Genomic DNA, 72089 nt, shown 5'->3' with positions numbered 1-72089 from the left:
ATTTAAATTAGTTGGAGAAGAATTTTAATTATTTGAAATGAATTTGATGTTTAATTTGTGAGCAAAAATAAAAACATGATTATTCAAATTTTTCTACAATTATAAATTTTTCTTATTTAATTAAATTAATTTTTTATTTAGCATTCTAAAAAATGACTTGGAATTTAATGTAATACTTTTTTAAAAAAAAAATTTAAATGACGTGACAGATGACGTGGTAGATGAGGCAGACGTGACAGCTGACGTGGTAGCTGACGTGGGGAGAGTGTGTTACACTCACCAAAAATGGGTTTAAAATGTTGCTTTTTAGTGGATTCAGGGATCCAGATGACAAACATGTAAGTAGAAGTATCCAACTTATAAAATCGACATAGTACAAGGGTCCAAAAGGTCATTTTGCCAACTATATTTGTCAACTTTTTCATAACCAAATTTTTAGTTGGTTTTAAAGTCCTATATATTATGAGAACATAACAGAAAACTAATCTATTAAGAAAGTCTTTTCATTTATTTTTTTCATAAATTTATTGTAATTAATGTTCAATATTAAAAAGATAATGATATAATAATTGGAGGAAGAATAGTAAAGAGCCAATTTTATCTATAGCAGAAACTATTAATGAAGAATAAAAAGTTCAAACAACATTTATAAGGACTTTCACACTTTTAATATAATTTGTTTAATATACGTGCATTGCATGTGTATTTTTGCGTATTCAATTATATTTGAATGAAAATCTTAAGCTGTGGTGAACCAGAATTCTCAGCCCGTGAATGCACACTTCAATATAAAATTTACTTCAAACCACATAATATGAGTTCACAACTATTAAAAAATAACAAATTTGAAAGTTAATGAGAAATTACGATTAATATTACCATTATAAATAAATAAATAAATAAATAAAAAGGGCTTTTCACTTTTTGATGGGAAAAAAAGAATTAGCTTGAAGGATATTTGGCTAAATTGCCCATAGTAAAAAAAATCAAGAAAATTACAGATGTGACTGGACGTTGACTTTTGCCTCTTTCTAATAACTTTACTTTCCTTTTCTAATATTTTAGTTTAATTTGGGCAACTTTTGTAATTCTCCATATACTAAACAACCAAACTTCCAAGCTCTCTATTTTAACTTGCACTAATCCTTAAGTATCTTTTTTCAATAGACAATACTTAGCAATGCAGAAATTTACACATTATAATGTTCATAAATTAAAGTGAGTCAAAAATTATATCTAAAGTATATACCTACAAAAGAAAAAGGAAGAAATGTAGCTTAGAGGACAGCAGCAGTGTGGTTTTGAGGTGAGTATCTAGAGTTGTCATCTTCTTTCGTACTCATTGACAGGGGTGGCAATGGGATGGGTTGTGTGAGTGTGATGCGGGTTAACGTTAAAAGGAAATTAAAACTGAAAAATTAAGAAAACAAAAATTATTTAAAAAGAATATGTGAAGACTATACAACAACAACATACCCAGTATATTTCCACATAGTAGGGTTCGGAGAGAGTAATATGTACGCAGATCATACCACTACCTCAGATGAAGTAGAGAGGTTATTTTCGATAGACCCCCGGCCTAGGACAGATAACAGTATAACAAACACAAAATATAAAAGCATAAAACCAAATGGGATAACAAACTGCTAGCTAATAGATGAAACAAGATAACCACGAGATAATACTATAAACTATCTATTTGAAATTATAGACATCACCAAAACACCACGAACCAGAAACACCAGACACCAACAAAGCACTCTCCCCTACTGTTACATATGAACTCCTATCCACTAACTCTCAACCCTAATCTGCTTCCTACACACCTTCTTATCAAGGGTCATGTCCTCCGTAAGCTTTAACTGGTCCATATCATGCCTAATCACCTTCCTTCAATATTTTTTCGGCCTACGTCTACCCTACCTAAAATCATTCATAGTCAGCCTCTTACACTTCCGTACTAGAGCATCCGAGCACCTCCTCATCACATATCTGAACCAACGTAACCTCATTTCTCGTATCTTGTCCTCCACCGAAGCCACTTCCACCTTCTCTCGATTAATCTCATCTCTAACCCTATCTTTTCTAGTAAGGCTATACATCCATCACAATATTCTCATGTCTGTCACCTTCAACTTTTGAATGTGGGAGATTTTAACTGGCCAACACTAATGTTGGAACCCTTGGGGATAGCACCACACAGTGAAGGACCAGGTCCCCCAGAGTCAACCACAAGCAATAGAATAGCAAAGCAACTATGAGGTGATAGAAAAACAAAGGTAGTGCAGGAAAGTAAAAATGCAAGATTTTAATGTGGAAATCCATGAAGGGAAAAACCACGGCTTTCCCTCGTAAGCACCTCAATAAATCTATTATAATCAACCTCTTGATTACAATCTAGATTTTAGCCTACCTCTTAGCTCTTTTCGCTTGTAATAACTCTACTACAAGCTCCTATTGGCAACTCTATCAAGGACCTTATCTACACTGATTAACTATAATCAGTCTCACACTTAGGTAACTCTACCTAAGCAATTTACTTAACAAACTGAAACACTACTCTTATAACATGAGTACTTCAATTACAAATCAACACTCAAGAACACGCATTCACTCTTTAAGCATACTATAATGATCATAACAAGACCAGTGCTTGAGCAGTCTTGAAATAGAGTTTTTGTTGCTATCTCTCTTTCGCTCTTGAATTTGTGCTAAAAAAAACTCATTTGATGAAGAGGGATCTCTTTTATTTTATAGTTGTGTGATGATTAGGGCTGAAAGATCATTAAACCAGCTGTCCCAATCAGTATAAAATAGCACCTATAAGTTTGTTACACAGGAGGACAAAATTGTGCAGACAATGCATGCCATTTATACTATACCTTGCACATCAAGGGACCTAGTCCCTTGTAGTTAGCTGTTTATCATCAAAATAACAAATAATAATTTTTTCCCTTTTTGATGATGACAAACCAACTATGCAATTTTGAATATCAATGAACATTCATCATATTTAATCAATGTGATTACCACCTGAAGATGAATGTTCCCCTTATCATCATGTTTTCTCTTATCATCATGCAACACAGGGACCTGGTCCTTTATTGTCGTTTACAGCAAAAACTCTGAGCACAATGTGCCTTACCATACTTCCCCTGCACTTGCATACTTCATTCATCTATTTATCATATCATTTATCATTTACAGTAAAAACTCTAAGCATTGTGCCTTACCATACTTCCCTGTACTTGCACACTTCATTCATCTATTCAACACATCACTTACTTACCCCTATCAGTATGCCATCCAATTCTGCAACATAAATTACCTGGTACTTAGTCCCTACTACATGAATTCAGTATTCCCCCTTTTGTCATCATTGAAAAGGAATACAGTAAACCAAGAGTATTGATAAGTACAGGCTAATTCACTTATGGACACTAGGGCAACACAATAATGAAGAACAAATTAAGCACATAAATCAGAATTCATTCATTGTTAAGCAATTAAGTACCAATTCAGTTTACTAAAAACAATCAACAAAAATAATTGTCCTTAAAAGCCACATGATAACAAGGAGTGGAACTAACATAGGATTTGGTAAGAGAATATAGATAGTAAGACTCAGAAAGAAGGAGGCTTGGGGGAAGGGACTTAATCAACATTTCTATTCTAACATTTTCTACAGCATAGGTATACAGTAACTTCTTAGAGAGTTTCATATCTTCTGCATTTAATTCATTAACTCACCAAACAGTTTTGCCACTTTCACATGGAGTTCTGTATTTTCTGATATCAGTATTTCAGAAGCACTTGGCCCCTCAGAATTTACCTGCTGATTTTTTAACCTTAAATGCATTATATCTGCATCCTTTTCATCTAAGATCCTCAATTCCTTTATTTCTTTGCTTAAGCTTTCATGAGCAGCCAAAAGTTTAGATACTTGGGACACAATTCTAATTTTGCTTTCTATGTACTCATTTTCTACCAAAGTAGATAGAGTGAACTTTTGTTTGGCTATTCCAGGAATTCCTCTAGTCCCAATTACTCCAAATAATCCAAGACCTTATTCAGCAAGAACCCATAGGGCATTCCGTATCTCCCTTCTTTCTCAAGAATTACTTTTTTCATGTGGTCAATCATAAAAGCAGGCAGGCTAATCAATTCAAAATTACTTAGACATTCTATCAAGAATAGGTCAACCCCAGATATAATGATATTTTTCTCTTATCTTGGCAATAGGACTTTGTTGATGAATTCAAATACCAGCAAAAACTCATATTTCAGGAATTTTTTTTAACAATTATTATAGATGTTCCTCTCATCTTAGAGGCATTGATCATAAACTCAGCTATGGGTTGTTTCTTTACAATAATCCTAACTCTAATAACTGGTATATCCAAGATTTTTTCCAGTGTTTCTTCATCCAAATAGATAGACATTCATTGCACCTGTGCAGACAAGCTTAACCTATCTTCTGAGAATTCCATAGTGTAGTAAAATTCTCTTATCTCTTATCAAAGACCATGGGGTATAATTCCTCAAACAAGTGTAACCAGCCTTAATTCCGGACATATTCAAAAAATTCAATCATCCCAGGTCTCTCATACATTTTGGGATCAACTACTCTTCCTGATAGGACTCTTTATGTTCTTAATATTTTATTTCTTTATTTTTTAGCCACATCCTTTTCTCTTTTCTCATGTTTGCTTCTCTTAGGACTAATACATACTTCTCCTATAGTAGTTCTTTTTCTATTGGGACCAGGTCCCTCATAAATTTTCTTTCTTTTTACTATTATATGTTTTTGCCTCATCTCAGCAGGACTGCCAGATTTTAAACTAGAGGACCTGGTCCTTCCAGCAATATAAACTTCTATCTTTCTTTTCTCAGCAACCTCTACAGCAATATCTTTATCCTCAATGGAATTAGCTTTCCTGGGTCTTCTTTGTTTAGAGGTATACAACGATTTTACCATTTTTACCATAAAGTTTACCATATTTTTCTTTCCTCTACTTCCCCTCTATTTTTTTCCAGTCCATTTCAAGAGTAGTTTATCCTCAAACTCCTCATCCTCATCATTTAGAGATGATGACACTTTATTTCATTTATCAACTTCATTTATTTCTCCCGTTACCTATTCTTCTCTACTAACTGAGGTGTCATGTGCAAGCAGAAGTAGATTCTCAGTCACCCAGTTTTCATTCCAAGAAGGTTCAACCCTTTTAACTGGTATTTCTTCACCAAATAATTTAGAAAAAATTGGGTTTAAATCTGAGGAAGTAGGAGAACCAGGTTCTAGAGGGATTTTAAAAAATTCATATTTGTCGGGTTCATCATTCAAAATAGGATTTTGAGATTTTATAGAAGGTTTGGGGGCTTTTAAGAAAAAAGAAATTTTGGTTGAGAACATTTTTGGTCAATGTGATACCTAAGACTTTGACTTGAATTCTCCATCATGAATGGTTGTCCATAAATTTCTAAAGCGGAAGAGAATTCTGTGGGGACTAATATTTTTAGAGATTTTTGATTTTCTGAGAAAGAAAAGGTTAGCTTAGGTTCTTGTTGGATCTCAAGAAAGTGTTTGCTTTGGTTAATGATAGATCAGAGTATTCAATATTAGAATGTTCAGGTTGATCAATTGGACTTTTATCTACTTTGAAGTGTTTAGCTGGAATCGTGAAAGTAGGAATATCAACCATTTTGATTTTGAAAAAAAAAGTAAGGATAAGGGACCAATTTGGTTCATAGTAGATGATTAATTTTGAAAGATAAACTAAATTAATTGAAGAATAATGTGAAAGAGTCTGATTTAGTAAGTTTAGAGAAGAGACCATTGTCTTTGAAAGATGTTTCTTCATTTTTCACAGAAGTTGACAGCTTATACACAAAGATGAGAAAACGCATGGCCTTCAGACAATATTTTAAGATTATTGAAGCATTCTATAATGGTACTAACCTGAGATATAGGACTAGTTCCTTCTCATTCTTGAGTGAATTCTCATCTTATGTTTATTTCAACTGAATTTTACCAAAATTGTCCCTATAGGTGTATACCTACAAGGGTATGATTCTGAGTTAGACCAAACTGCACTTACCTTATCAAGGATACCTGTCTCCTAAACATAGCCAATGGAAAGAGAAACTAATTCACATGATAGATCAGGTTAATTTTATCATTTCTTTCTTTAGTCTTTTGCCTTTGTACACCCTTGTTTCTTCAATCCAAAAGGATTCCTCCATTTTCAATTTATTCTTCAGAGCATCCTCACTCGGATAAGCTAAGGAACAGGTACTTGAGATCAATTTTCACAATAAGACACCTTTGCTTGAAGTATCTTGAGAGAGAGAGAGCACATAGTCAGACCTTGCATCATTGAGCTTTGAACCCTTTCAATCAGTGAGCTATTCCTAACTGCAATCCCGTTCCCATGCCTGGAATCATGATCACAAGTTAAATTTGAGAACCCACTTAAGTTTGAGTTCCCAGTAGAAGGATAATGGTGTGATCAAATTCTTCTTAGCCCATCTAGAAAGTGATAGCTTCCTCTTTACCCTTTTTAGATACTTGAAGCCCTTTGGATGTGCATTCTTCCACTGAATGTATTCAATATTTCTTAATATTTCCTTAAGCCAGTGCTGACATTTTTCTTTCAAATGTCCATCTATTCCACAGTGAGTGCACAATAGTTTGTTCCCTTTCTTCTATCAGCATGAATAGCCTTTTCATTAGACTCAACAGATTGGATTTTTCTTGATAGCCCAGACCTCTACCATCATTAACACCTTGACTAGTCAAGTCAGAAAGAATTAGTGAGGAATTAGTCCACTTAAGTGACTTGTTCAACTCTTATTTCAAGTGGATCGGGTCCCTCTCTAACTCTTTATTCCTGTGAAGTGTAGACATAAGGTATTTTTGAGAATCCCTCAGCTTTTCTTCAAGATCAATTGGAAGCCATGAAGCTTTTTTCTTCCCTTTTTCATCTACCTTATTTACCTTCTTCAGACTACACATCAAACTCATATTTTTAGATTTTATCTCTGTGAACAACACTTCATTTTTAGAAATTTTGAAAGTCAAAGCAATCAACTCATGTTCTTGATTCTCTACCTTCACTTCTAATGCATTTTTCTCAGTAGTTAGTTCACATACAGAGTCTACCAACACACTAGAAAGCCTTTTTATCCTTTTGGCAGAGTAGTTATTTGTATTATCCTTAATTTCAAAAAAAGTTGCCTCATTTTCTTTTTCATATTTTGAGTTTGCCATTAATGTAAACAGAAAATTATAGATAACCGGACTGGCTTCCACTGCTAGCATATAAATATTTCTAGACTTCTCATCTTCATCAGGTTCAATTAAAGAATCTCCATGCTGTCAAAGTTTTCTTTATTGCATACTCAGCTGGATTTTTTCTTTTTGGCTTTTCAGGGACCTCATCATTCTTTTGCATTTGGTAGTTTCACATGAATGCTTTAGAGCTACCACTTTTGTGACAACCTTTAATCTTACCATTTGTTTTGCTAAGATGACCACCCCTTTTTATAGCTCTAAAAATTCTTACTGCCAAAAGTGCAACATCAATGTCTTCTTCACCTGGGTTAGACTCTAAATCCTTCAAGGCTAGGAATCTTTCCCGTTTTGCTTTCTTTCTTTCCACCCCTAGTTAAGTTGTAGCAGCCATAATGACCAGAATACTCTAGGTATGACCTTTTAGAGTGAAGCTGCTCTGATATCAATTGTTGGAATCCTTGGAGGTTATGCCACACAGTGGGGACCAGGTCCCTCAGAGTCAATGACAAGCAATGAACAATAAAGCAACTATGAGGTTCTAGAAAAACAAAGACAGTACAAAAAATTAAAAATACAAGATTTTAATGTGGAAACTCAAGAAGAGAAAAATCACGGCTTACCCTCACAAGCACCTTAAGAAATCCACTATAATCAACCTTCTAATTATAGTCTAGATTTTAGCCTACCTCTAGGCCATTTTCGCTTGTAATAACTCTATTACAAGCTTATCTTGACAACTCTACAAAGGACCTTCTTTACGCTGATTAACTCTAATCGGTCTCACACTTAGGCAACTCTATCTAAGCACTTCACTCAGCAAACTAAAATACTACTCTTATAACATGAGTAGTTCAATTACGAATCAGCACTCAAGAACACTTAATCACTCCTTAAGCATACTACAATGATCAAAACATGAGCAGTGCTTGAGCAGTTTTAAAATAGAGTTTTTGTTTCTATCTCTCTTTCGCTCTTGAATTTGTACAATAAAAACTCATTTGATGAAGAGGTATCTCTTTTATTTTATAGCTGAGTAATGATTAGGGTTGAAAGATCATTGGACCATCTATCCTAATCAGTACAAAATATCACCTGTAAGTTTGTTACACAAGAGGACAAAACTGTGCAGACAACGCATACCAGTTGTACTGTACCTTGCACATCTAGGGACGTGGTCCCTTGTAGTTAGCTGCTCATCATCAAAACTACATATAGAAACTTTGTTCCTTACAAAATAACTGGTCAAAAAATCACTCTGCAGAACTTACCTTTAAGCTTTAGCAGCACCTTCTTATCACACAAGACTCTCGAAGTGAGCCTTCATTTCAACCACTCTATGCCAGTGTGGTTCGTGAATACGTGAAGACTATATTTTAAAAATAAAAAAGAAGGTAAATAGGAAATATCGGATATTTATATCTCAAGCTCATAAAACAAATCCATCAGCTAAGATTCAAATCTTTACACTTTGTCAAAATTCTAAGCCTTCAAACAGCAAGCTGACCAAGGAACCAAATAGGTTTTTTTTGTTATCTCTGGTGCTATTGAATTAACTTATCTATTATTTGAATAATTTCTCTATAAATATAGATAATTTATGTCGGGGTTAATAAGTTAAACGTGGATCCGCCCCTGACCTTAGATACAGGGATGGCTCAGCCATATTAGTGGTCTAAGGCGGAAAATCAAACAGAGGACTTAAGTTTTTTTTTTTTTTTTGAAAACTTAATTTTTTATAAAGTCTGTCTTTTAAATTCTTGATATGCAATGACGTTGTTAATAATTTATTTAATTAATAAAATAATTAATGTATTTCATCTTTTTTGAGACATAGTATTTCATATATACAAAATTTCTTCTAATAATTCTTTTCTCTTATATAAAAACTTTATTTTTTCTACAAGTGTTCAATAATTTCTCTTTTAAAAAAATTATAATTTATTATTTATAATAAAATGAGTCCCCTCAAATTTGGGGACCTAAGGTTATGCCTGTTGTTTAAAGTTGTAGAGCCAACACTGCGTAAACAGAGTCGTTATCATTGTCCTAAAAGATTTGGAATTGACATTTACATGAAGTATATGAATACAACCTATCACTTCATAAGCTCATACACATTTTATTGTATTATTAGAATGTGAAAAAACTAATATATATGCATAATTCTCGTATATTATTAAACTAATATATATGCCTATTTGGGGGGATTGACACCTTCTTGTAGTAAGGATTTACATGATTTTGTATTTAACTAAAAACTAAGATTATTTTATTCGTCTTTGATTGAAAATATAGAAACTATTATTTTCGGTGAATGTATGTTGGCTAAACCTACTTTGTAACTCTAGAATATTCATACAAAATCAGATCACAACTTCACAGTCCTACTTAATTCCTAGATTCATCCATTGCATTTGCTCTAATTTCTTTTTATCTTTTCTTTTAATATCTTGAAAAGAAATAAAAAATTATACAAAACTATAATTCAAAAGTAGCAGAGCTGATAATTGACAGATTCAAATGAATTCAGTACACGTAATATACATGTGTGTGTAAAAAATCAAGTATACATTGAAATTTAACTTATGAACTTGGGGTTATAGTATTGAGCTCATAAAGCTTAAATCTAAGATTTACATCGACTATAACAAGAACAGTTTCCTAATCATCTTTTATTGGACGAGAGGAATTTACAATCAAGTCTTTTTTCGACTATCAAGAAATGTATTTTTGATACTACTACTACTACTACTACAACAATAACAAAAACAACAACAACATACCCAGTGTAGACCTAGAAAGTGGATTTTGTTGAGGGTAGAATGTACACATACCTTACCGCTCTACCTTTTCTTTAAGGTAAAGAGACTGTTTTGATAGAAATTTCATTCTTGACACAGAATCTTTAAAAATAAGAAGAAGAAACATAACAATCTCTCAACAAATGCATATATCAATCAACTTTGAATTTAAGTATAAAGCTGTCAATTACAATGTAATCACAATATGGTACCTGCAGATAATTGGATTGAAAAAGCACAAGCATTACCAAGCATTGCAGCAACATGAAAATCTACAACAACCCCATCTGAATCAAATTACAAAACAATTTATTGATCTATAGAGCAAGAATTTCGACCTAGAAAATGAAATCTTTCCAAATATAATTATAGGATGTCTTATGCACATCGCACGCACACGCATTATACACAAAAGGTGAACAATATTTTTTTTTAAATTCGAATAATATTTATATATAGTTTACTTAGATTTATCTTTTATAATTTCTAATAAATGTTTATTTACATGTTAGGAAAATTTCCATCTTAATGCGATAAAAAATAATATATAATAGTCTTACATGAGTTGAATAACACAGACCATCATTCTTCAAGTTTGCTACTCTATTTAAGTGTAGTTTATTTGTAGATATTTTTAATATCAATAAATTATTTACATCAGTATCAAATAAAAGATCTAATCCAAAAGTAAGAACTGAGTAAGTACATTTAGCTTCCAAACATAAGACATCAAACTAATACTAAGAGTAGACACATCCAAAATAATGTAAAACAAAGGAAGCAATTATATAACTCAATAACATCTTACACGATGACTTTTGATAGCTAAAGTGACTAATAGAAAAAAAACATTTATTGAAGTGTCTGATTGAATTATGTGACAATTATAAGGGTTCATTGAAGTGTCTAAATGAATTATGTGACAACTTTAAGGATCCGTTGAAGTGTCTAATTAAATTTTGTGGACAACTTTAAGGAACCGTCTATAACTGAAACCTATTAAATATGTACCTTTTGAGTAATTTTCAATATCGCATGCAAAATACAAAAAGCCGATTCAAATTTTACTCCAAAGATAGCCAATTCAGTGAGGCCTTGTACTGTTATGTAGTGAAATTCCATTAGGAACACAACAGAAATGGAATCCACCGAATAAATCATTATTCAGGCTCATTAACAACCAACTAATTCTATGAAGAAAATTGTTAAGATTGAAATAACTCAAACAACAGATGCAACGTAATAATTATGTACTTAAAAAAAAATTTTCACTTCAAAGAAAAATTAATTATTCTTCTGATATTAAAATATATCTCTAATTATTTTTTTCTTATTTATTTATTGAGTAAAATAGTGAAAAGAAGATTTTATCTAAAGAAGACATTTTTAATGAAAGGCATAAAGTTCAAATAACATTTATAACACCCTTTGCACTTTTAATATAGTATGATATATATATATATATATATACACACACACACACACTTTATATAATTTTTTTAATTTAAAAATTAAATTATTACTATATTTTAACAAAATTGCTACAACTTGTAATTAATTATAAGTTCAATAATCATACAAAATTATGATTACAAATTACAATAAAAAATCTAGAAAATAAATATAAGATAATTTGAACTTATAAAACAATGAACCTTAGGTTGTTATAACAAAAACAGGCCCAATTATTGCATTATTACTAGATAGAGCAATATAGGGAAAAATACATTGAGAGGTCCCTGAACTTTTTTACTTTTTTCGTATTGGCACCTCAATTAGGTCATGTACCTATTGAACCCTTTATTCACTCACAAATGATTTCAATTAAGCATAAACGTCCGGCATGGCTCTTTGTGTGTTCTCACGTCTGTGAAACTCGTGAAATCTATCAAGAGCAACTTATGTGGCACTCCCAACGATGTTATTATCCATTTTTTTTATTTATACCTAATTTCTTTCCTCTTATCCTATTTTTTTCTCTTTCTTTCTCTCTTCTTCATATCCACTATTTTTTGTTAGAGGCCATCAGATTTTTATCCTTCTCCTCTTAAATTCTCATTCTCTTCTTAATTTCTTTCTCTTTGTCATTTTTAATAGTAATTGCTAATTCATATTTCTCATTGTTTTCACCTTTTTCAATTGTAAAAGGGGTATGTTTATTTGGGGTTAAAGATAAAATTAAGACCTCATGGACATTACTCAACACCGGATGCAGATTCTTTTACTGTAAAACTTTAAAGGTATTCATCTTACATTTTCTTCAAATGACCACAACTAAATTTTTTAGTTTAATTTTTTCTTTAAACTTGTAGGTGAGAGGTGGATGCAATTACTTCAGTTGGTATGATGACGAAATGCCTTCTCAAGTAAAAAAGGTGATGTGAGATTTATTAAACAAGGTCCAATTATTTGAAGAAGAGAAGAATAGATCAAGAAAATTAATAATGATATGTATTGGTGCAATTGTGATTTTGGCTACAAGGAATTTCTTCAAGAAATATTTTTAAATTTTGGCTAATTTTGGATTAGGTTACTTGTATATGAGATTGTTTTAGTTTTGCTTGGATTTTAACTAATTCTGGATTACGTTACTTGTATGGGACTGTTTTAGTTAAGCTTTCTTGTTGTAATTGAATTGTTTTGTGACTTAAATTGTGTATGAAGTAATGAAGAAGGAATGAAGACAAGTCGTTCAATGCTACTCTACTCTATTTTGGTTTCGCTTTCCTGTTGTAATTGGTGTGGTTAGGTTACTCTATTTTACCATTTTAATTGTCAAATGATTCATTTAAATGATTCACACAAGGAATGATTCACACTGTGAAATGATTCACATTGTGAAATGATTCACACAAAATAAAGTATCATTCAATAATAATGTAAAGCACAAGAGCACAAGTGCAAGTGATCAACACATCTTACGCAAAATAATCTACCATTCAACTGCTCAAATGAGCTCTGACCATACCTAACTATTCATCAGAATAAACTTAAAATAGACCATAAATAATAGTTCAAAATCTTTAAATACCTCAACAAATATGAAATTAGTCACATAACTAATTTCCAAAATACAGATAGTACTTAAAACATAATTTAATTCAACAAGTTCATATGCCTCCTAGTGCACTAGAACTTTCAAGTTGAATTTTCTTTGACTGACTCATACTCAGTAACTATAAAATTATGACAACATTCTTTTTCTTCCACTTTATTCCTCAAAGCTTATAACTAATATCAATATTTATTTGAGTGGTGTCTTTGTAAACACCTGAAATGACAACTCTTTTACCTCTAGTTCCAGGCTGCATAAAATGAAGTAAAATGAGATTTGTCAAAAAATAATTAAGAATTACATGAAGTTGTAATTAATACTTACATTTAACGTTTAACTGTCACTCATTTGATCAACGTAGACTCCAAATCCTACAGCCTTAGGCCTCTTTTGTTCTACTGTTGATCTTGATGCTCCAATGGTTCTTTATTCCCCAGGTTGCTAATCAGATACAACTTTATTTTCTCTATCTGTATGTCTACCGGTGCCTCTTCTAGTGCCCTTGCCTCTGCCAGCTCCCCTACCCCTGTCAGTGCCTCTACCTCTACCTGTTCCAGCTAGATGCACACTTATAACTGCTGAAGTATTAACACACATAGAACTGCCTTGCTGGCTAAACATTTATAGCTGGTTGAAGCTTGGTAGTTGGCTATAGATTGGTGGCCTACTAGAACTTGCTACCTGCTTAGAGCTTTCAGGTGTCCCATCCATCCTATCAGTAAAGCATATTAAATATTTAGTATAAATATCATTTTGTAATTATTAAACTAAAAGAGATGAGTGTATTACTTGAGCTTTACAAACTGTTCTGTTATGGCCAACGTAATGATACTTGGAGCAAGTAATTTTTAGTCTTTTCCTGAATAACTTTTCATACTTCTTCTTAGGCTCACTCTTCTTTTTTTTTCTACACTTTGATGGTTTGTCAGACATTGATCTAGGCTTAGGAGACTCAATCACTACACCACTTGTGTTAGGCCATATTTTCATTGGATGAAGAAAGTAGTCATATGTCTTCAAGAATGTATCTTTCTTATACCACTCTTCCAGATAAACTTCAAGATCTATACCTTTATGTTGATAAGAAAATACAACATGTTGACATCGAATGCCTGTCAATTTTCAACTTTTAATAGTGCAAGTCCTTGTCCTAATATCAACTATATGCCTATAAGGACCATTAAAAATTTCATACCTTATCTAAGCATTGAATCTCACTGTGTAATTTCTAGCCATGTCTTTGTTCTCTTCAGGTCTAGCAAAGCCATAAGTGAGAAATCTAAAATTCGGTGTCAGCAAACTTTCTTATTTCAACATTCCTATCCTTTATCTTGTGTCTAATCTCCTCTAACATAGTGATTATAGATTTATGTTTAGCAGCCAAAATCTATGAATTAAATGTCTCAGACATATTATTCTCAACAATGTCGCATTTAGAATGCTCCCTAAAATATGCTCTATACCATAATTTTTTATCATAATGTAATAAATCCTCACAGATATTCTTACTAAATTCACTGAGTTTGCCTATCTCATCTTGAAACTAAACTGACTTTAGCACATCTCCAAAATTATTTTCTTTTTTCTTCTCCTCTCCAGACCTGATGCCAATTGGATCAGATATGTCTAATACACCACCTCATTTCACAATTTGATAGCAACTCAAATATAGTTGACACAAGATTCTACATAAACGTAAAAACAAAATCAAAACAAAAAAATATGAACATGAACTATATAGTAGAAAAATAAGAGATCAAAATAAAAGTATAAAAATTAGACTAACCTTTTGCATATATGACATGATAGTTGGTCCATGTTTGATGCCTAAGTTCAAATCTTGACTCAAGTAGTTAATGAAGAAACTCCAATTATGGTTTATCTCTTGATCAACCACTGCCCAGGCTATTTAAAATATTTTGTTATTTTCATTTCTCCCAACTACAACTAACAATTCATCCTTTCAAGCACCTTTCAGAAAACAATCATCTAAACTAATAATTTTTCTGTACCTTGCCAGCCAGTCTTTTTTTAATGCCTTAAAGCACACATAGAAGTAAATAATTCTTTTTCCTGGTTAAGACTCATTATCTATCCTCACCCAATAAAAACTGTCAGGATTAGTATATTTTATCATGTCAGCATAGTCACACAATCTTGCAAATTTCATTATTCAATCACCCAAGAGTTCTTTAATGACTCTATACTTTGTCCAAGAACAAACAGTTTTTTCCACACAAACTCAATTTTTTCTCACCAATTTTTGAATTTTCTACAGTTTTATATAAGGTTGACAAGTTATTTCATCCTTGAACTTACTTGCAATAAACTTAAATGTTCACAACTTATTTTTTGTTGTAGTAGTGCATACATGTACAAAATAGTAATGATTGACAACAAAGTCACGAGAATGCTTATATATGATAGCAAATAACAATCATTTATATTTCTTGTCCTTTCACCTAACTCTAACTCTATGATTCTCATTAGGCTTAAGCTTTAATCGAACTTTGTATTCAACAACATACTAAATTTATCTGTATTTTTAAATATCATACCAAGCTCAATATAGCCACAACACAATCATAATAAAATATTACTTTTTTTTCCTTTTTGCTGATAAATTAACACCTCTGACAGCTTCAGGATCCAATCATCCCTACTGTCATCACTATCAAGATCATACCTATCCATATACTCCTCATCTCCCTCTAGTATTTTACTGTATCTAGAAACCTTATTCCTTTTAATATCTTCAAATCCCTTATCAGCACCTATTGTTTCAAGTTTAATTTCCATATTTTGGACCAAAAAAATTTCACACAATTTCTCCTTTCATTTATAAGGGTTCTTAACTCTTTATCAACCTCCGAATCATCATCTTCTAGAATATTAAACTCTTGAGAGTTAGAACTACTAGCCAAAATTATTTCAGCCTCTTCTAGATCTAAGAGTCTATCTACACCAACTTTTACACTATGTTATCGATTTGGGCAGGTCTCTCAAGTAATCCTTCAACATTAATATCCTGAAATGCTGAGTTGTTCTCACCCGCATTACTATTTTCACCAACCACATTACTACTGCCATCAACTACTGGCTACAAAGGTAATCAGATGAGACTCCATCTTCCACGATTTCTAACTCATTTACAATATGGTTCACATACAAGTCTAAAATGTCTCTATTTTTATAGGTCTTGAACAAGCCTTAGTAAACTCAAGTCATTTTCTACTTCAATAAAGGCTTTCTTTTCAGGGTATTTAAAGTATAACTCACTAACAGTCAAATACCCAAATTTCTTTAGTATAATAAAGCAACTCAATTAAAGAGAAGTGGTCCTTGTCGATACTTACATATTCCGCCTCACTTTCTCCTATATAACGTGGACCAGATTCTTTAGAGATAAACTTGCCACAATAATAAAAATAATTTATAATAATGATATTATTCATCAGATTTTTTTAAATAAAATAAAGTCCCAAAAATACCTGACAAGTTATGAACAATAAAAATCTTTAAAATACTAGCTTTTTAAATAAAATTTTAAACTATCATTACTAATGTAATATACTAAAAAGACACTAAGAAAGTCTTTACAATAGAAAAATGTGCAAAATAGTGAAATTATTGACATTTGAAATATATCTGAGTGTGATTGAACCCCAAATCAACAACAAATCTTCAAATTGAACTCCAAAACAGTAGTGATCTTTTAGCAAATATTGAGATTAGTATCGACCTATAACTAATCACTCAAAAATACTACGATATTTTAGAATTACAACATAAGAAGCATAAATTAGTAGCCTAGATAAAATTAAAGTCGCACAATTAGGATTTGTTAAGAGAGATTTGGGGGTGGGTATGGAAGGGTCAGATTATTTTGGGAGAAAATGAAGTGAAAACTATTTATTTTGGGTATTAATGTTAAAGAAAGCAATGTGTATAATTTAAGTAGCTGTAATTGGTCATGCTTTACACGTAGAGGTGATTACCTTCACACACCCAACACTAAAGAAATGCAAGCTTTAAAAAAGCATCACGCTTGATATTTGTACTTAATTGACATCGTTTGTAAATGACTAAAGGGTTCAATAGGTACAAGGCCTAATTGAAGTGTCAATACGAAAAAAAATAAAAAGTTTAGGGGTCTGTCTATGTATTTTATAACAGTATAGCCTTATGTTCCTTCTTATTTTCTGCTCATCTTCCTCTGTTTTCTGACTTTTCCTTCATTTTTATTCATTCTTTGTTTCCCTTATTTTCCTCCACTTTCTATTATTTAAAGTGAAACAGTGGGAATTTCATCATAAACTTGTGACGTAACAATACTTACAACAAAACAAGAAAAATTAAAAAGAATCAATTTTGAACAAAAATCACATTACCATTCTTCGCCAGCAGTGTCTCAAATTTTAAAATTCGACTTACCGCAAATTTAAATTATTTCGAATGAATAATGTATCAAAAAAGTCAAAATATTGAGAGGAGCTCATAGCTAAAACTTGAACTATTTAGAAGAAGATTTGAGCTAATGTTCATTGAAATTCACCACCGACGAGCTTTGAAACTCAAATTTTAAAATTTGACGTACCACAAATGTGAATTATTTTGTATGAATATGTCAAAAGACTTGATACATCGAGCTAAACTTACATCTAAAGTTTGAAACAACTTAAAGGAGATTTGAGCTATTAAACAAAACTCAGTTCAATGAACTGCTGTAATGTATGAATATTATATAACAATGTATATAATTATATATACATCTATATACGTAGTACATCATATATGCACGGTTATAAATTATTCATATAATATTGATAAATTATGCATAAGGCCATTTAGTTGAAAACCTATAATACAATATTGATAAATTACATATATGTACTGCCATGGCAATTTAGTTGAAAATATTGTTGACCAATGGTACATTTGCGTACTGCCCTAGGGAAAATAATAAACTAACCCTTAAGTCGTTTCTATAAAAAAAAAAATATGGCCTAATTATTTTTTTATTATTCGATATAGTTATATAGTCTTATTTTCTGCTTCACCCTTTATTTTTCGACTTTCTCCTTTATTTTTCTGATGTTTAAAACAAAACTGTGGCAATCTCATCATAAAGTTGTGGCTTTAACAATACTTAAAGGAATACAAAAAGAACTAAAAAGAATTAATTTTGAGCAACCTCCTCCCCCCACCACAAACCCCCATTTGCCATTCTTGGCCAGTAGTGTTCCACACTAAATTAATAACCAAATCAATGAAGTATTTGTTATCAGTTTTGGTCCTTAACAATTCGATTTAACCGATAAAACAATGTTCCTTTTATTTTTCACCTTCTCTTTTTTTTTTTTCACATGTTCATATATATATATATATATACACACTACTTTTATGCATAAAAGCCTACACAAGTACAAGTAAAAGCAAATTCAAATATATTATTACTAATAAAAATTTATTTATTTTTTGATTAAGTAACTTACTTCAATGCAGTAACAATCAATACCCATCTCTTAAAAAAAATCATTGTAAGTTTATAGTTTATATTAGTGGGTGGAAACCCAATAAACCAATAAGTTTTTAAAGAAAAGAACAACAATAAGACAACAACTATAAAATGCGAAAAACAATAGTGTATGTATTTAAAATATAAGGCCAATATTATATAACTAGAGATAAAAATATAATTTTAATTTAATCTTATGGGTTATCAATTTAATTGTTAACTAAAACCTTAAAATCGAAAACCGAATCAATATTCCATTAAAAAAATTTCTCAAATCGTTTTAAAATCGTTAACCCAATAACCCGATCTCGATAAATCAATAACGATTTTTTATTTAATTTATGGGTTAATTCAGTTTTTGCACATCCTAATCCCAAATTTTAACATTTAACATGCCATAAATATAAATCGTTTTGTGTGAGTAATGTATCAAAATAATAGCTAAAATTTGAGTTGTTTAGACGAAGATTTGAGTTAAGGTTCACTGAATTTCATCATTGAAGAACTTCAAAGATCAAATTATAAAATTAGACATGTTGTATACGTGAATCATTTCTAGTAAATAATATATCAAAAGTTTGAAAATATCAAGAGAAACTCATATTTAAAATTTGGGGTTGTTTTGGGGATATTTGAGCTATCGGGATAGAAAAAATTCAGTTCGTTGAAAAATATGAACTAGTAAAATATATAAAATATTGTATAATAATGTATATAAATGCATATACATATACATCTCTTATAAGTAGTTATACATTATACATATACTATTTAACAATACCAATAAACTACATATCAATGTGGCCATTTAGTTTTTTAAAAAAGAGTAAAGGTTACATACGTTTCAACTTTTTGGATCTAATTACTCCCTATTCTATTTTTTTTTTTCAAAATTAATAAATATTCCTAATTTAGTCTACGCGGATACATCATATTCTTTCGTATATATCCCTTAAATTTGCATGGATACATCACATTTTTATGGATACATCACTTAATTTTACATGCATACATCATATTACATATGGATATATCATATTCTTTCGGATACATCACTTAATTTTATATGAATGCATCATATTTTTTTGGATACAATTATCACTTAATTTTACATGGGTACATCATATTCTTCAGTGATGTAAACAAGCTTTTAAGTAAAACTCGAAATTTAAGTAATTATTTAAAAGGGTTAAAATTATAAGTAGTTATGATAAATTAAATTGTGAACTTACATAAAATCCCAACAAGTTTATACCTAATTACTCTCTATCCTTATTTTTTTTTTTCTAAATTTTAAATAATCCTTTATTTTTGCAATTTTCAGATAAATAATTAGCACCCGGAATACATAATTTTAAAGTTTGAGATACATAATTTTGATTAATGAAATTTATCCACTTCTGAAACTATTTGGTCGAGATACATAATACATTAACTAGACCAAGGAGAGATACATAATTAAAATTATGTATTAAAAAATTTATGTATTTGTGTATATATCTGACTATTTTTTTTTTTTTAAAGAGATTTAGATAATTGATAAAAAATATAGAAATTTTGTGTAATCTAATAAAAATAAGTTGTGGTGTTAGTAATTTTTTAAAAAAAAATTGACCGATGGTACATTTACGTAATTGGAGCCTTAATTTTCCCAAAGATTTTTAGCCTACAGCCTATCCCTGGTTAAGCAGGCGCTCTCCATTTTGGGCTTCCAAGTTAACCCTTAATCCACTTCCCATCACTAGTCCTTCCATTTGACCAAAATTTTGTGGAGTTTTTTCTTTCTTTCTTTTTTTTTTTTTTTAAAAAATAACATAAATATAGATAGTTTGAAGTTTAACTATAAATTTTTTTAAAATTTTACATAATAATTAAAAATTTTAATTTTGAATCTGTCACGATACATAATTAGCTCCCGATACATCCAAGAAGAAAGATAATTAGTTAAAATTTTTGTAGTTACTTTGTAAGGATGGAGATTTATGTAATTATGATAATTTAAGGCATATGCTTATGTTATTTTTCTTGTTTTTTGAGATTTTTATGTAGCTATATAATCTTAAAAAATATATTGTAGAATTTAGCATTATTCTCGAAATTATAGTAATAGTCAGAATTATTATAGATTAGCCAAATGGAAAACAACTTTCATTAGTTAGGGAATTAAGTAGATAGGCAACTGTCTGTTTCTTACTTCATTTCCATTTTTATTACCGTTTTTATTTTATTTTTTATTGAGAACACAACACACCTTTGTGGTGGGGTTCTTTCTCGAACTCTGCGAATAATGGGAACTTTAGTGCATGAGCTGCTCTTTTTTCTTTCTTTTTTTGCATTGACAAAATAATTACATTATTATTTTTACAATTCAAATTTGAATAATTGTTTCAATTTTAAATATATGTGATAATTGTATATTCCCAATATATCTTAAATATTGTATGCATGTAAATTTTATATTTGAAACATAATTGCAAATATAACATATATATATATTAATAACATATAAGTAGTATTTTATTTATTTGCATGTCTGCTTTTATTTAATTGCAAGCTTATGATACAGGACATTTTTGTAATTTACTAACAAGAAAAAACCCCCAAACACCCAATAACACTTTTAATAACAAAAATAAACTAAAATCAGAATAGTGATGAATTAAATTACCAGAAAAATATACAAAAACTGATGACATATTTTTTGTTTTAATTTAATTATTTTATTTTTATTTTTAATCTGATATATATTTAAAAATTACATAAAAAGTATTATATAAGAGAAATAATTAATAATTTCAATTATTTGGAGACACAAAAAAAATGTGAGGACTCAAAATTTTATCAGTGCAACATAAGTTCAGATATATAAATTTAAATTTTTTGTGAAAGTAATATAAATCACAATAATAGTTAAATTAAAATATATTTGAAAGATGTATAAAAGAAAAATTATTTAACTTTCCAAATTCTATCAGTGTCATATAAATAAGAGTAGACGAAGTAACGTATATTACTTGAAAATTATGTAGAAAGTCATATAAATAACAACAACAACAACAAACCCAGTATATTCCCACAAAGTGGGGTTTGGGGAGAGTAGAGTGTACGCAGTCCATACCACTACCTCTAAAGAGGTAGAGAGGTTGTTTTCAATAGACCCCTGGTGATAAAATAACATAGGTACGACATCCACAGAAGATTGTACATTGCCAAACAAAGAACACCAAAGTCCACCTAATTACTGGCTACGACTCATCCATACCCTTAGCCCTTTATCCTAATGTTTTTCCTCCATACCTTCCTATCCAGGGTCATGTCCTTAGTCAACTGTAACTACTCCATGACACGCTTGATCACTTCTCTCCAACATTTCTTCGGTCTACCCCTTCCCCGCTTGAAACCTTCCTAGGCCAACCTCTCACACCTACGAACTGGGGCATCTGTACCTCTCCTCATCACATGACCAAACCATCTCAACCTCACTTCTCGCATTTTTTCCTCTACAGATACCACTCCCACCTTCTCCTGAATAATATCATTCTTAACCCTGTCAGCCCTTGTGAAACCACACATCCAACGCAATATCCTCATTTCCGCCACTTTCAACTTTTGGATATGAGAACTTTTAATCGGCCAACACTCCGCTTCATACAACATAGAAGGTCGGATTACAATTCTATAGAATTTGCCTTTTAACTTGTGAGGCACCTTCTTATCGCATAAAATACCTGAAGCGAGCCTCCATTTCATCCAACTAGCCCCAATACGGTGAGAGACACCCTTATCTATCACTCCATTCCCCTGAATCATAGACCCGAGATACTTAAAATTATCCCTCTTGCAAACCACCTGAGAATCCAACTTCATTACCACCTCCTCCTCGTGCCTCGAGTCACTAAACTTGCATTCCAAGTACTCCGTTTTGCTCCTGCTCAACCGGAAACCTTTAGACTCCAGGGTTTGTCTCCAAACCTCCAGCTTATCATTAATCCCTCATCGCGACTCATCAATCAAAACTATATCATCTGCGAAAAGCATACACCAAGGCACCTCGCCTTGTATATTCCGCATCAACACATCCATCACCAAAGCGAATAAAAACGGACTAAGAGTTGATCCCTGGTGCAACCCTGTTAAGACCGAAAAATGTTCAGAATCTCCTCCCACAGTCCTTACCCGAGTCTTCGCCCCTTCATACAAATCATAATAGTTAATATCTAAAACTCTATAACAAATTTGATTGACTTTCCCAAACATTCCATTAGTGCAACATAAATTGAGAAGAAAAAAATAATTTGTAGTATCTAAAAATTATGTAAAAGTACAATAAATCAACCATTAACACTTGAGGTATTTAAAAATCATAAAAAAATTATTTAACCTTCCAAATTTTATCTGCACCATATAAATTAAGATAAAAAAAAAAACATAAATTGAGCCCGTGCCAATATCTAGTATTTATACAATTCTATCTTGTTAATGTGTATGTTTACCTTGTATGATAATTGGGAAAAATTGATTGAATGAGAAAAAAATTCATATAAATATAGTGTGAAGAATTAAATTTCAGCTACTAAAAGTAAATATTTATATTATATCAAAGTATATAGTATTAAAAGTTATATTTGGCAGACTTAGATAAGATATTTATATTATATCAAATATTTATTATTTAAAAATATATTTGACATATAATATAAAAATATATTTTTATCATGTTAAATATATAGAAAAAATCAAAAAGAAAAAACTAAGAATGAACAAAAAAAATATAAAAATAAATATATGAGAATAAGAAAATTGGTACCATTTATAGGAGAGAAACTAGAATAGAAATAAAGATATAAACGTGAATTCTTAATTTGTGAAGCCTTATTTAATATATTTAATTTAATTTAATTAAATAAATGTGCAGATTTTTGTAGATGCGCTAAAAAGATATAAATTATACTATTATGAAACAAAATATAAAAGTTATGTCACTTATGCAATTAACTAGATTAGCCATGTAGCGCTAGGAGTGGCAATGCTGCGGTGCAGGTGGAGTGTTTTTTTTTTTTTTTTTTAAATTTGTGAATTTTAAAACTGTCCCACATCACCTTTAAACCCGCATAAATTCGCTCCACATTCATACTCGCGCATACCCGCATTTGGAGGGGGGTGCGGATAACTGACGTATGAAATAGATTTATTAGGTGTCTAGTGAATCTATTTTTCTTTGTGCGTGGATATTTCTTAAATTTTGTTTCAATATCTTTTAATGATTTACTTTTTTCGTAAGATGTATTCATTAATTTGTTTGGTTTATTATTTTATCCTGTAGTAATTGCAGAGTTACAAATTTCTGTATAATAATTTATCCTAACTGTACTGTAATGTATATCTAATTCTAGATTTTCAATGTTATTTATTATCTTGTGTTGTTCTTCTCGTAGTGAGTTTTTTAAATTATATAAACTATCACATGTACTTTTTTCTAAATTTTCTAAGGTTTCTTCTATCCATATTAATTTTTCTTTTAGATTTTCCATTATTTTCCTAATTCGGTTTCTATAATTAATTTCATTATTTAGATTATCTTGATTTTCTCTAGTTTTTCTAATATATTCTAACATCTCTTAATCTGTCTAATATCCTTCTGGGTAAATTTCTTCGTCTAACTGTTCTAGCCAATTTATGGTTTCAATTTCATAGTCTATTACTTTTTCTAATATTATTTTCTTAATATTTATTATTTCTATATCTTTAAGTATATATAAGATTAAAACTTTAAGATAATCTAGATGATCTATCTTTTAAAATTGGTTTTATTATAATATTTTGTAGTTGTTTGTTTTAGCCTTAGTAGTTCTTGCATATTTTTATTAAGAAATTCTATGTATTTTATATCTTTATTTTTCATGTATTTGTCTATATTTATTTTCATCTGTTTTTCTAGTAACTGTATATTTTTTCTAAAAATTCTATGTAATTTATCATGGTAAGTATTTGTAAGAGTAGTTAGGTAGGTATGGTATATAATTTACTCTAGTTATGTAATATTTACCAAATGCTTTTTCTAATATGATTTTTCTTATATCTACTACTTTTATATCTTTAAGTACATACAAAATAAGTATTTTAAATTTATCTACCATCACATCAGATAAATAATTATTCATTTTCATAAAATTGCTTTTTTCAAAATATTCCCTTCAACCATGTACATAACAAAATATGGTCATCTTAGATTACTATATACTAGATTATTCTTAAATAATATGTTCTTCGGTCACTATTAACATGGTAATCCAGATACTTTTTCCCTTAAACAGCGCCTCTACTCTGGTTACTCCCCGCCACGGCTTCTTGCCTCATTGGTTTCACCTTTAGGATGACATAGTTCTTAGGGATTTTTCTCCGTTTCCACTTTGTTAATAAACTTCTTAACATATTATTCTTCGAATAATTCTACTATAAAGTAACTAATATGAATTTATTTTATCATATCATGATTGTTGAGAATTATGAATTTAGCTATTCATAATCATAAATAAATATACCTGTTCGGGTAGTTTTGATATTTCTGAAGTTTGTTCCTCCATAGTTTTTTCCATTTGAAATATATCTGTTTTTTAATTAATTGAGTAAAATATTTGTTGTGGAATGGAAAGAGTATTTGCTTCAACGCATGAAGGCTTGCTTTGCAATGCCTTCAGTTTCCTTCATTTATAGAGAAATCTTTACAATATCGTTTTAAAAATTCTAATTTTGTAAATTCAAAAAGGCTATTAAGAAAGGTCTAAAGGGCTACCTAACCTAAAAAGCCTATACATAGCCTTTAAAGGCTAAAAGAAAAGTCCAAGTCTATATAAAAGCTAATTTACAAATTTAAATTTACGTAAAGACTAAAAAATCTATACAATGATTCTAACCAATATCTTGTCTTCTGTTGATGTTGTCGTATCTGTTATATCTCTATTATTGCTTCTTATCTTATCTTTCCAGCTGGCATTTTGTCTTCTTTTATTCTAGATGTACTTCTGGAATAATGTTATCTTCTCCATTACATCTTGAACATTGGTGATCTGGATATTTGTGTCCGATTATTTTATAATATCTTGTCAGTAGTCCATCTGAAATAAATTCTTTTTTAATTGATCTTGCGGTAGATTGTTTTTCTGGGTTGAGTAATGTCATTATCCATTGTCTGACATCTTCCATATCTGCTTGTCGTAGCTCTTTTGAATTAGAGTAAATCATTTGATGATCTCTCGAATAATAGCTCCATATTAGGTTTCCATTAGTATAATTATTTGCTAGTTCTTGGATAATCGTAGCTAGTCCAATAAGTCGTTTATTTGCGTAGAAGTCGGGTATCTCAATTCTGGGTATCTCCGGTTGCTGTGTAATATCTTCTGGTATGATCATATCTCTAGTTAGTCCTATTTTTACAACTTGTATAACTGGTTTTATTTCATCATATAGTATCTCTGCTGGTGCAGTATAACATTTTATGTAAAATAAATTTCCTTTCGTTATCCTTTTGTAGGTGGTGAATATCTTGTGTAATTCTTCCATAGCTGTTAATTCTTCTCCGTCTTGGGTGGATATGGTGTTTAATAGTCCATAGTCAAAACAAGTTTTTACTAGGCTTGAGTTAGTTTTGGGTAGTGCAATTAGTTTGTTATATCCTTGTAGTTTTTGGGTTATATAGTTGGTGTTTGGTTCTTTGATGTTTGTAGCTCTGGGGTTATGGTTTAGAAAAGTTTGTACTTTGTAGATATTTTTTATGTATTTCTGGGCTGTGTAGTTGTAAACTTTTTTATCTTGGTTTAGGCTATCTCAGTATGTGTTAACTTGTGGGGGTATGAATAAGTGGTCTTTTTGTGTTTTTGGTGTAAATGGTTTTTCAAATATTTTATTCATATTCATATTCTGGTATCTTGGTCGATTAACTCCTTTGCTTGTACCTGCAGAAGTAGATTGATAAATGTTATGGGTTTTATGGAGTGTCCCAACGTCTCCTTCTAGCTCTGAAACTTTAATGTCTTCCGATCGACATAGCTCTGCACACTGCTGAGTTAGCTGATTTGTAGCTATAGACTTCAGTTTATCTTCATTAGTCTTTAGCTTTTCTATCTCATTACCCATGCTGTCCACTTTCATTGAAAATGTAGTTAGGGTGTTAAGTATTTTTTCTAGAGTATCTTCTTCTAGTATTTCAGTCTGTGTAGCTTTGTCTTGATATGTAATCTGCAATAACATTTTTGTTAGTACTGATCACTTCAATTGTAAATGTGAAATTTAATATATTCAAGACTAGTCTCCGAATCTCTTTTGTTGTAACTGAATTTTGTATTTTCTTTGTTAACCACCAGCGTACCTGTGTATTATCTGTTCGTACAATAAATTTGTTATACACAATATATGGCTCAAATGCTAACAAACATTTATATAATGAACATAATTCTTTCCTATTTATTTCCCATTTTATTTCTGTCTCATTGAATGTACCTGAGTAGTATCTACAATGGTGTTCTATTTTTTCTGCTTCATATCGATATTTAAGTATTCCTCCATAACTATATTCACTAGCATCTGCTTCTACTATATATATAAGTTTTCTATTTTCATCTGAAAATTGTAATTTTGGTAATTCTTTACAAAGTAATTTTATTTTTTGAACTTGTTTTTTATCTTCTTCATTATAGTTATATTCTACATCCTTTTTTAATTTTTTCTGTAGTGGTTTTAAAGTTTCTGCTAATTTTGGAATATATTCTCTTACTTGGTTCACTAATCCTAAAAATGATTGTAATTTCTTTTTTGTATCCAATTCTTCTTTCGAATTTATTATTTTTTGTACTATATGTTGTTGCATTTTTACTCCACTTTTATCTATTTGTATTCCTAAAAATTCTATCTGGTTTTTCATAATTTCAGCTTTCTTTTCGCTTAGACTTATTCCTGATTTTTCTATTATATCTGTAAACTGTTCTAATAATTTTAAATGTTCTTCTTTGGTTTTTGCATATAATAATATATCATCTATGTATACTATACAATTAGATAATTGTTTAAAATAACTATCCATAAAATGTTGATATCTACCTGGTGCATTTTTATATCCAAATGGTAATACGTTCCATTCATAAAATTCTTGTGGTACCGTAAATGCGGTTAATTCTTTAGATTCTTCTTCTAACTTTAGATGATAAAATCCTGATTTACAATCGAATTTGCTAAAATAATTATATCATTGTATTTGCCTTATTTTTAATATCTTATTTGGTATTGGATAATTATATGTTATAGTTTTTGCATTTAAATTTCTGTAGTCAATAACCATCATACTTTTTCCTCTTTTTTGTTCACTATGTTTATTTACTATAAATGCTGGACTATTATGTTTACTATTACTTTTTTGTATATATTGTTTTTCTAATAATTCATTTATATGCATTTTAAATTCTTTTAAATCGTCAAAATTATATGTTAATGGTTTTTGGGTTATTATGCTATTTTTATCTATTAATTCAATTTTTATAGTAGTTTTATGTTTTTTCCATCCTTTTAATGGATCTTCACTGTATAATTGTTCTAATTTTTTCTTAATTATTTCTATTTTATTTATTAAAAATATAGTTATTTCTGTTTTATTTATCGAAAATACTATTAGTTCTATTGTATCTTCAGTATTTTTTATATTTTCTAACTTTTGTGTAATTTTTTCACTTCCTTTTATCCAATTAGTTTGCTTTCTTATTTTATTATTAACTCTTTTTGCTCTTACTTTCTGTTTACATGGTGTTGTAAACCACCAGTCTGTTCTAGTTATTATATGTGGGTATAATTTATCTAAGAACAACATTCCTAAAAGTATATCTTTTGATGTTAGTTGATAATTATAAATTTCTTCTATTGTTAATATCTTATCCCATACTTGTATTTTTACATTCCTAGCTTTATAAGTAATTAAGCTTCCTTCATTATTAAATCCTTTAACTATTATTGGTGTTTTTAATTTATCCCATTTACTTTCTGGTAAGCAATTATATCTAAATAAATTAGCTTCTGCTCCTGTATCTATCATAGGCGTATAATATCTACTGTAATATCCTTCTACTACTATTTTCATTAATACATATATTTTCATTTTATGTTAAGGCTCTTCTTAAGAATAATTTCTCTTTGTTATATGTTAAGGTTAATTGTGTATGTTCTATATTATATGGTTTTACTTGTTCTAGCCATTTTATTCCCAATATTATATCTGCTTTTTGCATTTCTTCCTTTACTTCGAATTCTATTTTTATTTTTCTAACTCCTATTATTATTTCTTTTTCTGCTATATTTTTACTATTTATTAAACTTCTCGGTAGATCTGGGCACATATCATTATCAGTCTTTATTTCTTCATTTTTTACTAGATATTTTGCTATATAATTTTCTTCTTGTCCTGTATTCAAAAGTATTAGATATTCTTTTTCATTTATTTTTCCTGTTATGTATTATTGATTTAAATTACTTATTGAATTTGTTTCATAACTTGTTCTTTTTGATGAGCTTGATGATTCTGTTTTTTCATCAGCTATTCTTTTCGCTGTACTTATTCTATCATTTACTATTTCTAAATTTTCTTCTATATCTATGTCTCTATAGCTATAATCATTATAATCTATTGTTTTTACAGTTTGTTCGAATGGGCTTTCTATTCGTATTTTGTTAATCTTATTTTTTTCTGTTATTTTATGTTTTGTTGTTAATACATATAGATTATTATATTTTCATCTTCTTTTTTATCAAGAGTATTTATTTCTGTGTGGGTACTTTCTAAGTTTTCCTCATTAATTTCTTTTTGTTTTTCATTGATTTTTAAATTTTTTGTATTTGTTAATATTTCTGTATATGTTTCACTATCTTCTGAATCATAATTATCTGTCTCTTCAACATCTATATTATTTATTTCTAATTCTTTATTTTTTATTTCCAATTTTTCCTTAAATTGATTTATCTCGTTCAGTAATTTTTGTTCTCTATCTTTCTCTTCTTTTTCCTTTTGTCTTTGTTCATACAGATCTTTTAACATTTGTAGTTCTTTTTCTAATTCAGCAATCCTACTATTTTTAGTTTCTTCTATTTTTCGTATTTCTTCTGTAGTTTGTTATTTTATTTTTTCTATTTCCTTTTTCCTATCTATTTCTTCATTTTCTCTTTCTATTCTTACTATTTCTGTCAATTTATCTTCTAATTTTAATTCATGTGATAGTTTATATAATTTAAAAAACTCACTACGAGAAGAACAACACAAGATAATAAATAACATTGAAAATCTAGAATTAGATATACATTACAGTACAGTTAGGATAAACTATTATACAGAAATTTGTAACTCTGCAATTACTACAGGATAAAATAATAAACCAAATAAATTAATGAATACATCTTACGAAAAAGATAAATCATTAAAAGATATTGAAACGAAATTTAAGAAATATCCAATAGTCTCAGCTATGACTGAAGCTTTGTGGTAAAATACAATAAGCTTAGTTTAGAGTGAATCTTTCACCTTACTCGTACACTACACTTTTTTATATTATATATTACAATGATGTCTAGATTAGCTTGCATGAACTGTTGATTATTTCACTAAATACCTGCTATCTTCTACCAACACAAATATCTGATACTTTATCCACAAAATTTAGACCAAAAGAGATCGCCTTACATCTTTTATCTCGGTTGAGATTCACACTATGATTTCCACTCTTTCTTGATAAATTTTATTTCATTATCACTAAATCACACCCTTAAAGGTCCTCAAGCATACAAGGATGGATCCAATGATTTTCAGCAGTGCTTTCCAATGCAGAACATAATTTTTTATATGAAAACTAACATTGAATATGAACTCATAATTATAAAAGCGAACAGATTTAGTGTTGTGAACTAAAAGTCTAACCCATCAAGTTAAAATCATGCATTTACTCCACAAGCGTAATGCTACATTTAGAGATCTAGCCGACTAATATCTCACTCTATTGAAAGATATTGATCCTCATGTTATAGAAACAACCACATCATAGAATAAAGGGAGAAAACTCAAATATGTAATTAAACTATAAGAAATGACTTATCTATGTCATTCGTTATAAGTTGACTCATTTATGCCACTACACTTAAAAGTTTGACTCATTTATACCATTACCGTTATAGAAAGATTCATTCGTGACATTATTTTATAACGGTAAATTAGTAAAACCATGTTTGTCATATGACCTCTTCATAGATATCCACGTCACCAAATCCAAATTAATCAATATTACTCAAAAATAAAATAAAAATTGGACCCATAGACCAATTTGATTCACACCGTTAAAATAAAAATTGAACTCATTAAAATAAAAGTCAAAACTCATTAAAATAAAAATCAAAACTGTCAATTGTGTCAAGTTTAATAATAATGGATCTGATTTTAAATTTTGATTTTAAGTAGTATTGGTTGTTTTAGATTTGGTGACTTGAACTTCGAACTTATAATAAGAGGTCAGGTGGCAAAAATAATTTTACAAAACAACCGTTGCAAACTAATGACATGAATGAATCTTTCTGTGATGACAATGACATAAATGAGCCAAATTTATAACGAATAACAATGACATGAATGAATCTTTCTGTGATGACAATGACATAAATGAGCCAAATTTATAACGAATAACATAGATGAACCATTTCTAATAATTAGACCGCATATTTGAGCCCTTTCCGTGGAATAAATGAATCAACATTAAGTATGCAAACAACAACTTTTTTTTGTTTTTTTTTTTTGCTTAGAGTTCGCAAACAACTTGGTCTAAAGTGGCAAGCATGCAATAAATTATTCTTTGATACTACTGAATATTGTCCAAGTTACACTAACGATAGAGAACCCCACACACAAGGAAAAAAAAATCAAACAGGGGAACAATTAGAAAGCAAGTAAACATCCAAAAAGAAAACACAAATATACTTCAAAAACCTCAATGAAATAGGAGCATAGTAACTTCAAATGGTTATATCAACTTCTTACTAAACCAATAAATAAAATTCACAAATTTCCTCTAGCATCCAACCCCCTCAAGTCTCGAAGTAAAAGTTTACACTTTTATAGCATATTCATAGTTCTTATAGTATGTATTGGAGGCGAACATGGGATCTAAAGTCCGTGAGTTCAGAATGAGTGTGCTCTAAAATATTAGAATGTATACATTCTAAGTTTTTTCTGCATGCGTATGCACAGATAGAGCCGAAAGCAATTTCAATTGAACCCACAAAACCTGCCCAAGGTCCACTCAGTAATTATGTTTATCACTCCAGCAGAAGAACGTAGAATTGAAAGATTAAAATGAAATGAGTACTTGTAAGCTGTAAAAAAAAAATCAACCTCAACAAATTGTATCAACTATTTACTGCTTGTGGCCAAGAGAGCCAACAAATTCATAAAGAGGTTAAAACTTGTGCAGATCATCCTAAGAACCTATGCTTCTTCACAATCATTTGTTTCTATTTACAGATAGAAATGTAAACGACACATAAATGCATGATGAGGTTAATCAGAATGATAAACTAGTAATGCATAAATATGTGAATGAGCATGAATAATCTATATTCAACTGAGATCAATGTCAACCCGCTCCGGAATTGCCCTTTCGGTTTGGTTAGCACTGAGCTCCACACCCAGCTGCCCTTTATCGCCCGCACCAAATGCATAAAGCTTACCAGATTCTGTCAATGCAAATGTGTGGGCATTCCAGTATATTGAATTAGTGAGACTTATCTGCACCACTCTTTCATTCAGCTGCTTCAATGATGTTACAACCTCGGGGAATAAAACATTTGAGTGCCTGTTGCCCTGAAGTTAGGAAGGGTCATTTTGAAAAGAAAAAGTTAGAAGAACTCAACTCAAGTGGGATAGGAAAAAGAAAGGGCAACTTTTTGGCATTTTCACTTGATATCTGACAGGATCATTGTTCAGGTGACCACTCTGTGTTTATACATGATATTCAAATGTTCTCCTATACTAGTCAATCCAAATCCTATGCATCCGACAAAACAGATGAAAGCAATACGTAAGCTGGATAAAGTATGCAGGCAAATAGAGTTCTAAAACTATATCCAGCATATCATTCTGGATGAGAAAACAATACTATGAGAAACCAAAATTATGATAAGGCCAAACCTGTGCTTCAACTGCATCAGTATTATGTCCTAGACTAGATGATTCTCCACAACCAAATGAATAAACGTTCCCATCATCAGAAACCACAAATGTTGTATAGTCCCCTGTAGCAACATAAACAGCCTTTACGTTGCTTAGTGCTTCCACTACCTTAGGAGCTGATTCACAATCTTCATTACCATGACCCAAGCACCCATAACGGCCCCAACCCCATGTGCAGACCCTTCCATCTTTCCCAACAACAGCAGCATGCCAAGCCCCAGCTGCAACAACTGCAGGTTGAATACTCAAAGTCTGAAATCGTTCAATTAACCTCGGGACTTTTTCATCTGTACGTGTTCCATGACCAAGCTTTCCACCCAATCCACAGCCAACAGAATATACAGACCTAATGTTTACCAAAAGAAGATGTCAAAGAAATCTCTTAGGAGACTCATTTATTGATATGCTACTCATGATATGATGCTAAATGAGAAAACATTCATATTCTTGTAAGAGCATTCAAAAAATTCGCTTGCTAGGTTAGCACAGTGAGTGATCAACATGCATATATCAGAGGTAATTTGGTACAGAAAGTGACTTATTCTCAAGTTAATGAAACACAGGTTCTAAAAGGTGAAGAGGAAGCTTACATGCCACCAGGTTGACAAGCCAGAGCAAGAAGGTAGCAATATCCTGCTGCAATTTGCACCACCGGAATATTCTCTAATGCACCTAATAATGGACGGGGTTCCAGATCAGCTTGCTCAGTTTGATGACCAAGTTTAGTTTCATTTCCCCAAGAGAATGTATAAACCCTTCCTTCTCTTGATAATACTGCAGTGAAGAAATTCCCAATTGCAGCTTGTACAACAAAGATGTCTTTTAAAGATTCTACCAGCTGAGGAGTTGTCACTACTTTATTTCCTTGGACACCATACTCAGCTTCGCCAAATGAATCTTTGCCAAATGCATACACCTTCCCTGTGTCACTGATCAACATAGTCCTGCCAGCCCCTACAGCTGCCTGAATAATGCGAATGCCTTGAAGGGATCTGGAAAACAGAAAGCTCTATTAAACTCCCTGAGTTTTTCAATTCACTTGCCATACAACTTGAGGTACATAGAGAAAATTAGGAACCTAATTGGGTGAGGTCGCCATTCCTCCTCTATGGTTCCATTTCCAAGCTGCCCTGAGCTGTTAGACCCAAATGAGTACACAACTCCTTTTGAACTCACAGCGACACTATGACCAGGGCCAGCTACTGCTTGTGATTTTTCCCGCCTGGAACATGCTTCTCCAGCTAGCAGGAATCTTAGAACAAGCTTCCAGGAGCCCCCACATCTTTCCTTCAGATCTTGACGTTGCTCCAGAGTCATTGGCTTAAATATAGCTCTTTTTCGGCACATATCAAGAGCTGCCAGCTCTGCTAAAGAGAGCTCATTATCAGGTGCAAAGTTTGCAGGCTGCCGAAAGAAAGAGCATGTAGCCTGCAAGACACATTATAAAGGAAATCAGCAGCACCATCAATTCTAAGCCAAATTAATGAGTTAATATGTACAAGACCGAGTAAATAAACACTTGCCTCTAGAGTTGAAAGGTCCTGTGGATCCAAATTACATCCAGTAAGCACATGAAGAACGATAGATGGGTTGGCTGACAATGGGAATTCGCCAGGAGTCTCATTCCCAAAGCAGTGCCGCACTTGTCTTTGAAATGTCGAGACAGGGGAGGTTACAATAGTAGCAATCGGTTGTTCAGCAATGTTATGGTATTGAACACTGGAAGTTCCACTCGTCGAGGCGTCCATGGGCACTGCTAGATTATGCAGTGCCCAAATTAGGCAATGCGAGGTTTCTAAATCACTATAAAACCCAAAATGAAAATACATATGAAACCAAATTACACTCAAAACTAAAAGTTTCCATTTTAGCAAGTACCAATGCAAGAATCTTATTGTTAAGAATTTTTACCTTAAATTGGAAGCTGATCACAAATTTCAAGCTTCAGACCTACAAAGCAATAGAAACCATCATCACTCAACAGTCAACATTAGAGATTGGTCCTACAGATTATATCCAGAAAAAGAAAATTAATAACTCAATAACTCAAGCCTATGATCCTATCAAATAATGTTCAAATTCAAGAAACCATAAAACTCAAGCGGTACAGTAATTTACAGCAACAAGCAACATAGACAAATTCTGTAAGAAACCCAACTCAAAAGGTTACAGATACAGAAAGCCAAAGATTACTACAACCTGAAGGATGCCAAAATACCAATCCTTCAACATAGGATATTCCACCCCTAAAAGAAAACCCATCAATAAAAATAGATGATCAATCACTTAAGGGGTCAATCTGACACAATAAAGTTTCGATCTTTATTGTGCCAAAGGTCTAAAGATCATCAGAAGATCCTACTACAAGTTCAATTCATCATCCAAATCAATACACAAGTGAGAATTATGTAACAACTATATATGGGTAACTCTCAAAGTCTTGTACATTTTAATCATCAAGATCCAAGAAACATCAAATTAACAAAACACAAAAATTATTACATGACAAAGAGGATCAAAGATTCCTCAAAACCCATGTGAATTTTTGCAATCTATACAATTGTGATCAAACAAGATGTGTAACCAAGTGGGTATCAGATCAAAAGAGTGATGATCAAGGGATAATCTGCTATGATTATATTATTTTATTTTACTTTCTGGATAACGATATAAGCAAGAAAATAGGTGATTTGATGCGAAGTGAATTTCAATATTCAAGGGGAGAAATATAGATAGAATTATTATAGAAGTATTATTTATTTAGATAAAAAATACATATAAAGGGTGGAACCCAAGGGAAGATGATGAGGTGTCTTTCAAGAGAAACAAAGACTACAGGCTTGGATGGCCTTTGCTTATATACATGCTGACACCCACACATTGCATATCATCATTGTTGTGTACCCTCAAACAACGCTAACTGGTTGCTTTTTGCACGTCACCTTATTGTTACCTTGTGGCTTGTAACTCTTTTTTTTTTTTTTTTTTTTTTTGGGTTGTTGTTGGACCTTGTGGTAACTCAATGGTAATTTTGAGAGTACTACAACACCTATTCTCTTTTAAAAGTTGGGATGGATGGACATTACTACAATACTTAATGGATTGCCAATAGAGTTTAAGTTTCAAAACAATACTCACACGAGCAGATAATGTAGATAATATTAATTGTACAAGTGAAATTCACGGTTGGCAAGTGGATGAACCAGACTATGACACATGGTCGAAGCCAAACCAGAGAGACGCTGCTCCTTTTTGCCTCGGCTTGAAAGAATCTTGCGATCATAGTATCCAACATGACTTGGAGAAAGTATTGCCTTAATACAATTGAAGTCGCTTTATAACTTGATAACTCCCAGTATCTCTTTGGAAACAAATCAGTTTCTAGCTGTAGCGACCTCACAATGGACCTTGGGAAAATCAATAGCCATCCTCGAGCCCAATGCTAGAGCTCAGTCATGTCTCAGTCATGTGGTACTAAAGTAGCATTCTTAGAATTAGTGTTTAGTCTTTTCAGAATATGACATAGGTCTAATTTTATGACACATAAAAGAGCCTTCTTAGAAGAGAGAAAGGAATAGAGGGCCCTACCTAACAAGATGAGAAGTTCCATTTTAGGGTTCTGATGAAAAGGGAATCATCCTTTTCTTCTTTTGTATTTTCCCTTCCTTTGAATAGTTTATATTCTTGTATTCAATATTTATTTTTGTCACAATTCAATTTTCGAGTCATGATGACACCTACTTTATCCCACCAGTAGGTAAGTCAAATCATTACCCGGAGCTGTATGCAATCGGCTAATTTGATGAAAAAATAATGTAAATACCGAAAATATGTAACTAAAGGCTTACAAACAATAAATCATAAAGTAGTAATGAGACAGAAGAGAAATAAGACAAATAACCATATCCCATGACCTAGTAACCATATCCCATGTCCTAGTAGTATCAGTACAAGAGCCTCTAATCCAAAAGAATATAAGTATGATCAAGGTAAATATTCATCAATTCAAAAATGGAAAGATACAACAAAAATAGAAGAATGAGAAAAGGTAAACTCTAGATCCGAGAGCTCACCCTGTCTTCGAACTCTAATCAGCACAATCACAGCATCAACAACGACAACTAATACTTGGATCTGCACCAAAAAGGTACAGAAGTGTAGTATGAGTACCAAAGCCATGAGTACTTAGTAAGCATCATCGGTCGACTGAGCTAAGCGATAATATAAGTATTATAAAAATGCGAGATAAATAAGTTAAGGTAAGAAGAAAAATCTGGAATAATGCTCCAAATATTGTAAATAAATAATCGAAACAATAATAATAAATAAAAAACATAACTATCACTAAAAAACTATCCCCCATAATCCAGTAAGGGCAATACAGTAAATAATCCAACACGGGCCCTCACAAGCCCAAAGGGTGCAATCAAAGAGAATAATAGCTGAAGTTATACTAATTAGCCATATCTCAAAATCATACCATGGATCCTTCCATATCATAAATAATAAAATCAAACCAGTTTTATAACCATTATAAATAACCTCTCATTGCTGGACTTAAATCGAGACTTATATCATCATTTGTTGGACTTGAATTAGAACTCATATCATCAATAATGCCAAAATCGAATTGGAACTAGTATCATCTTCCAGGTATAAATCTCTAATAAAGCATCATGAATCCAAACCTCCTCAAGTATAGAATATAATTTATATAAAGTACCTTATCCATTAAGTCTACAAGAAACTATTAGTCTTGGACTAAGGTAGGTCGTAGAGGCCCACTTCTAATTTTTGAAATTCATGCTAAGGTAAATTCTACCTCGAATTAGTCTAAGATATTTAAATTCACTACTAGATATTAAATAAGTCATGTTTTAGTCCTAAGATAGCAATTCTACCTAAATAATGAGCAACTAAGTCAATTATGCCTAATTTACGATTCCTTAACCGGCTAAAAGATTCAAATTATACTAAATTTACATCCAAGACCTAATTTCCAATTCACATCTAGCACATTATCATAAATATACTATAGTTTAACTCAATCTATGAGAAAGGTAAACCTAACCTACCTGGATACCGAAGAAATCCCAGTGAAATTTGCTAAATCAATGATTTTCCCTTTCGAGAAGCTTTCACTTAATTCCATGCTATTAGAATGATAATATGCTCATCAATACAAGAACAATGGTACCTATATTGCATTTTTATGCTTCGGGTCTAAAATTACATAAAAATCTCATGTAGGATCCACTTGCGAAATCACACTTTTAGAATCGGCAACACATCCCTCAATGATCAAGGAACATTTACCCCCAAGAATGGGTTACTTTCGAGCTCAAATGATTCTAAAATCAACCCAACACTAAGCTAAGGATCTTGAAAAATAATTGATAAATTAACCATGAATTTAATGAACACTAATCAAGATTTTGATGAAGAGTTGAGAAATTGAAACTCACAAACACACCAAAATCACCTAATAATTTTCTTTCTAGTTTTTCACACTCTCTATGGTTTTTACTGTTGAGACTTATAGGAAGATGGGAGAAAAATCGAGATATTAGAGAATTTAATGGACTTTAGGTGCCTCTTAAGTGGACACTCGACCGCTTAAGGGGTACCCATTAATCCTGCACCTTCCGCTTAAGCAGACCAACAACCGCTTAAGCAAACAAGGATCCACTTTAGTGGCCCTCAGCTGGTGTCATGACCAAATTTATGAGTCATGATGGCACGTACTCTATCCCACCAGTAGGTAATCTGAAGCATAACTCAGAGATAAATATAATGGGTAAACTTAGTGGAAAATGCGCCAAAAGAGGTAAACAATAGATAATTGCAACTTATAAATAAGCAAAGCAATGGAGATAGTAAAAAAGGTAACCATAACATGGATAACCATTCCATGATCTGGTAGAGCCAGTACAAGAGCTACTATAAACATAACTCAAGTTCTAAAATGGTCTATACAATCTGTCTCGAAGCAAAAGACTAGATATAAATAAGATAGAAGAAAATGAGAAACTCTAACTCTAAGAGCTCACCCTATCTCTGAAATCCAACACAACACAATTGATGAATCAATGATGGTAACTAGTACTTAAATCTGTAATAAAAAGTGTAGAAGTGTAGTATGAGTACCAAAACCATGGGTATTTAGTAGGCATCATCGGCCGACTGAGCTAAATCATGATATAAATATAATAAAATGCAAGATAACATAACTAAGTCAAGGTAGAGGCAAACTTAAGTCAACTCCAATATCGTTGTACATGAATAAGTAATAACCAGAATAATAGCGTAACATACAGAATCAAACATATGCGATTATAACTATAAAATTATCCCTCATAAGTCAATAAGTGCTGAAAAGTAAATAACCCAATGCAGGCCCCTATAAGCCTTGAGGGTACAATCAAGTAAAACATAAACCAAACCACCAACACTAACCAACTTTTATGTTATAATTAGAATCCATCCATATCATGCCACACTATAGTCAATTTTCCATTTCAAGACTTGAGCCGATACCCATGTCTCAACATCACATTCCATTGCCGAACTTGAATCGGAATCATATAATCAATATCATAAGTAATAGCTGGACTCAAATCGATATATATATATATATATATATATATATATATATATATATATCATAAATGTTATAATTATTATCCAGACTCGAACTGATATACATATAATCAATATAGTAATCAAAATCACCACTGCCAAGTTTTATCGTATTTAGCCTTAACTTCCAATATCAAACCATCACACCCATTAGGTCTCTAGCTTCATCAAACCTCCTATTAAGCATTTCAAGGTATATTATAAGTATATAAGGGTCTATAAAAATTAACATAAATCTTGGCCTAAGGTGGGTCAAAGGGCCAGCTTCTAAATCCTCGAAATTCATATAAGGAAAATTCTACACTGAACTAGGCTAAGGTATCTAAATCCACTTTTAGATGTTAACTAAGCCACAACTAACTCTAAGATGGATATTGTAGCTAAACCAAGCACAACTAAGCTAATTACGCCGAAATTATGATTTTTGAATAGCCTAAATGGTCCAACTAACCCTAGTATTACCAATCACATCACTAACACCTAAAACTGTAATACCCCATACTTTTTTCTAGCTAATTTCATCTCAAGAATGTCTAGTATTAGATTTTAAATTGAATGATAGTTATTCCATGAGGAATTTTCTAGATTTTTACCTTTTACATGTGGGAAATTCAATAAGCTTTCCATCAATATAAGATTCGCCCAAATCCAATAACCGAGTCAGAAGTTACAACTATTTTAAGTTCCTGTCGTAAAATAGTGCCATATTAGTCAATGGCGCACCGTGCCACAAGAGGAAATGGCATTTGGCAAATTCCAGCATGGGTCTGTGATTATGGCGCATCGCGCCAGAATTTGTCCTTTTCCAGTGTCTTAGCGTGATTTCCTCCATATCGCGCCAAAGTTCTAGGTCGTAAAAGAAAGGGCAACGCAATGGCTCCTCGTCGCTCCATCCCTCAGTTTCCCAATTGTCAAATTCCAGTGACACGACACAATAGCTCTGTGTCGCGCCAGGGGCCCAGTTTGAGAAAAATTTACTAAAATTAAATGACGTGTCCAGGGTTAAAAAGATCAACTTTCCACCCCTATTTAAGCACTTTAACACGTGATTCAACCATTTTTCACCTAAACTCTTCTCTCAAAAACTTCTCAAGAACAACCTAGGGCTTTTCATAGAATATTCAGAATCAAGAGTTTCCTCCGTCAATCTTCACGAAATCACAAACCAAGGTATGCGTAGTATTCATTCATGGACTCCTTTCGTTCATGAAGCCCAAGAATCTCTTTTCTAAGTTTAAGTTTATGGATTTCTTCATGAATTTCATGTTGGGTTCGTTTTGTTTATGTTGAGAATGATCAATTGAATTCAAATCCATGTTGGGTGATCACTTTTATGTGGAATTGATTTGTATAGATGTATATTCATGTGAACCTATGAATAAACCCTAGGATGATGAAATTAGATATGAATCATGATGATTAATTATTGTATAATGTTGTCTACATGTGCTATTCCTTCCATGTGTTTGATTAAATGCCTAGATGAAGGAACAATTCCCAACTAGTATGATATCATGAAATCCCCGTGTATGTACAAGTTATGCCTATCACATGTTTTGATGGAATGCTTCTATAAATGTATTATGAATTATGATGTTAGTTATATGTTCACGTAAGTTATGCTTGGTCAGTCTACTTCCATCAAGTCCTGGGGGTACTTGTACCCAAAACATTAGCTGTGTACTTAGAGCTATGTTATGTTTTCACAATACTCTCAGTCAATCCATGATCCTTAGACTTCAGACAGTCTTATGACTAAGAAAATCTCCATGATCTAATAAACACAGTTAGTTGTCAGATGTCAGTAGTATTTCATCAGTGAACGGAAGCTAGTAACTTAGTACATGTTCAGTTCAGTAAATCATGTTCAATGTCTATTAGATGGGAGTATAAATTAGCACCGAGCGAACCCAAGGGTGGGAACTCACCTATTATATGAGGGTGTGATTCTTAGAAGCAATCCTTGCATTCCAGAACTATATAGCCAGCATAGGTTGAGATACTATAGCCTGCTATATGAGGGTAGATGAGATGGCTTAACCTGCTATATGAGGGTCCCACTGTTTTCATTAAAGTTACCTGTTATATTAGGGTCACTCATATGTTATTCTTACCAGTGGCGCGGTATTGATACCTTTCTAATCAGGGCATAGATTGGACCCCAATTCAGCTATAATGCATTATTTGGGTTATGTCAGTTAGATGACTACCTCCCACAGTTTCAGTATCAGTCTCAGTAAAAGAACTCAGATAGTTTTTCAGAATCCAGGACTGTCAGATACAGTCAACTCAGATACAAAATAAAACTCAGATAGTTCTATTTAGATGTTATATTTTACGTCAGTTATGTAAACCTTATGTCCTTTTAATTCATGTTTCTGCATTATTCAGTATTTTATGCAGTATATAGGTATAAATATCTTTCGTGAGTTATCTTGTGGTCCTTTGGGGTTATGAACACCGCGTAGCATCCGGGTACCAGATTCGGGGCATTACAAACTTGGTATCAGAGTGTAAGGTTCAATAGAGTCGTAGAAAGTCTGAAAGCCGCATCTAGGAGAGTCTTGCACATGGATATGTTGCACGCCATATTTATGTACAAAAGGCTATAAGATATTTTAGGAATAGTTTCCCCTCTTTCAGTAGTCATATTGTGCCAGTGATCATAATCTCAAGTCAATCTCTCAGTCTAATCCGTTTCTCACTTTCTTCTACAGAACATGCCTTCTAAAAGAAGAAATGGGAATCAGCCAGCCCCTCAGCCTAAATAACCTTTGGGTGAACATGTTTCTCATATAGAGTTTTGAGCTGTATTCACTACTCTTTCTAACTCAGTTGTGGCTCAAAATGAATGACCAGCTGTCGTTCTGGCCAATCCAGTGGCCAATTCCACTATAGCCAGAATTTGGGATTTCACCTGAATGAATCCTCCATCTTTTCTCGGGTATAAGATAGATAAGGACCCTCAAGAATTCCTAGATTAGGTGCAGAAGGTGACAGACATCATGGGGGTAACTACTGTTGAGAGTGCTGATGTAATACCCCGATCATTTTTTAAGCCTAAATCCATCTTTTGAGTGGATATGTATGACTTCTAAAGTGATTGATGTTTAAAACATGTTGTATTTCTATAATTTCTACTTTTTTTCATGTAGAACATTGAATAAGCTTTCCATCGATATCAATTTTATTGAAATCCGACATCGGACGAGGGAGTTATGGCCGTTTTACTAAATGGTATCGGATCGCCCAGGTTGACGGTCGACCTGGCGGACCGTCAGGTCCCTGGTGGACCATCAAGTGACCCATAAAGCCAAAGCAGTGACTCCTTTTTAGGCCATTATGCAACGGCCAAGTTGGTGGACCGTAAAAAAGTTTACGGACCGTCAAGGGGTCCGTCAGGTCCAGATAAAATGTCTCGTTTCTGGCCCTCGAGTGACGGATGACTTCGTGGTCCATCAATTTCCTGATGGACCGTCACTTTGACCGTCAAGTCGAGGCAGAACATTCCAGTTTTGGCACTTGAGTGACGGATGATCTGTTGGACCGTCAGGAGACTTGACGGTCTATCAGATCGACTGTTACAGGACCCGATCAGTGAATTTTAGCTTTTTCAAAAGGGCATTTTGGTCATTTCTTCCCCATATGGTATTATATATATATCCTAGTAGAGAATAGCCATTCATTTTTCTCCTTTCCTCATCCAAGAAACATCTAGAAATTAGGGTTCCTTCCAAAACCCAAAATAAAATTCAATCTTCTTCCAAGAAATTCAAGGATCTTCCATAGATTTCTCCAAGTTATTCGAGAATTAAGTTCCCCAAGTCAAGGGCATCAAGAATCTTGGTCTAAAACTGTGAGAAAGAAGTTCCAAACAAGTTTCTACATCTCCAAAATTATAATCCAAGGTATGCGGGGCTTGAACAAGAACACTCCTTTCGTTCTTGTGGCTAAAGATTTACTTTCTTTTATTGATTTACATGATTTTGAAAGTGGGTTTACACCCAAATTTCTTTATTTATGATTTATGAGATTTGAGTTGAATAAGTTTGATATTTATGATTATTTCACCATCATGTTTCTTAAATTGAGAATTTATTCCATGAGTTGTATATTGTCATTACGTATTGATGATTTCTAAGCGATTTAACATAAGTGTCATGAGTTATGCTTTTCTATGAGAAATTTGACTATTGAATATATATATCGATATTTGAGATTGAAATTCAAGAATGAGTCCTATGATGTTTCCTTGAAGTTTTTGATATTTGAAAATAATTCGAAAAGCAAATTGACCTTATGTTGAGAAGGATTGCGTTGAGTTGAGTCGGGTTAGGAATCCACAAGATGTTTATGATTTACAGATGAGATATATATTTATGTTTTGGTCTTTAAAATAGACCCATGAGTTGATATTGATTAAGGTAGATTTTCTAATGCGTTCTGAGCTGAGTCTGGGAGGAGTATTTAGCACCGAGAGGGAAATATGGTATTTCCCAAAAACTATGTGCCACCGTAGGATTGATGTTGATAATTGTGAAATAGAGGCCGAGTATGGGATTATGATAACGAGATAGAGGCCGTACTCCCTGTCAAGAGTATGACACACTCGCCAATGTAGGATTCTCTCCTTAGGAGGGCAAAACATTGGACTCCATGCGGCTCACATGGTGTAATTATGTCGATTATAAGAAAATCCCACATCTATAATGATCTAAGTACCATGAGATACCGAGTCACTTTAAGTCATGAGTCAAAGAGTTTGAGTTGAGTTAAATGATTTATGAGATTTATGAAGCATATGTTATTACTGATGACTTACGAAAATGATGTTTTAGATAATTCAAGCGAAGTGAGTTATTATTGTCAGTATGCATGATTTCCTTATACATTTATGATATTATTTAAAATGTTTCATCCACCCCACATACTCAGTACATTCCCAAGTACTAACTCCCATACTTTTTTGTATTCTATATTTTCTCATGATATAGGTTCAGGTGCTTAGTCTCAGCAGCGATAGTGATCTTTGAGTACCTTCATCTACATTTTTGTGGTTGGTGAGTCCTCATGGTTCGAGGACCCTTGTCTTCGATTTTGTCTTATTAATAAATGGTTGTTTACTTTCAGTTCAGTACGAGTCAGTTGGGTTCTGTCCCAATAGCTCCTCAGTCCTATGTAGTAGAGGCTTTGTCAGACTAGTGTGCCAGGATGTACAGAGATTTTAGTATTTTTTTTTGTATAGAATCATATTACTTCGTATCTCAGTATGTTCATGTCATGATTATTCATTCCTACTTTATGATGATTCATGTCGTAGAGAGTTCTGAAAGTGATGATAGGATTAGAGGGTTAGCTTGAGGCCACGTGTGGCCTTAAGTACCAGTGATGTCTCGGGATGGGTTCTTGGGGCATTACAAGCTTGGTATCAGAGCCTAAGGTTCAAGGAGCCCTAGGTAGTCTGACAAGACGTGTTATGTAGAGTCTTGATCATTAGTGTTTAGCACACCATATCTATAAGCAAGAGTCTACGGGATGTATTAGGAAAAGTTATTTCTTTCTTTCAAGAGTGTATCGTTCCTATGACTGTTTCTCTTTGTTATTAATTCGTGCTCTCTTATGATAGAAAATGCCTCCTCATAGAGCTCACAGAAATAATGAACGACCTCAACCCATTGATTCGTTAGGTGAGATGATGTCCCACGCTGAATTTTGCGCCAGCCTAAGCGATCACCGCCAACGACCAAGCCAACACCCAAGCTGCTGTTCCACCTTCGCAAGGGAATAATTCTGCTATAGCCTAGGTTCATGAATTTATACGAATGAATCCACCTGAGTTCTTTAGGTCAAAAGTAGGTGAAGACCCGTAAATGTATTTAGATAAAGTGAGAAAGATCACTCAGGTTATGCACGTAACTTAGGAGGAGAGTGTGGAATTGTCTGCCTATCAAATGAAAGATGTTTCTTATGATTAGGCGGAGATGTGGAGGAAAAGTAGAGGGTAGAATGATGCTCCTGTGACTTGGCAATTATTCTAAGATGCCTTCTTAGACAGATTTTTTCTCCCGGAGCTGAGGGAAGCAAAATTAGAAGAATTTATGAACTTGAGACCGGGCCCCATGATAGTTAAGGAGTATTTCCATAAGTTTAACCAGTTATCTATGTATGCTCCCGGTATGATAGCTGATTCTAGAACTAGTATGAGTAAGTTCTTAGCCGGTGTATCTGGTTATGTTGTGAAAGAGTGTAGATCCTCTATGCTTAATAGGTACATGGACCTTTTAAGATCAATGATTCATGCTCAGCAGATTAAGCGGACAAAGTAAAAGAGAAAGAGAGATAGAGAGAGTGAGAGGGAATAAGAGAATTTGATCAGAGCACTAGGGGTATAGTCAGACTAGATTTTCTGGAGGGATTTGCCCTCAATTCCAGAGCGGTTCTCTTATGCCAGTGCCTTTATCATCCAGTACTCCTACATTCAGAATTAGGCCGGAGCAGGGTAGTAGGCCTACTATGTCCAAGTCCTAGTATAGTGTGAGTAACAGACCTCGTCCTTCCTCATGTATGAAGTGCGGTAGGGACCATCTCAGTGAGTTCTTAGTTGGTCAGAGGGGTTGTTTTGGTTGCGGTAAGTTGGGCTACAAGTTCAGAGATTGCCCATATGCTAGATAGAGGAGTTGCGATATTCATCCTCAGAGTTAAACTATTAGTACTCCAGCCCCTGTAGTTCGTCCTACTCCTCTTCAGGGTGCCTCGTTTAGTACTGCAGGTAGTCAGCGGCAGAATCTCTTTTATGATATACCACCCCGCCAAGAGCAGGAGGATTCACCAAATATTATTACTGGTATGCTTCGTGTATTTCATTTCGATGTGTATGTTTTGATGGACCCTAGGTCAAGTCTTTCTTATATGACTCTGTTGGTGGCTGTGAATTTTGAAATCAGTGCTGAAAATTTTTTTAAGCCTTTTCAAGTCTCTACACCAGTAGGTGAATTTGTTGTTGCTAAGCAAGTATATAAGAACTGTCCTATCACTGTTCTTAACAAAGTCATGTTGGCATATTTGATTGAGCTAGACATGGTTGATTTTGATATTATTCTGGGTATGGATTGGCTTCACTCTTGTTATGCGTCTATAGACTATTGTACCCGGTAGTCAAGTTTTAGTTTCCTAATGAGCCAGTCTTTGAGTGGTCCAGAAATTCCGTATCTCCTAAAAGTCATTTCATATCCTATCTTAAAGCTAGGAAATTGATATCCAAGGGTTGTATCTATCATTTAATTTGAGTTAAGGACACTAAGTTTGAGACTTCAACTATTTAGTCTTTTAGTGTTGTCAATGAGTTTCCTGTGTTTTACTAGAAGATCTCCTAGGGGTGGCTCCCGATAGAGAGATAGAATTCAGAATTAATCTTCTCCTTGATACACAACCTATTTCTATTCCTCGATATCATATAGCCCCCGTAGAACTTAAGGAGTTGAAAAAGAAACTCAAAGATCTTCTTGATAAGGGTTTTATAAGGCCCAGTGTGTCTTCCTAGGGTGCACCCATTCTATTCGTGCAAAATAAAGATGGTTCATTGCACATGTGCATTGACTATCGTCAGCTTAAAAAAGGTCGCAGTCAAGAATAAGTACCTTCTTTTTAGAATTGATGACCTATTTGATCAGCTGCAAGGCGTCAGCTACTTCTCGAAAATAGATTTGAGATTCAGTTATCACCAACTTAAAGTCAGAGAGTGTGATATTCCAAAGATAGCTTTCTGTACTTGTTATGGTCATTTTGAATTCTTGGTCATGTCCTTTGAGCTAACGAATGCCCCGACAGCTTTTATGGACCTCATGAATCGGGTGTTCAGACCGTACCTAGATATGTTCGTTATTGTGTTTATAGATGATATCCTTGTATATTCCCAGAGTGAAAACGACCATGCAGATCATCTTCGAATTGTCTTACAGACCCTTAGGGATCAACAGTTGTTTGCCAAATTTAGAAAGTATGAATTTTGGCTTCGGTCTGTTGTCTTTCTGGGTCATATTATTTCTTCTGATGGTATTCGAGTTGATTTTCGAAAGTTAGAAGCTGTGAATAATTGGCCTAGACCTATTTCCCTGTTTGATATTAGGATTTTCTTGGGTCTAGCTGGCTACTACCATTGTTTTGTCGAAGGTTTCTCTTCCATTGCTATTCCTTTGATTTGGTTGACCCAAAAGAAGGTTGAATTTTAGTGGTCAGATTCTTGCAAGAAGAGTTTTCAGGAGTTGAAGACTCGACTCACTTCAGCCCCTGTGATGACCCTGCCTAATGGTGTAGATAATTTTATGGTATATTGTGATGCTTCCAGAGTTGGTTTGGGTTGCGTGTTGATGCAGAAGGGTAAGGTTATAGCCTATACTTCCAAGTAGTTGAAACCTCATGAAAAGAATTATCCGACCCATGACCTTGAGTTAGCTGCAGTGGTTTTTACTTGGAAAATCTGGAGACACTATTTGTACGGTGTTCTTATTGATGTCTTTACAGATCACAAGAGTTTATAGTATGTGTTCACTCAAAGAAAGTTGAATCTTCGGTAGAGGCGATGGTTAGAATTACTAAAGAATTATGATATGAGTGTGTTGTATCACCCGGGTAAGGCTAATATAGTGGCAGATGCCCTTAGTAGGTCGTCCATGGGTAGTGTAGCATATGTTGAGGAAGATAACAGGGACCTAGACCGTGAAGTGCATCGTTTGGCTAGGTTAGGTGTTAGATTGCTTGACTCAGCTGAGGGTAATGTTTGGATTTAGAGAAGTTCTGAATCTTCCCTAGTTTCAGAAGTGAAGGAGAAGCAGGATATGGATTCTCGTTTGGCTGAGTTGAAAGCGTCTGTCAAAGACCAAAAAGTGGAGGTTTTCTCTTAAGGGGGATATGGCGTATTGAGATTTTAGAATAGACTATGTGTGCCTGATGTTGATGATCTGAGGCAGAGAATTATGGCTGAGGCACATGGCGCGCGGTATTCTATTCATCCCGGTGCTACAAAGATGTATGCGATTTATGGGAAATTTATTGGTGGAATGGTATGAAAAAGGACATAGCAAAGTTCGTAGAAAAGTGTGCAACTTGCCAGCAGGTAAAGATAGAGCACCAGAGACCCGGTGGTGTGATGCAAGAATTTAGCATTCCATCTTGGAAGTGGGAAGTGGTGAACATGGATTTCATGATAGGTTTACCTTTCTCTCATCGTCATCATGATTCTATTTGGGTCGTTGTAGACATATTGACTAAGTCAGCACATTTTCTACCAGTACATACATCTTTTACCGTGGAGGACTATGCTAAGCTGTACATTCGAGAGTTAGTCAGGTTGCATGGAGTTCTGTTGTCTATCATCTCTGATAGAGGTACTTAGTTTACTTCTCAGTTTTGGAGAGCCTTTCAGAAGGGTCTTGGCACCCAAGTTTATTTTAGCTCTACTTTTTATCCACAGATAGATGGTCTGGCTGAGAGGACTATCCAAATTTGGAGGATATGTAGAGGGCTTGTGTTCTTGATTTCAAAAGAAGTTGGGATGAACATTTGCCATTAATTGAATTTACAACAATAGTTTTTATGCTAGTATTGGAATGGATCCATTTAAAGCTTTGTATGAGAGAAGATGTAGATTGCCTATAGGTTGGTTTGAAGTGAGTGAAGCTGCTGTAATTGGACCTGATGCTGTATTTGAGGCTATGGAGAAAGTTAAATTAATTCAGGAGAGGTTGAAGACAACCCAGAGTAGTCAGAAGTCATATGTAGATGTGAGAAGAAGAGCTCTTGAGTTTGAAGTTGATGATTTGGTGTATTTGAAAATTTCACCCATGAAAGGGGTGAAAAGATTTGGAAAGAAAGGGAAACTGAGTCCAGATATGTTGGCACTTATAGAGTTTTGAATCGTGTTGGGAAAGTAACTTATGATATTGAGTTGCCTGCAGAGTTGTCAGCTGTCCATCCTGTGTATCGTGTTTCTATGCTCAAGAAGCACATTGGAGACTCTGTTGTTGTTGATCCGTCGGAAGGTTGTGATGTTCAGGATAGCCTTTCGTATGATGAAATCCCGGTTGAAATCCTAGATTTTCAAGTCTGTAGACTGAGGAACAAGGAAGTTCCCTTGGTTAGAATTCTGTGGCGAAATCATTCAGTCGAGAGTGACACTTGGGAAGTAGAAACAGATATGCGAGCCAATTACCCTCATCTTTTCTCTATGAGTTAGAATCAAGCTAAAGGTACTATTCCTCTAATTTAGTTTCCTCCTAATCTAATGTATTCAGCTATATGGTTATTCCTTCTATGATTCGTGCATTTAGTGAAGTACTTAAAAGTTGAGAGTATAGTGAGCCCTTTAATGTGAGTCGTTCCAGCTGGGGGTCCTCATTTTCTCTTGTTCTTGGCCTATTTGGCAACATTCAAGGACGAATGTGTCCAGGGGGGAGATATTGTAATAACCCGATCGTTTCTTAAGACTAATCCGTCTTTTAAGTGGATATGTATGACTTCAAAAGTGATTGATGTTTAAACTATATTGTATTTCTCTAATTTCTACTTTTTATCATGTAGAACATTGAATAAGCTTTCCCTCGATACCAATTTCATTGGAATCCGACATCGACGAGGGAGTTATGGCCATTTTACTAAACGATATCGGATCGCCCAGGTTGACGGTCGACCTGGCGGACCGTTGGGTCCGTGGTGGACCGTCAAGTGCCCTGTCAAGCCAAAGCAGTGACTCATTTTTCAGTCCATCATGCGATGGCCAAGTTGGTGGACTATCAAAAAGTTGATGAACCGTTAAGGGGTCCGTCAGGTCCAGACAGAATGTCTCATTTTTGGATCTCGGGTAACGGATGACTTGGTGGTTTATCAGTTTCCTGATGGACCATCACTTTGACTGTCATGTCGAGGCAGAACGTTCCAGTTTTGGCACTTGAGTGACAGACGATCTGGTGGACCGTAAGGAGACTTGACGGACCGTCAGATCGACCGTCACAGGCTTCGATCAACAACAGCTTTTTCAAAAGGGCATTTTGGTCATTTCTGCCCCATATGGTCTTATATATATCCTAGTAGAGAATAGCCATTCATTTTTCTCCTTTCCTCTTCCAAGAAACATCTAGAAATTAGGGTTTCTTCCAAAACCCCTAAAAAAAATTCAATCTTCTTCCAAGAAATTCAAGGATATTCCATATATTTCTCCAAATTATTCGAGAATTAAGTTCCCCAATTCAAGGGCATCAAGAATCTTGGTCTAAAAGTGTGAGAAAGAAGTTCCAAACAAGTTTCTACATCTCCAAAATTATAATCCAAGGTATGTGGGGCTTGAACAAGAACACTCCTTTCGTTCTTGTGGCTAAAATTTACTTTCTATTATTGATTTACATGATTTTGCAAGTGGGTTTACACCCAAATTTCTTTATTTATGATTTATGAGATTTGAGTTGAATAAGTTTGATATTTATGATTATTTCACCATCATGTTTCTTAAATTGAGAATTTATTCCATGAGTTGTATATTGTCATTACGTATTGATGATTTCTAAGCGATTTAAGACAAGTGTCATGTGTTATGCCTTTCCATGAGAAATTTGACTATTGAATATATATCGGTATTTGAGATTGAAAGTCAAGAATGAGTCCTATAATGTTTCCTTTAAGCTTTTGATATTTGAAAATGAATCGGAAAGCAAATGTACTAGATGTTGAGAAGGATTGTGTTGAGTTGAGTCGGGTTAGGAATCCACAAGATGTTTATGATTTACAAATGAGATATATATTTATGTTTCGGTATTTAAAATAGACCCATGAGTTGTTATTGATTAAGGTGGATTTCCTAACGCGTTCTGAGCTAAGTCTGGGAGGAGTATTTAGCACCGAGCAGAAAATATGGTATTTCTCTGAAACTACTTGCCACCGTAGGATTGATGTTGATAATTATGGTCCAGAGGTCGAGTATGGGATTGTGATAACGAGATTGAGGTCATACTCCCTGGCAAGAGTATGACACCCCCACCAATGTGGGGTTCTCTCCTTAAGAGGGCAAACCGTTGGGCTCCATGCGGCTCACATAGTGTAGTTATGTCAGTTATTAGTAACTCCCACGTCCATAATGATCTAAGTACCATGAGATACCGAGTCACTCTAAGTCATGAGCCAAAGAGTTTGAGTTGAGTTAAATGATTTGTGAGATTTATGAAGCATATGTTATTACTGATGACTTACGGAAATGATGTTTTAGATATTTCAAGTGAAGAGAGTTGTTATTGTTAGTATGCATGATTTTCTTATACATTTATGATATTATTTAAAATGTTTCATCCACCCCCACATACTCAGTACATTCCCAAGTACTAACTCCCATACTCTTTTGTATTTTATATTTCCTCGTGATATAGGTTCAGGTGCTCAGTCTCAGTAGCGACAGTGATCTTCGAGTACCTTCATCTATATTTCTGTGGTTGGTGAGTCCTCATGGTTCAAGGATCTGTGTCTCTGATTTTGTCTTATTAATAGATGGTTGTTTACTTTCAGTTCAGTACGAGTCAGTTGGGGATCTGTCCCAATGGCTCCTCAGTCCTATGTAGTAGAGGCTTTGTCAGACTAGTGTGGCAGTATGTACAGAGATTTCAGTATTTTATTTGTACATAACCGTATTACTTCGTATCTTAGTATGTTCATGTCATGATTATTCTTCCCTACTTTATGATGGTTCATGTCGTAGAGAGTTTTAGAACTGATGACAGGCTTAGAGGGTTAGCTTGAGGACACGTGTGGCCTTGAGCACCATGTGAATCTTAGGATGGGTTCTTGGTATAATTGAGCTAGCTGCATATCAGTTGCAGGATATTTCTCATACTTAGTTCAAGCAGTGGAAGTAAGAGAGGGCAGATAATGCAAGGCTAGTTGAGTGGGAGGAGTTTTCGTCTGCTTTCCTTGATAGATTCTTTCCCCTAGATCTTAAGGAAGCTAAGGTGTTTGAATTCATCAACCTCAGGTAGGGCAATATGATAGTGAAAGAGTATTCTCTTAAGTTTACTCAATTAGCTAGATATGCCCCTCATATGGTTGCAGATAGTAGGGCAAGGATGAGTAAGTTCTTTTCAGGGGTGAATGATAGCATGGTTAATGAGTGAAAATCTGCCATGTAGAATAGTGACATAACTTTAGCCAAGCTTAGACTCAAGCTTAGTAGATTGAGGATCAAAATATTGAGATGAGAAAGAAGCATAATAAGAGAGCGAAGACTGGTAGTTTCAACTTTGCTCAGCCTAAGTCAGAACGAGGAAACCGTTCTCAGTTTTGTCCTAAGTTATCAGTTCCAGCTCCTTATTCATCCAGTGCTCCAGTTCCTAAGTTAAGAGAGGGTAACAAAGATAGAGCGCCAGGCTCTAAGTCTTAGGGCAGTGTTAGCAGTGCCTGCACCTATCCTCTTTGCTAGACTTGTGGTAAGCACCATCAGGGTATTTGCAGAGCTGACAGTGGTATTTTTTTTGGATGTGGCAAGCCAGGCCACAGAGTTAGAGACTGTCCTCAGCCAGGTCCTCAGGGTTAACAGAATCGCTCCCCAGCTCAGTTCGGTCGCCCAAATCAGCAAGGTTCCACCTCCAGTGCTACTAGTGGGCAAAGCCCAAATCATCTCTATGCTCTTCAATCACGATAAGATCAGAAAAATTCTCCTAATGTAGTTACTGGTACGTTACAGATCTTTCATGTGCATGTTTATGCTTTGCTAGATCCTGGAGCTTCTTTGTATTTTGTTATTCCTTATATAGCAGGCGATTTCGGAATCAGTCCTTTAATCCTAGCAGAGCTATTTTTAGTCTCTACCCTAGTGGGTAAAACCATCATAGCCCAACGGGTATATAGGAACTACCGGTTATGATAATTTGGAAAGTCACTTTAGAAGACTTAGTCAAATTAGAGATGACTAATTTTGACGTCATTCTTGGCGTGGATTACCTTCATTCCTACTATGCCACAGTCAACTGCAAAAACAGAATAGTCCAGTTTCAGTTCCCAAATGAACCCCTCCTTGAGTGGAAGGGTAGTGTATCCGCTTTTAGGGGTCCACTTGTTTCCTACCTTCGGGCAAGGAAAATGATATCTAAAGGATGTGTTTATCATCTTGTTCGAGTTAAGGACACTAGTTCCGAAACTCCCATCCTTGAATCAGTCCCAGTAGTGAATGAATATTTAGATGTCTTTCTAAAAATCTTTCAGGAATTCATCTCAAAAGGGAAATAGACTTCGGCATTGATCTTCTTCCAAGTACTCAGCCTATCTCTATTTTGCCATACAGAATGACACTAGTAGAACTCAGAGAAATGAAATAAAAATTGAAGGATCTCTTAGATAAGGGATTCATCAGGTCCAGCATTTCCCCGTAGGGTGCTCCAGTATTATTTATGCGCAAAAAAGACGGTTCTCTCAGAATGTGTATAGACTACCGACAACTCAATAAGGTCACGGTCAAGAAAAAATATCCTCTTCCCAGAATCGATGAATTGTTTAACCAACTTTAGGGTGCCAGTTATTTCTCTAAGATAGATCTCAGATTCGGCTGTCATCAGCTCAGAGTTAGGGAATGTGACATTCCAAAAACTGCTTTCTGAACTCGGTATGGTCACTTTGAATTTCTAGTCATCTCATTTGGTCTTACTAACGGCCTAACCACTTTTATGGACTTGATGAACCGTGTGTTCAAGCAGTACTTGGACATGTTCGTCATAGTCTTCACAGATGATATTCTGGTCTATTCCTGCGGTGAGCGTGATTATGCAGACCATCTCAGGACAGTACTTCAGACTCTTAGCGATCATTAACTATTCACCAAATTCAGTAAGTGAAAATTTTGGCTAAGGTCAGTAGCATTCCTTGGTCACATCATTTCCGATGAAGGCATTAGAGTTAATACTCAAAAGATCAAAGCAGTAAAAAACTGACCCAGACCTATCTCTTCATCAAATATTAGAAGTTTCTTGGGTTTGGTTGGCTATTACAGATGGTTTGTTAAGGTATCTTCTTCTATTGCATCCCCTATATCCAGATTGACTTAGAAGAAAGTCAAGTTTTAGTGGTCAGATCCTTGCGAGAAGAGTTTTCAAGAGTTGAAGACTCGACTTACCTCAGCTCTAGTTTTAGCTCTTCCAGATGGTCCAGATAGGTTCGTAGTGTATTGTGATGCATCTAGAGTAGGTTTAGGTTGTGTCCTCATGCAGCATGGTAAGGCCATAGCCTGCGCCTCCAGACAACTTAAACCCCATGAGAAGAATTGCCCTACTCATGATCTTGAGTTAGAAGCCGTAGTATTTACCTTAAAGATTTGGAGACATTATCTATACGGTGTTCATATATATGTGTTCATAGATCATAAGAGTCTTCAGTATGTCTTTTCTTAGAAAAATCTTAATCTTTGTTAGAGAAGGTGGTTAGAGCTCTTGAAAGATTACGACATGAGTGTCCTCTATCATCCGAGCAAGGCTAACATAGTGGACGACACTCTCAGTAGACTATCTATGGGTAGTGTTTCTCATGTTAAGGATAGTAAGAAGAAGTTAGCTCAGGAAGTCCATCAGCTTGCCAGACTAGGCGTTCGCTTAGTTGATGCAGATGAGGGTGATATATGGGTTCAAACTAGTTCAGAATCATCTCTAGTTTCCGAGGTAAAATAAAAGCAAGATAGAGATCCTAGTTTAGTCAAGTTGAAAGAGTAATTTCAGGATCAGAAAGTAGAGGTTTTCTCCCAAAGGGGAGATGGTGTTTTGCATTTTTAGGGTTGTCTCTGTGTTCCAGGTGTAGATGAATTAAGGCAGCGAATTCTTACAGAAGTGCATAGTGCGCGCTACTCTATTCATCTAGGGCCCCCAAAGATGTACTAAGACTTGCGGGAAATCTATTGGTGGAGTGGGATGAAGAGAGATATTGTAGAGTTTGTGGCTAAGTGCTCTATAGGTCAGCAGGTTAAGATAAACCATCAGAATCCTAGTGGGTCCATTTAGGAGTTCAGTATTCCTACTTGGAAGTGGGAAGTGTTGAACATGGACTTCATGATGGGTTTGCCTTGAACTCGTCATCATTATGATTCAGTCAGAGTCATTGTAGACAGGATGACCAAATCATCTCATTTCCTTCCAGTTCATACCTCTTATTCAGTGGAGGGTTATGCCAAACTCTATATCAAGTAGTTGGTCAGATTGCAAGGTGTTCTGCTATCTATTATCTCAGACAGAGGTACCCAGTTCACCTCTCATTTTTGGAAAGCATTCCAAAAGGGTCTTGGTACCTAAGTTCATCTCAGTACAGCCTTTCATCCTCAGACAGATGGTCAATCAGAAAGGACTATTCAGATGTTAGAAGATATATTAAGGGCGTGTGCAATCGATTTCAAGGGAATTTGGGATGACCACTTACCTTTGATTGAGTTTGCATACAACAACAACTATCATTCCAGTATTCGGATGGCTCCATTCGAAGCTCTCTATGGTAGGAGATGTAGATCTCCAATTTGTTGGTTCGAAGTTAGTAAGGACTAGTCATAGGGCCTGACTTAGTATTCGACACTTAGAAAAAGTCCAGTTGATTAGAGAAAGACTTCGGGATTCTTAGAGCCGACAGAAGTCTTATGCAGATGTTCATAGAAAAGATCTTGAGTTTGAGATTGGTGACTATGTCTATCCAACGATCTCTCCCATGAAGGGAGTGAAAAGATTTGGCAAGAAGGGAAAGCTCAGTCCCCAATATATTGGTCCCTTCAAGATTCACAGTTGCTTTGGCAAGGTAACCTATGAGCTTGAATTGCCTTCAGATCTAGCCTCAGTTCATCCAGTCTTTTATGTCTCTTTACTCAAGAAGTTCATAGGTGACCCATTAGTTGTAGTCCCTATTCAGAGCATTAATGTTCAGAATACTCTCTCTCATGAAGAGATTCCAGTCAAAATCTTAGACAATCAGACTTGTAAATTAAGGAACAAAGAAGTCCCTCTAGTTAAGGTTCTTTGGCAAAATTAGTCTGTCGAAGGAGCTACTTGGGAAGCAAAGGTAGACATTCGTACCAAGTATCCTCACCTCTTCTTCGCCAACTCAGATCAAGCTCAAGGTAACAGTTCTCCTTAAGCTTACTCAGTTTCATGTTCAGTGTTTATCACAAACCTGCTATGCAGTTTCATGCTCATGTTCCCATTATAAACTTGGTATCAAGTACCATTGCTTACTCAGTCATGCATTCATAAATCAGTTACACATGCATTAGATATGCATGTTTAGTATTATATGTTTAGCTTGTCAGTCATGTCAGTCGTGAGATTATGTTCCAATTATTCATGTTCAGTATGTACGTCAGTTGTCTTTTCTTCCCTCACAGTCAGTCGTATTCGAGGACGAATGTTCTCAAGGTTGAGATATTATAATACCCCATACTTTTTCCTAGATAATTTCATCTCAAGAATGTCTATTATTAACTTATAAATTGATTGATGGTTATTCCATGAGGAATTTTCAAGATTTTCACTCTTGTCATGTGGGAAATTCAATAAGCTTTCCATCGATATAAGATTCACCCAAATTTGATAACCAAGTCAGAAGTTACGACTATTTTAAGTTTCCATCGTAAAACAGTGCCATATAAGTCAGTGGCACACCGCGCCACAAGAGGAAACGACATTTGGAAAATTCTAGTATGAGTCCGCAATTATGACTCGTCACGCTAGGGCCCTAATTCAGAATTTGTCCTTTTCCAGTGTCTTAGCGCAATTTCCTCCGCGTCGCGCCAAAGTTCCAGGTCGTAAAAAAAAGGGCAACGTGATGGATCTGCATCACGTCAACCCTCAGTTTCCCAATTTTCAAATTCTAGTGATATGGCACAATAGAATCGCATCGCTCTAGGGACCCAGTTCGAGAAAAATTTACTAAAATTAAATAACGCGTCCAGGGTTAAAAGGGTCAACTTCCCACCCATATTTAAGCCCTTTAACACGTGATTCATCTACTTTTCACCCAAAATACACTCTCTTCTCTTAAAAACTTCTCAAGAACAACCTAGGGCTTTTCATAGAAGATTTAGAATCAAGAATTTCCTCCGTCAATCTTCACAAAATCACAAACCAAGGTATGCGTAGTGTTTATTCACGGACTCCTTTCGTCCATAAAACCCAAGAATCTCTTTTCTAAGTTTAAGTTTATGGATTTCTTTATGAATTTCATGTTGGGTTCATTTTGTTTATGTTGAGAATGATCAATAGAATTCAAATCCATGTTGGGTGATAAATTTTATGTGGAATTGATTTGTATAGATGTATATTCATGTGAACCTGCGAATAAACCCTAGGATGATGAAATTAGAGATGAATCATGATGATTAATTATTGTATAATGTTGTCTATATGTGCTATGCCTACCATGTGTTTGATTAAATGCCTAGATGAAGGAACAATGCCCAACTAGTATGATATCATGAAATCCCCTTGTATGTACAAGTCATGCCAGTCACATGTTTTGATGAAATGCTTCTATAAATGTATTATGGATTATGGTGTTATTTATATGTTCAAGTAAGTTATGCTTGGTCAATTTACTTCGTACTTTTACCTGAAACATTAGCTGTGTGCTTAAAGCCATGTCATGTTTTCATGATACTCTCAGTCAATCCATGATCCTTAGACTTCAGACAGTCTTATGACTCAGGAGATCTCCATGATCTCATGAACTTAGTCAGTTGTCAGATGTCAGTAGTATTTCGTCAGTGAACGGAATCCAGTAACTCAGTCCATGTTCAGTTCAATAAATCATGTTCAGGGTGGGAACTCACCTGTTATATGAGGTGTGATTAACCTTCTATATGAGGGTTCCCACCGTTCTCATTAGAGTTACCTGTTATATTAGGGTCACTCATATGTTGTCCTTACCAGTGGTGTGGTATTGACACCTTTCCAATCAGGAGATAGATTGGACCCCAATTCAGCTATAATGCATTATTTGGGGCATGTCGGTTAGATGACTACCTCCCATAGTCTTAGTATCAGTCTCAGTAAAAGAACTCAGATAGTTCTTCAGAATCAAGGACTGTCAGATACAGTCAACTCAGATACAGAACGGAACTCAGATAGTTCCACTAGATTCAGAACTGTTAGATACAGTCACTCATGTTATCAGTCATATTAGTTATCAGTATGTCATGTAATCAGTATTCAGATTCAGTACTCATGTTATTGCGATTTCAGATATAGTTACTATGTATGCATGCATGTATTCTCACATTCATATTAGTCAGTTAGCCAGTATTGTTCATGCATATGCACCCCATGCATTCAGCCTACCCCACATGTATACCAGTATATTCAAAGTACTGATGCATTTGCGCTGTGGTGTCTTATACCATAGGTTTAGAGACACGAGCTCCAGATCAGCAGTAGATTCCAGTTTCAATAGTTAGAGTTAGAAGTGAGCCCTCATCATTCAAGGACATGATTATTTAACTATTATCTCATGAATTAGTTTATTATTTGGAGTTATTTTGGGACATGTTCCTTCACCTCCTTACTCAGACAGCTCAATCAGTTAGAGGCTTTCTTTTTCAGTTTTCTTTTGGGTATTTCATACCCCATTTAGATGTTATATTTTACTTCAGTTATGTGAACCTTATGGCCTTTCAGTCTATGTTTCCGCATTATTCAGTATTTTATGCAGTATACAGGTACATATATCAGTCATGGGTTAGCTTGTGGTCCTTCGGGGTTATGAGCCTCGTGTAGCGTCCAAGTACCAGATTCGGGGCGTTACAAAAACCCATCCCAAATCTAAAATACTATCTTAAATATACTATGAAATAACTCAATCTAATAAGAAAGAAAACCTAACCTACCTAGATGCCGAAGAAAGTTCGAAGAACCCGCTTAATCACCGACTTTACCTTATGAGAAGCTCCATAAGATGCCACATTGTCAAAATTGCATATTACTCATCAATAAAAGAACAATGACACCCATTTGCACTATTGTGTTTCGGGTTCGAAATCACCCAAAATCCCATGTGGGTCCCACTTATGAAAATCACATTTTCAAAGCCAACCCAACATTTTCTTATGCTCAAGGAGTAATTATCCTTAAAAATGGGTGAAATCTAAGCTACATTGGTGCTAAAATCAAGTAAGTAAGTTTTAGGGATTTTGAACAAGAAATGAGAAAACCCACCATGAATTCAAAGGAATTTTACCAAAAATTTGAAGGAAAATCATGAAATAATCATTATCCAAGCTCCCCAAATAACCCAAAAGCTATAATCCTAAGCTTTCTCAATATTTAGGGTTTAACTCTCTTGAAAATGGGTGAAAAATAGGCAAAAACTGGCTTAAATAGGGTATTTATACCCTTCCCAGGTGTTCAAAAGTCGCTATCGCGACCTGACCCTCATGATCGCGGCATTACCGCCTGCCAAGGTAAGTCACTATCAAAATATGCCCCTCGTGATCATGGTACTTGGTGACCTACCAAGGTCACGATCGCAACCCTTGGCTCGCTGTTTGCGAGTGCACCAGCACAGATCAAACTTGGAATTCTAAGTCTGTGCCAACCCCTCGGGATTTATCTGGAATCCTGTATATGAAATCAGACTATTCTACCTTATCAAATTTAATATCTTATACTTAATGGTGCAATTAAAATTTCTATTTGAGGTCATTTCCATGAAAAGTGGGTTCCACACCCATATTCTATTTTCTTAACTTTCCGACCAATAGGTCAAAATGAGATTGGGTGGCTTGGGACCCAAACCAAGAGTCTTCCTAGCCTTAAATCAATATTCTAGAGCTTTTGGAATAGTCAAAATTGGCATATGATATCGTTTGACTAATGTTTTTGTCCCGTGGTCATTTGGAACCTATGAAGTCTTCAAAATAGAAAATTGGCTCTAAAAACCAAATGAACTACCCGACAATCAAACTGTCAGTCCTAACAGGTCATAAATGACTGGGACAACTATAGGAAAGGTTTAACATTCAAAATAAGTAGAAATGTGGAAAATGACCTGAAGGGTCATTATAATATCAACAACTAAAAGGACTTTTATTCGCAAAAGTTAAGGAGTAGAATGTACCTGAAGCCTCAAACAGGTGACGATATAGAGTCTGTATCTCTCTCTCAATCTCTAAAGTAGCCTCATCCACTGGGTAGTACCTCAGCTGAGCCTTAACTATAGGAATCTCCCTAGTGTGCTACCGCCTGACATCACTAGACAAAATAAGCATAGGCTCCTCTACGAAGGTCAACTGCACATCCATCTGGACTGAGTCCTACCTAACTACATGAGATATATTAGGAATGTATTACCACAACATGGAAAACCAAATGAAAAAAAGAAAAATCTATAGGTAAGGCCAACTCATAAGCCACCTCACCAACCATGTGAAGAATCTCGAAATGTCTAATATATCTGTGGTTAAGGTTGCCCTTCCTCCCAAATCTTATTACACCATTAATGGGTGACACACAGATCGACACTCGATCACCAACTCGAAATCTCAAGGAACTAAACCTACGGTCTGTATAAGCCTTCTGCCTACTCTGAGTCGCTTTCAACCTACCCTAAGTCACCCTGACTTTATCTAATGCCTCCTAAAGCAAGTCAGTACCACAGGGTCCAACTTTTAAAATCTCAAACCATCCAATTGGTGAATGACATCACTTATCATATAAAGCCTCAAAAAGTGCCATCTCAATACTCGAAGGGTAAATTATATGCAAACTATACCAAGCTAAGTACTTCTCCCACTGACCTCTAAAATCCACAACATAGTCTTAGAGTATATTCTCGAGGACCTGAATAATCCACTCTGATTGGCCATCCGTGTATGGATAGAAGGCTATACTAAGATCCACCTGATACCCAAATCCTCTTGGAAAGCTCTCCAAAATTTAGAAGTAAACACAAAACCCCGATCTAAAATAATAGATATAGGTACACCATGTCGATGAACTATCTTCTGAACATAGATACGGGATAACCTCTCGACGTTGAAAGATATCTGAATAGGAATAAAATGTGCTGACTTGGTCAACCGGTTCACAATGAACCAAATACCATCGGAACCATAGAAAGTGTGAGGCAAACCTCTAACAAAGTCTATGGTGATCTTCTCCTATTTATACTCGGGAACGGGCAATCTCTGAATCAAACCATCCAGTCATTGATGCTCAGCCTTTACCTGCGGGCAACACAGGCAATGAACCAAGAAGTTTGTCATATCTCTCTTTATTCCACTACACCAATAATGCTTCCTCAAATCTCTATATATCTTAGCCGTATCCAAATGAATGGAATATCTAGGGCTATGAGCCTCATGCAAAATCAACTGAATTAAATCATCAATCCTCGAAACACAAATATGACTATCAAATCTTAGTACACTCTTAAAATCTATAATAGCCTTCTTGGATTCACTACTCAACACCTGATCATGGAGAATGCAAAGTCTATTATACCTAAACTGACACTCCCGAATCTGCTCAAATAGTGAGGACTAGCCTCAATGCTAGCAAGAATCCTTCTAGGATCCGAAAGATCAAGTCAAATTATCAAGTTAGCTAAGGATTGAATGTCTCATGCCAACAACCTCTGAGAAACTAAAATACAAGCCAAGCTACCAATACTCACAGACTTTCAACTCAAGGAGTCTTATACCACATTCGCTTTGCCCGAATGATACAAGATGGATATATCATAGTCCTTAAGCAACTCCATCTATCTATGCTACCTAGCATTAAGCTCTCTCCAGGTCATAAGATGTGGAAGACTGGGATAATCAATAAAAATCTCTTAATATACACCATATAGATAATGTCTCCACATCTTAAGTGTAAGAACAACCACTTCCAACTCTATACGATTAGGGGTATGTTAGGAATGGCTAAGGTAACGATCTTGGCAAAATAATCCATGATCGTATGATAGTGAGATAACTAGTTTATGCCCAAAATCAATCAAAATCCACCATGTCCTGAATAATAAGATTAGCGTAAGCATCAATATCTCCAACAGTTATAACACAAGATTTGAAAATCTAATCCACTACTAAATAATTACCCACAGGAGTAGATACACATAATAGCATGAATAACAAATCCCAAGATAATTCTAACCATGGAGCATAATAAGAAGACACATAAGAATAAGTGGATCTTGGATCAAATAAAGCAAAGGCTGACTGATGACACACCAAAATTGTACCTAGATAACAACATTCAAAGACTCAACCTTGGGCCTAGCAGGTACTATATACAATCGATCACACCTTCCACTTAGCTGGGCTCCTGACCGATCTCTTATCATACCTACTGAGAACCTCTATGAGCACTTTGGGGACCACTCTTATGACCATGCATACCATCTCTTGTTGAGAGATGAACTTCTCTAATAGAGGGAATTTTCTGAATAGTGGTAACAATCAACCCAAGACTAGGGTATTCACGTGGGTAATAACCAAAAGCTCCACAACCATAGCAAGTCACATGAGCTGAACTAGAACTAAAAGATTAGGCAAACCCGCAATAGCTATCTTTACTAGAATAACCCAAAAGACAAACTTCTCAAAGAATGACCACTACCCTGACCAGGGCCATCACTAGCAGAAGATCAACCTCCATTAGTAATCTAGAGCACTACCTGGGCGGGTCTACAAGGCTAACTCTGAGGCTGATGTGATTGAAGAGGAGGGTACCTACCCTAAAAACCACTAATTTTGAACTGGGAGCTACTACAACTCCCACTAAAACAACCTAATAGCTAGACCTCTTATCACTGCCCCCTTGGGCCTCCTAATGTATCTCTTACATTACCTAAGCATGATAAAAAACCTTAGACAAAGACCTACCCATAATAAACAAACTCTCAATAGACATGCAAAGAGGAAGTATCAATCCACGAACAAAGTAATGAACCCTCCCATACTCAGTATCAAGAATAAAAGTAGCATGCCTAGCCAACTCATGGAAATGAGCCTCATACTCTACACCCGTCATGAAGCCCTGCTCTAATCTTGAGAACTGACCTCTCAGATGATCCCTAATGCTATGAGGCATGGACTTATCCAAGAAGATCTTAGAAAACTAATACTATGTCAAAGGAGAAGATCCAATTGATTTGGAATCAAGATGACCCATCCACCAATGTCGAGCCACTAAGTCCAACTGAAAAATCTTGTAGTGCACACCACAAGTCTCAACTAGGCTAAAATTATATAGCCTATCCTTATAAGCAATAAGAAACATATATGCATCCTCAATCGGAGCACCAAAACCTAGGTAGGGCCAATCTCAAGTATCTACCTAATATTTTCTATCCTCACAACAGACATTGTAATGACCCTCTAGGTTATTTTTCACCTTTTTGCTTATTTTTGATGTTAGATCATTCCTATAGCTTCTCCAAGTCATATATGACTTGCTGGGACTGACAGTTTTGTTACCGGGTAGTTCATTTGCTTTTTAGAGACAATTTTCTATTTAGAAGTCTTCGTTGGCTTCAAATAGACACAGGGCAAAAACTTTAGAAAAATAATCTCGGGTACAACTTTCCAGCAACTCTAGAATATCAATGTTAGGCTTGGTATACCTTTTGTTTGGGTTTTGATACACTCGATCTTATTTCGACCTATTGGTTAAAAAGTTGAAAAATTAGAAATATAAGTGTGGGACCTATATTTGGTCAAAATGAACTCATATGGAAAATTATATTTCTCCATTGCATCTAGAACATCAAATTTGGTATGGTTTCATAGTTCATTTGCTTATATCATAATCTGAATGAATCCCAAAGCCTTGCCAAAACCTTGAAATTTTTTCCAAGTTTCAGCTGATAACTGGTGCCTCTAGGATCGTACCAGTGTGTGAAGAGAGGGAAGTGCAACTGCACTAAGGATTGTGGCCATCTCTAGACCTGCTACTAATGCCAGGGTGTGAGGTTACACACCTAGATATGCAATTGTACACCTGGATGTGCGATTCTAATACTTGATTACCTGGAATAGGTATAAATAGACCCCTTAGGTTACAAATAAGCTTATTATTCACCCATCTCTTAAGAGAAACAACCTAAAGGGTGAGATATCTTAAAATTAGAGCTTGTTAATGATTGGTAAGCTTATTTAACATCTATTTTCATAATTATCATCCGAATTAAGGTAAGATTCCACCCTTTCTTGGTAAAATTTTACTAATTTCTCAACCAAAACCCCAAAAGCTTGAGGGCTTTATTTTAACCCCAAATTAGCTTTAGTTTTACCAATTCTTAAGGATTATGATTTCTTGATCATTTTTGGAGTTGGATTTGTGTCAAAAATATGTTTTTCATAAGTGGACCTATATGGGGGTTTGGGTGTGATTTTTGGACCCAAAACACTGTTGTACCACATAGGTATCATTAGTCTCGTATTGATGCATAGATTATGATTTATATAGATTGATGGAATTTTGGGATCATGAAGTGGAAATGAACGTTTGGTGAATAATTCAAGGACTTGTGATTCAACATTGAGGTAGACTTCTGTCTACTTCTTTTCATAAGATGATGCATGTTATATATTGCATGTGACTATAAATGTTAAGATTGATTATTGGTAGAATGACTAGGCCTAGAGTATTAAAGTTTGGGGATTAGATTAAGGTTTGACCTGTAAGGTGAAATACTTATTACACCTTTAGAATTCTATTGCTTTCTTCCGAGTTTAAGCTAATTCGTAGAAGGGATTTTTATATGATGCTAGGTTTGGAAGGTGATTCAAGTGTTGGAAACATGATTAGTATGATTTACCTTTCTTGGACTATTTTAGTGATCTTGAAACCATAAAATGGGTGGAGTTGACTTAATTGCTCATGTTCTAGGTAAAATTCCTATCTCAGGATTAATTATAGCTAATGAACCACCTAGAAGTCAATTTAGATACCTTAGCCTAGTCAAGGGTGTAATTTGCCTAAATATGGAATTTGAGAATTAGAAGTTCGTTCTTCTAGCCCACTTTAGGCCAAGACTTGGGTTAGTGCATATGGACTTATTTACGGATGTTAGGCATAGTTGAGACTATTGTACCTTTAGTATAAGGTTACTTTGTGACTTGCTGAATAGTGATGATTTTTCCCAAATTATGATATATGCTCATAGATGTGATATATCTCATAGTTGTGATTTGTAGCGTACAGATATGATATGCCTCATAGTTATGCTATGGTTTATAAATATAGATGACTTACAACTATAGTTATTAATATAAGATCTGGATATGTATGCTGGACTAAGGCCGTGATTATGATATTGTAATTATTTCAAATATATTATTGGGACCAAGGCCGTATTGTGATACTATTTGGACATTCGGGAAGTGTTTATCCTTATAAAGGATGTGGTTGTAGTTTGTGATTATTTTGATGCTTATGGTTTCATTGTTCAAATACTAGTGATGGCATACATAGATTCAGTACATTCACAAAAATTATGTTTGTAAATGATGTAATTATAGCTAAAGTATGATCTTATTACCATTTTTCCTAAATACGGATTAAAGTCCCCCTTTTTCCTTAAAAATGGATTTTTTTCATAACAATAATTGTCTGTTTTAATGGATAACTTATATGCATAAAAGAGATTAATAATGATGTTTTATGTATTTGATTGAGATATATTTTGATCTATGATTTGATACTACTATTTACTTCGGTAGTGAGATATTTCGACCCTTTCAACACTTTTAGAATGATTTAGTCTCAAAGTTCACTTTAGGCAATGGATTTATGAATTTATACTCTTTTTAGCCAAGACTTGAGTCTTTGCACCTATTATATCTATATACATTTCTCTACAATATGGGATAAAGAAAGATATTGTATTAATGATATAAATTATGGGTAAAAACCCAATGACGGATTATTATATTGATGTTATATATATGCCTGTGTTGATGATATTTATATGCGTGTGTTGATAATATTGAGGCCATTGATTATATTTACAACCCGTTTAATTTTGAGTCCTACTGACATTTATGATCAGTTTAATTTTGAGTCTTGTTGATATTTATGATCAGTTCAATTTCTAGTCTTGAGGATATTTATGACCTGTTTAATTCTGAGTCGTGATGACATTTATGACCAGCTTAATTTTGAGTCTTAATGATATTTATGATGTTTAATTCCTAGTATTGATGATATTTATGATCGATTTTATCTCGGGTATTGACTATATACATAATACAAGTTTGAGTCATGTGAATGATTCTGATATTGACTATATACATTGCATTCATTCTTGCATGCACATTGCCTATCACTAGAATGCATCTATATATATCATCCCATATGAGAGGTTGCATAAGTATGAGTTATGACTTTTCCTTGTGTTGTGTTGTATGATGATTGAACCTTCTAAGCCTAAGGTAGTGGGGGTACATGATAGGCTCGTCTAGGTCTAGACTAGCCTGTTACTCGTATTGTTATTGATATTTTTATGATCATTGTTATGGCTAGTTTATGATAGATTGGTTATTGATTAGGTATCAAAATTTGAGGCATGATTCTGACTCTTTTATCTTTTGATTTCATTATTATGCATGATTAATTCATGATTAGACATATGGATTAGAAACCCCGAGTATTATAGCACTAGTTCCTCCTAAGATTATGAGGTCCTAAATAGCTAGTTTGATGATGTAGTCTATACTTCTAGTTGACCTTTGTTTATATATATATATATATATATATATATATATCTAGTTAATGTAGCTATGGTATTACCATATATTCCTTCCTTCATTTATTTAGATTGTGTATTTATTCCTTAGCCTTTCATGCTATTATATATATATATATATCTTTTTTTGCCCTTTAGTCATATATTTAATAGGGATATACATTATAGTGTTAAGATTCCTGAGTATGACTAGAATAGGAGAGCTCATCCTTGATACTTTCTTAGCCTTGTTATGTTAGTCTCTTGTACATAAATATGATAGTTTATCCTTATTATCTCATTGGCTCTCTTATATGGTTATTGGATATTTTGGTGTAGTTTTCCTTTATGTGTACATGTTATATATATATATCTACATTATCTTTGGAGCTCAATTGGTAGTTGTCTACTGAGTACCATATGTTTGGTACTCATACTACACTTCTGTAGCCTGTAGATCATAGTATGGGTTATCATAATTGATGTGTGTATTGTACGGGGTAGCCATGGTTAGGAGACATAGAGTGATATCCTGATGTTCGGAGTATTACTTTCCTTCCTTATATGTACTAGACTAGTCTTTATTTTGTATTCGAAGGTAAGTTGTAATAGTATAATTCCCTTGGTATTTTATTTTTGTACTCTTAATATATTTGAAGCTCTTGTACTGATACCACCAAGTTTTAGAACTATATTATGTATTTGATCTTTTATTACATCAATTCCACATTTTTTCCTTTATCTCTTTTTGTAGTCCATAACTAGCCATTCTAGATTACAGGTTTGGCTTGCCTACCGATGGGTTATAGTAGGCGCCATCATGATCTAAGAAATTAGGTCGTGATAAATTGATATTAGAGCCTAGGTTCATCGGTATATTATTACCAGAGCTATGTCTTTAGTAGAGTCCTGCAGATCAGTGGGGAGACATCTATAACCTATCTTTGAGAGACTACAAGAACATTCTTAGAAGATTCATTTGTTGACTATTTGTCATGTGTTTACATTGCTACGATCCTTAAGCATATTCTTTGACTTTATTCTATCCCAAACGGATAATGTGAGATGGTCCATAGATGCAGGCAAAAATTCAACGCATCTTTTTAGAGGTTCAATGCACCATTGAACCAGAATGCATGAGATGGATGTCAAAGATCTTAAGTGTTAGCCAAAGGATTTAGGGTCAGCTCAGACTCTAGTAGAGCTCATAACTACTTAAGCTCTTTGAAGTTCAGTATTTGGGATTCGAGTTGTATAGTAGATCCCTCACAGTCATGGATGACATTCGAGTCATCGAGTAGTTCTCAAGATAAAGTTGGTGTCATTGGTGTTCATCAAGGTTCTTTGACTAGTTTTGGAGTATGAGATTGGGCCTAACATATTCTTATGCTATATTCTTCTAACCCAAACATGGTGTATGGGTTTATTAAAGGTTTAGGATTGCCACTCTACTTAGCATCAGAGCACATGATAGTAGTTGGGTCTTTCTTCTCTCAGGTTCTTGATTATGAGAGGGACATAGAGAGTACATGTATTGATACTTATGGAGGTGATGACAAAAGCCATGCTATCAGTATAGCGCTATTGGTATTTCATTTGGGAGTGAGTATCTTTCTGGTAGAGATCAACTTTACTTGTAGCCCATCGGTTCTATGCAAGTAGCATTTGAGATTATGGGTAATTCTCAGGTTAGTTGTGGTGATCATTCTGGATCAGAGTGTGTTGCACCTCAATGTATTCCAAAAGTTTATTTAGTTGTGATGAGATGGGATATTGGTCCAAAGAGTGTCCTCGGTAAGGGATTATTGGTCGTTCAACTTATTCAGATCATCGTGATGATGTGGAACCTTTGATAAAATATAGTGTTCTTGGAAAGTTTGAACCTTTTTAGATTTATTCTCTCTTAGACCCATCAAGCATGTGATTGTAGATTTCACCATGATAGGTGTATCTTTATTTCCCACATTTACCATTTTCATTATGTGTATTGGGGTTTTTATTCCCTTTGATGATTATATGCCTTGATAAGTATATAATGGTTATTGTGTGCCCTGTTATTGACTTTATGATTATATGACTACCCAGTGGTTTATTTCTTTTAGAAGTGAATGGTGTAGATTTGTATTGATATTTTCTCCCTATGGGTGTAGCATTTGGGTTCAAGTCCCATTTATCTTTACATATTGGCCTTATAGTGGCCCTTGAGTGGTACTTGCTATTGATATTTATTTTGGTACCGCCTATTCATTATAGTGATGTTGATATGGCTATTGCTATTGCTGTCATTGTTTGATGTTATTGATCCTCATTGGTTAGCTATTTAAGCTAGTGTTATCTAGTTAGAATTTCATTCTTTGTGGTTCTTATTTGGTGGCTTGAGCAGCTATATTTTGATTTGATAATTTCTTCCCTATAATGAGGCGAGGTTGATTATTTTCATTTTTTGTTGGTTGTGTGTGTTTGATTGTGGAGTCAGTTCAAGTATCGAAGGTAAGTTGATCTTCTGTGGTTCTAGAGTTGTCAATTTAGTTATATTGACCGTTCTTGAGTTTGAGACCATTAGACTTGCCTCCTGGGTGGTGAAATTTTTTGCATTGGCTATCCCTTTATATATATCCTATTTGTGAGCTTAACCAGTTAAAGATCCATTTTTTACTGTGGCTATTTCATCACCCGATAGTAGTTTTGATATTGATGTCGAGATGTCTTGAATTTGTCTCTTAGATTGGTTGGGTTTATCTCCCAGTGATTGTTTGCTTTTCATACAAGTAGGGATATTAGGTGCTCCTTTCTTTCCATGATATGGTTTTTGTTAAAAGTAGAGTTGGAAAATTAGAGGCAGATGGTCTTTTATGTGAGTACTTCTTGAGTTGGCAAATTGGAAATCCTATATCTTGAGTTGTTTGGTTCATTTTCTAGTTTGTGGCATTGATGTTGACATTTTTAGATGATTTACTTAGCATGAGTAGTATGCTTGATTTGGATTTAGTATGGTTTCATTCTCGATTGATGTGAAGTCCTGGAGCAGATTGTTCAATGATGAGTAGTTATGCCTTGATCTTCTGAATTTTAATTTGATTATCATCTAGAAAAGTTGTAGCATTGTCATAGATCGTATTCCTTGATTATCTCTATTTGTGTGCCCAGATAATACCTTATGGACTTATTCTCACGTTTGCCATATTGACTTTCAGAGGATCAGCCTTAGTTCTTTGAGTTGTCTATGATAAAATTATGCAGACAGGACTCAGGTGATTTTTCCTCATGGTGTGATATGGATAGAAGCTGTGGAATGGTAAATAAACATTATATTTGGATTTGGATTTGGTGGTATGACTCATGTCTTTGGTTGGTTTTGGTTGAGCCTTTGTCTTTTTGGGCAGGTATAGAGATGGTATATGATCTGAGGTGGTTTTATACACTTTGGTATCATTATTCTAGCTTATTTCACCTTGTTTTGAGAGAAATTTGAGTGTTTAACGTGTTCATATTGATATAAATAATCATTTAAGTTTCCAAGTGCGTGATTACAATGTTCAAAGTATTTTTCAAACAAGTTTGTGCTTAATTGAGTCATTTAGAGTTCAAATCGGAAAACTAGTTTTACTAGCTTGAGCTAGGCGTATGTCTAGTTGGCTTCGGTGGATTCAAATGTGTATAAATTGCTCCAAATACTTTAAATGTATAATTATGAGTGGAATAACTTGTTTGTAATGGACAAAGTTCAATTTCATTAAGTCAAGAGTCGGAATAATAAATGGAAGATCCTGTGAATTTACCATATCTTAGCCTTTGTTTTGATTCATTGTTGAGAATATTGTGTTGTTTTGATCTTTAATATGTGATGTGTGATATTGTAGGAGGCTTTATGATTTGAATATTGTAATATATTGATGATTTAAATGCTGAAAATTCGTTGGAAATACACTACAAAAAGCATGGAAAAAAGGAGGGACGTTCAACACTTAGCTAGATTTTTGGATGCAAATTCCAGTAAGCCGAAGTGAAATCGACACGTCACATAAATATGCCCAACACTTTTAGCAATGCTTCACATTGATAATTCATGCACAAAATTAAATGCTGTCGACCCAGCTTTTGGACTTTGTCCACTTTTAAGTCAATTTGTGCACGCGGTTTTAGGAGTTGCTGAGGGAATCTTTTCTAATCCCCCAAAGAGTGGGATTATTTTATTATATTTGAAATTAGCTAGACAATATTTTAAAAAGGATGGTGAACTTTGAACTTTGGTGGATAATTTAACACCAAAAAAAATTGTGACAATTCACTGGACACGTGGACAGCTAGGGGCAATTTGTGGATTATTTAAATTGGACAAAACTTTGGAGAACGGGAATATCCTGGAATGGTGGAAAATATTGTAGAGGCTGCTACACTTTAGTTTAGGTATATTTTATCCTTTAACCAGTCTTTAATTTTTCAAATCATGTATTCAAATATTTGGATCATGATTATGAATATTATCGGCTAAAGCCCTCTTTCCGGGGTTAAAGCTAAGAACATGAGTACTATTGTTTTGGATTAATTTCTATTAATTTTGCTTATTATATTTGATTGTTTGTTTATTCTTGTTTTAATTTTTTTAAGGATTTGCGACCCTTGGAATACATATATTGTCGACCTTCTGATCTCGGGAGAGAGAATAGGGAGATAGAACATGGGAATAATCAAAGTTTGGGTTTCTATTCTTTTATAAAATAAAGAATTAAACTTAGTGTCTAGGACAGGGATGTACTTAGATACCTTACTTGATTCAGAGGTAGGATGACAACTTTAATTAACCTCATTGGATTATTACATCCCCG

At 34.0% G+C, this 72089-nt stretch overlaps 1 protein-coding gene across 3 annotated transcripts; it reads right to left on the bottom strand.

Moving 5' to 3' along the window:
• Positions 1-32068: 32068 nt before the first annotated feature.
• LOC107847698 (ultraviolet-B receptor UVR8) lies at positions 32069-36337 on the bottom strand. Of its 3 annotated transcripts, none has more exons than XM_016692106.2 (7): positions 35686-36337; positions 34822-34860; positions 34434-34713; positions 33989-34338; positions 33501-33902; positions 32869-33256; positions 32069-32541 (listed from the first exon to the last, which is right to left on the bottom strand). In XM_016692106.2, exons 3-7 carry the CDS (start codon positions 34656-34658, stop codon positions 32299-32301), a joined length of 1608 nt encoding a protein of 535 aa, XP_016547592.1. In that variant the 5' UTR covers positions 34659-34713; positions 34822-34860; positions 35686-36337; the 3' UTR covers positions 32069-32298. The 3 variants fall into 3 exon arrangements, with proteins under 3 accessions (XP_016547592.1, XP_016547591.1, XP_016547594.1); XM_016692105.2 differs by having other exon boundaries at positions 35413-35770; XM_016692108.2 differs by having other exon boundaries at positions 35110-35732.
• Between the last annotated feature and the right edge of the window lie 35752 nt (positions 36338-72089).

Source organism: Capsicum annuum, chromosome 11 (genome assembly GCF_002878395.1).
Source record: "Capsicum annuum cultivar UCD-10X-F1 chromosome 11, UCD10Xv1.1, whole genome shotgun sequence".
Taxonomy (NCBI): Eukaryota; Viridiplantae; Streptophyta; class Magnoliopsida; order Solanales; family Solanaceae; genus Capsicum; species Capsicum annuum.
Note: the sequence above shows the minus strand (reverse complement) of the source record. Positions and strands in the feature narration are given on the sequence as shown.

Bases quoted from the DNA above. Each gene is read 5' to 3' on its own strand.
- LOC107847698 (XM_016692106.2), bottom strand. From the start codon at position 34,658: ATGGACGCCTCGACGAGTGGAACTTCCAGTGTTCAATACCATAACATT. The intron at 34,339-34,433 runs GCAAGTGTTTAT...TGTGTCTTGCAG, and splicing joins AGGACCTTTCAACTCTAGAG to GCTACATGCTCTTTCTTTCG. The intron at 33,257-33,500 runs GTAAGCTTCCTC...GGTAAACATTAG, and splicing joins GCTTGTCAACCTGGTGGCAT to GTCTGTATATTCTGTTGGCT.